The 72089-nt window shown below is 34.9% G+C and overlaps 2 protein-coding genes across 2 annotated transcripts; both read right to left on the bottom strand.

The window, feature by feature from the left end:
• Window positions 1–35598: 35598 nt before the first annotated feature.
• On the bottom strand, window positions 35599–43386 carry NFD1 (Ribosomal protein L21). The gene is made up of 5 exons (XM_028226944.2): window positions 42707–43386; window positions 42509–42589; window positions 37380–37481; window positions 36236–36310; window positions 35599–36117 (listed from the first exon to the last, which is right to left on the bottom strand). The coding sequence occupies exons 1-5, from the start codon at window positions 43187–43189 to the stop codon at window positions 35998–36000; spliced, it is 861 nt and encodes a 286-aa protein (XP_028082745.2). The 5' UTR covers window positions 43190–43386; the 3' UTR covers window positions 35599–35997.
• Window positions 43387–47452: 4066 nt separating this feature from the next.
• On the bottom strand, window positions 47453–62715 carry LOC114257309 (F-box/kelch-repeat protein At3g23880-like). The gene is made up of 2 exons (XM_082888639.1): window positions 61290–62715; window positions 47453–47735 (listed from the first exon to the last, which is right to left on the bottom strand). Exons 1-2 carry the CDS (start codon window positions 61868–61870, stop codon window positions 47636–47638), a joined length of 681 nt encoding a protein of 226 aa, XP_082744765.1. The 5' UTR covers window positions 61871–62715; the 3' UTR covers window positions 47453–47635.
• Window positions 62716–72089: the final 9374 nt, after the last annotated feature.

Here is a 72089-nt window from a genome sequence, read left to right as displayed (position 1 = left end):
CATGAGAAATCTTCTACAGACTGTGCACATTGTGTTTACTAGTAATTGTGCTTCTTGGATAGTCTTGTGTGTTTTAAGGTAATAATCTGAAATTTCTTGCTTGCTCCACCATATAATTTTTGTCGTTTTCTTCTTGTTCACTGTTTTCAGTGTTTGTGGTTGCTTTTAGTGAGGGAGAGTTTGGTTCATCTTGATTTGGGTTGATATGGGAGTTTGGTTTTTCATTGCAAGAGTTGTTTAGCATGAACATTTTGATATGTTTTGCATGTTGCTATGCACTGTTTACTTATTATTTCCTTCTTGCATACTCTTGATATTTACATCGTCATATCATTGCTTGGGTTGGTTTATGATCTTGCTTTTGTTGTTTGAGAGTTGTTTTTCATGAGTCTTAGTTTTCATCTATTCATGTTTTCCATCTCATGTTTCAAGATAATCGTGTCATATGTCTATTGCTTTTTCATATTCTCTTGTGGGACTAATAGTTGTTTTGGAGATTGTGGCACTAATAACTGTTTTACAGATCATGACCTTGAGAAAGAAGTTGGCTTTTGTTGGCTGTAATGGGTTGGGGTGTTTAGGATTTTATTTGTTAGGTGTGTTTTGTCATGGCATTGCCAAAGGGGGAGATTGTTAGGTTTTATTCTTGGCAATCCCATTTGACAAAACTCTTTTCAGTTGTATTTGTTTTCGTACCTTTTTTCCAGTGAGGCTATGAGTTTATTAGATGTGAATCCAACCCGAATCGTGCCTTTGTCAATTTCCATGGATCAAAATCGAGGTTGTAACAGGATCAAGTTTTTCAGATTTTCCAATTTTGGTCGTCCCGCTCGAGCGGGAGAAGGGACACTCGAGCGGGGATTGCAAGCTCACAACATCTCTGCCTCGTCTGTAAAAATACTGGAAGGTGTGATTTCACACTCGAGCGGGTTCTCAAGCACTCGAGCGGACCTCTGTTTTGTCACACGCATATTTTGCTGAAGCCGCTCAAACGGACTGTTGGGCGCTCGAGCGGAGATTGCAAACATAGATTCTTTGGATTTCTATAAAAAATTGGTTTTCTTCTAAAACTAGGATTACTTTGGATTTCTATAAGGAATTGGTTTTCTTCCAAAACTAGGATTACTTTGGTTTTCTATAAGTAACTGGGTTTCTCCCAAAACTTGTACAAGTCCTCAAGATCTTCTTTTTGAATTCTAAGGTTTATATCTGCGGATATTTTGCTAGTTTTCTTTGATGTTTTAATTGAGTATTCAACTCATGGTATAAAGAGTATACATCAAAAGATTATTTGTTTGTTCTACACAAAAGAGAGAGTTGTTCTTTGGTGGATTTTGAAGAATTCGAACCTGAAGCTTTGGTGGATTCCGGAGTGGATCATCGTCAAGACAATTCTGAGGTGAAGACAGGGTTGGAAGAGACACATAGAGGTTGGTTCAATTCGGGCGTGGATTCGCTAGGTAATTGAGAGTATACCTGTGTAATTCCTTTATATCTTCTTAGTGGATTGTTTTGTGGCTGGTGCCCGTGGTTTTTTTATCACAATTAGAGGTGTCCAATTGTGGTTTTTTCATGTAAAATCATTGTGTCGGTTTGTCTTGATTGTTTGATTGGGATTGTTGTTTACTGCTTAAAATTGATACATAATCACAAATCAACATCTAGGGGCTTTCTAGATTTTTCAGGTAGGATAGAGTGACCACTACAGCAGTGGTGATGGTGGTGATAATGGTGATGATGTTGGGACAAATTTCAATTTTAAAGTGTACATTTTGTGTTACCTAATGCATTATACTAAAATGGTTACAGTTAAACCTTACCATGAAGTATATGTAAATTGAAAATTTTTTGATCACACTTAGCCATGAAGATCACATAGTATTGGCATGATTATAGTGATGCTTTACCACAAAGATATGTCACATTATGGAACTATGTTTCGTGTTGATTGAGAAGATTATGGATACTCTTTGCCATGAAAATCACAAATATTACATTGACTTAGTTTCATGCTAAAGTATGATCTTTATCTCAAAGGTGTGATTTTTATTTTCTCACTTTAGTTAAGTTCAATCATTTAACAAGCATGACTAAGAAACCGCTTAGATTAAAGCTGAAGGAAAAATATACGGATAATCATATTACCTGATGTGGAAACGGTTTGGATTAGATGCTTGAATTACGAGTCTCGTTTGGAAAACCCCCGTCAACTGAGAAGCTACTAGAGTTTCTCAATATTTAACCACACTTCAAATTCCTAGGCTTTTAAGATGGTAGCCTCAAGATAGATGAATAGAGAGAGAACTTATTGTTTTGAGTGTGTCTACACAATGTTGAGCAAGAGCCCTTATATAGGCATACATGGCAAACCATCTATACCTCATGGTTAGGCCACATCATGTGTACCACATGTCAAAGACCATGTGTCCCTCATGGTTTCCAAGACCATGTGAACCTTATGGTTAGGTCATATGTGAATAAACCATGTGTACCATGTGACCTTCAAGGTTAGGTCACACTAAGTGTACCACATGGTGTACCACATATGGTTTTCAACAGCTCTCGCTCATCCACATCATGTGTTATATGCTCATTTCTCAATCTCTTATTCAGTCCACCCCTCATACTGAAAAATAGAGCGTGCGACCTGATGAGAAGGTATAAGGTAGGAGTGCTATATTAAGTCACCATAAACTAACATAACACATCACTTAAAATATCTTGTCTACACCCCAGATTCGTTGGATCACACTAGATCAAACATTTTAAAACCCCTTGCAAGTTATAACTCATAAACATGCTTGACCTCAACATTCTATCTGTACTCATGATTATATTGAGATCTCAAATCCGACACAATCGCCCGTGTAAATCAAAGTATAAACGCAGCGGATGAAAAATTATGGTCATACCTTTTTCTGCAGAGTCTGAATTGAAAGATCTCGTGGGTAAATCACGTGCTTCCTGAATCTGATCAATTAACCCAGCAATGGAGTGATATTATAGAATGAATATCACCCACACAAGTCACAGTGCAAAATGGCTTTGATCGTTGGTTTTTGGGAGAGAGTCAGTATATGGGAAAAAACTCAAACATGCGTTGTTTTTCTCTTAATCACCCATATCCCATATTATCAGATATATAATATGTTTATCTCATTTATCCATATCAGTTATATGAGATAATATAAGATATATCATCTATCCATATCAATTATATGATATATATATATATATATATATATATATATATATCCTAAGTGGTTATCTAAATAGGTTTGAATTTGAATTCAAAACCCATTTGGATAAGGTTCAAAAGATTCAAAGGGTCATGCCACATGGGCGCCCATTTCTAACATCTCCCACTTGCACATGAGTTGGCATGACACTGCCACATCTTTATCTTAATCTCCCCAAAAATGAACAATCTCATACTAGCCACTGCACCGTGCGACTGCTAAGAACACCTGCATGTTGGAGCTCTATACTAGAAACTCAAAATGAGCCAGCATAGAGACATCAACCCAAAAAGAACAGAAATAGTGTCTCATATACCCCAGACTCATCTAATTACACTGGTCCAAAAAACATCTCTAATCCCTTAAAAAGAGCATGTTTGACCCTCTCAATTCTTGCAATATATTCACACTCAATCCGCCTCTCATATAGAGCGATGTGAGTTGCCGGCAGTGAATATACAACAGTGGTGTAATACTAGATGATCTTCCCTTTGCCCTCATGCCATTTAGTTTAGGATTGACCGCTTTCCCAGTGATGTCCCTTAAGACCGAATCATACATGACCGCAGACAACATACCAAAGTAGCAGAACATCAACCCCTTACCTTATGACATAGTCAAAAGTCACAAAAGGGTACATAAATGAAAGTCATATCAATAATGACACGTAAGACTCACACGGTGAGGAAACAGGGATCCATTCTCTCACCTCATTACTCAGTCGCCAAGCACATATAGTATGAATACATGTTACGGTGCAGTAACTCTTCCAAAAGAGTGATGTTATCCTCGATACACCGTACAGATATTAGTCTAGTCGCTTTCTAGCGCCTAACCAGAACTCTCTATTTGCTCGCCTTCTAGGCGCCAAATGAGATCTCACATCTGGCTAATCATAATAGACACAACATGGAAAGTGGGTACTAATATCCATGTTTGATCCTTAACACGACCTCATCTTGGTTGTAACCAAGGCGACATATATAGTGGATTATTTAAGCCTCTCTTGGCTCCAAATAAAAATAAACCACTAGTCTCATCTTTGCTCGCTCCCAAGCGCCAAGGGCGATTGCTCGTGTGAGTGAGCCAATCTTGCCTACTGACATCATCATCTGCTAATCATTATGACACAAACCATAATAGTGTCAACATCCCATCATCTCAAAATAAGTGATCGATTTTTTTTAAAAAAATTGACCACAGCTTGCACAATTCTAGATTTCAAATATAAGCCTTATCAACACCTCTTGCGATAAGTATATACAATGGAATCCACCATGTGCGCCTCACATGAAGTGATTCAAGATCACATTTCTAGATTCCAAACATAAGCCTTATCAGCACCTCTTGCGATAAGTATATACAACGGATTCCACCATGTGCGCCTCACATGAAGTGATTTAAGATCACTACCTCTTGCGTAATAACCTCTCTAAAGATATTTTGGTGACCAATTTGCGTTCATTCTTGATGCGCCCAACTAGCGCATTGAATCTTACAAGGAGCAAATTAATATACTATTAGTAAAGCATTCTATCCATAGTCTAATGAGCAAGGTCAACGTCTAAACAACTCAGTTGACCATCTACCAAAAATAACACTTATCATGCCGAATACGCCCACATAGCGTACTTTAGGCTCCTACAACAAAGAAAAGATCAAGGAATATACGTCATCTGTTTCTCCCAAAGACAATCCGAGGATTCACTCAATAGCTAAGGCTCTGGCTTTTACCGATAGGTAAGTCAATGGGTTTGCAATTTTGCATCTAGAATCGTTCAAGGATATTCCTTATGTAAGTCATCGAAGACAAAACATGAATTCTCCCAAAACAATCCCTAAGGATCGTACATTCGAGCATATAAATTACATCACCCATGTCCATCATATCTAGGTGGCGACAACCTTATAAATTCTTGGCTTATAATGACTAAGTAAGGAAAAACTTCTTTTGGACCATTGATCATACCTTAGTGGTCTTCATCGATCATCGTTGGCCTATCATGGCTTGACGAAATCTAAGAACCACTATTTAGATAACTGTTTTAGGCTGTAAAAGATTTATTGGAACTAGCAACCTTTTTGCGCTCCTAACTTTTCACCATAAAAACAGAAGGTAAATCCCTACGGATCTACTTATTCAATTCTCCAACGAGAAGTTGGGTCACAATGTCCACAAATCAATGTTCCAAACTTATGTCAATCATAGCCTAAGTTGAAATAACCTCACTCCCCAGGAGGAAGTCTTCTCATGGTCTACACTTTCTTCAATGGTGCGACTTTTCGCTATCTAGCGAGCCTTATGCCTCAACAATGACTATCCAAATTACGCATAACTTTAGAACAGTTTCGCGTCATAATGGAAAGTCAACCAAATTATAGAAATGGTTAATTCTCAAAGACTTTGTCTTAAACTGCGCAACATTAATCCACTTTCAAAAGACAGGGGACTAGAGCCTTTGGCCTTATCCTAGGCTCTTTATCATCTTGCGGAGCAATCATGAATGTTTCCCTCTTAATCACCCAGTGATAACGTGGAAAATTTTCGCATTCACTACCATGCAACTAAGAATGTAGAGTATTCTTCTCTAATGGAGTAATCCATTAGTAGGCACATCGCTTCCACTGTCCCTAGGATATTGGAAATTTCTTTCCATTCTCAACTAGGCTACATAGAGCGCTATGCTTAGAATTCTCTATCTTATAGAGTTCCAAAAACTCTATTCATGTCACCTTTACTAATAAAACTTTATGTAACTTAGTTACACTCTCACAAAGCTGCTTACCTATATGCACATGACCCGGAGGGTTTACATGACAGCATACAATATAATGCGCCTCGTGACCCTATGTGTTTACAAGACAGCATACAATAATGCGCCATAGAACTCTAGGTCTTAATTTCGCAACCTTATGAGAAGTAAAATAAAGATAAGCTGCTTAACGGTTGCAGATCGCCCATAGATGGCTCTTCGTTAACCCATTACTCAAATGGAGTGTAAAAACTGATATGAAGGACATTTAGTTAGGGATATAGACAACAAACTAAAGTGCAATTCCCAATTGGGAAACATTTTGCGCCATCATCCATTTAACATTAACAATACTTAATTCCTTATCTCTACTACACCATTGTGTTGTTTGAGTATTAGGAATAATCAATTTTCTAAGCATCCATTTTTCTTCACAGAGTTTTCTAAAATAACTCAAATAGATACTCGCCACCTTGGTCAAAACTAAAAACACGAAAGCTGTTATCTAATTGATCTCGACCTCATATGTGCAATGTCAAAAATCATCTCAAAACTTTTGACGTATGGAAGATCAAATAGTCTTAACTCAGACGCGTATCGTAATCTATAAATGTGTCGAGATTGAGGCTTAGCTATTATACCCTTACACATATCTAGTCACAAATATCATAATGGACTAAATGCGCCAATACAAATGACCTTCTACGGCTTTCCTACTTACTTGTGCGCAACCATTGCGAACAAAGTTATACATTCATATGAGAGTAGGATGTCACAAGCGAGTAGGCCCAAGAGGGCCTACTCCAAACATCCATACATCTTCTCATTAATGTGATTAAGTATAATTAGCCACCGGTTCATGACCAATGTCATAAACTAATTCCAATCATCCTAATGTGTGAGTTCTCGAAGACAAGTTTTAAAGGTTTAGGCCCAACTAGGTAATGACTCACAACTAATTCATATTCACTGGATCATAAAAGGATGTCATGGAGATATCAAGTGCGCCAAAGTCGCAAATTTAACTAGTAAGTCCTAATCCCCTGCACCTTCAAGTCAATTTTATTCTCTATACACTTTACTGCATCTAGTTGAAAGATGACGATACTCCTCTTGCCATATCTATTTCTCGCTTCATAGTTACTTGCAATTAATTCTACTATCCACAAGAAGGAGAGAATAAGCTATCAACTATGACAGCTCCTGAAGTAACTTAAGCGCGAATTAGGCTAAAGAGTCTAATTCAACACAATGCTCTCACGAGCCATGCATCAAATTCTTAGAGTCATAACAACCTTGTCGGCCTTGACCTTTTCATTATTATGCTACAACGTTTGTGCTTAGTGGTAAACGTTATTAAAAAATGTTAGCCTAGCTAATGAATCATACAAAGAAGCCCGTCCTTATGTCTCACACTCAAGTGTGGAAACAATAAGTGTCCAGACTTAGACAAGTTGGCAATGCTAATAGATTTTGCAGCCACTAAGCGCTAATCTTTTCACTTTGCGTTAATAGATTTTGCAGCTTCTAAGCGCTAATCTTTTCACTTAGTGTTAATAGATTTTGTAGCTTCTAGCATCTTTTAACTTCACGTGATATTTCAATGCACAGTATTATAGTGCATGAAATTTTGCTCCATCCACTCCCAATAATTGGGTAGAGAGCAAAACACTGCTCATACTGGCTACTTCTCTTACACTTAATGACTAATTTATTTAAGCTTGTATTTCTTGGATGACGTGACTCTTGAATGTTACTTCATCCAATGATGTAACATTATTTATAAGTCAAATTACAAAGTCAATCCGCACAGCTCAATAGTCAAGATCATATACAGATCTATTGAGGGCTTAATAATTTCATAACTCCAAAACTCGCCAACCAAAACTACGTAGCATGCCGCTACCCATAGCGCACACATTAGTTTTTATTGTGCCAAACAAGGCAACAAAACCACGGCGACTTTGAATCATGTTTCCTTACTTTGGCTTAATTAAGGTTTGACCTAAAGTCTCCAAGACTTTTGCTCATCTAAATAATGGGATTACATTGTTCACATTTGAACATCTTTACTAAGTCTAGGTCAACCAATTAATTTCCATAAGCTAAGTCAATTTAGAGAGAAATTCGCATTGGGATTAATTTGATTAGCATAATATAATTTTGCCACAAAAATCTAAATTAAATAGTGACAATATTACACAAGTCGCAAGATCAAAAATCCGCTATGCTCGTAATCATCTCTTGCGCCACAGGTGACAATTATCCAAAATTTAATTTAATTCATGTGCAAAATATTAGTTTTCGGGAGTAAATCTACAAAGATTTCTCTCAACCGAACAACCTCCCACTGATTATGGCATGTCCAAAAGCATGATAAAAAATTCTAATTCCATACAATAGCATCATAATGTAGATTCACAACCAACTCATGCAATGTCACAATTAATAATGGAATTTAAACAAATAACAATTAATCATGCTATTCTAATTAAACATATTAGAAACTCTAGGCAAAAAATAATAATATGTTGTATTTAATATTCAAATTACACCATAACAGAAACTATATCACTTCTGAAATTTTTTGAAATTTTCTGGTATTTTCTGGAATTTTAAATAACTAATAAACACACATAAAATTAGAAATAAATATTTCAGAATCTGGTAAAATGCTATAACTATACCAGTAAATAGTAAACTACAACAGTAGTCTACAATAAAAAATTCAGCCCTAGAAACTTAATCATGCAACACCAGATACATTTTAAACCAGAAATAATGAATTATTATTTCAGGAAAAATATTTTTTATTTTCATAAAATTTTCAAAATTTTACAGAAGATAAAAAATTTAATTCTGAGTCTAATGGTACTAACCACTCATAAAACAAATCTATAACGAATTAATTATAACCATTTAACACGATTCAGAATTAAAAACAAAACAAACAGTGCCTTATGTATCAGCAGGCAAGCTGGCAGAGGGAAACGGCGTCGCTCAACATGCAGCGCGCGTGTGTGGCGCGGAGGGCATGCGCTTGGAAAGTGTGGCTGGCGCGCTCGTGACGACGCGTGAAAGCGCGTCTGAATCGCGTCTGGCGCATGGAGGTGCGTGCAAGGGCGTGGCAGCGAGTGGAGGCGCGTGGAAGCCACCTACGGCGTCAGGTGGCGCGTGAGGCCCACGCTCCGCCTTCCAGGGTGTTTTCTGGTTCGATTTTTGTATTGTCGGACTCTATTTTTCACAATAAAAACATTTATGGCATTAAAAATAACATTTAATGAACATAAAAATGAGGACATCTTCCTTCTTTATTAATATTCATGCATATATCATGTATATATATTTATATAAAAATATACACATATTTTAATGCATAAAAATAAGCACGAAAATATCCATATTTGCTCTGATACTAATGTAAATCAAAGTATAAATGCAGCGGATGAAAAATTATGGTCATACCTTTTTCTACAGAGTCTGAATTGAAGGATCTCGTGGGTAAATCACGTGCTTCCTGAATATGATCAATCAACCCAGCAATGGAGTGATATTACAGAATGAATATCACCCACACAAGTCACAGTGCAAAATGGCTTTGATCGTTGGTTTTTGGGAGAGAGTCAGTATATGGGAAAAAACTCAAACATACGTTGTTTTTCTCTTAATCACCCATATCCCATATTATCAGATATATAATATGTTTATCTCATTTATCCATATCAGTTATATGAGATAATATAAGATACATCATCTATCCATATCAATTATATGATAGATATATATATATATATATATATCCTGAGTGGTTATCCAAATAGGTTTGAATTTGAATTCAAAACCCATTTGGATAAGGTTCAAAAGATTCAAAGGGTCATGCCACATGGGCGCCCATTTCTAACAGCCCGGGTAATGAACTACAATACAAGGGTATGATTTCCAACAATCTTCCCTAGCCACTCATGTCAATTCACTCAAACTTGACTACTTTCCTAGACATAGTCCTCTGGATCGTATTCATTATGACCCTTGGATGACATGCTAAAGTAGCAACATCGAGTCATCACTTCATGACATAGTTCCAGGTTCAAGGGTATAGAGTAGGCCTATTATTAGCCTAATAGGGCTCACACAGTGCTAGAGTAGGGATTCATCTAGCCACTCCCTTAAGTGGTCGACGGTAGTACATACAGTATGATATGTATGCTACGGTGGAGCTCCCACTACATTGGGTTTGTCACTCTCTAACACCATACGAATCTTAGTCTAGTCGTTATACAAGCACCTAACTTGAGTTTCTTAGCATATTCGCTCATCTCAAGCACTTATCTAAGATCTCATATTCGGCTATATTCTGGCTTCATAAAGCTGTGGATAACTTCATGTTTGACTTTTTTAAAGTCTCATCTTAGCCAATGCTAAGGCAATATCTTATAATAAATCAGTTTTGTTCACTTCTCAAGTTACAAAATATTTACCTCGTTCGCTCTCTAAGCACCAAAATAATTAATGTCTCATCTTGCTCGCTTTACAAGTGCCAGGGTGATCGCCAATGTGAGAAGGTCAATCTAAGCCTGGTGACATCATATACAATGTGTGCTAATAGTATCAATTACGCCGTAAAACCACACGGATAAATAATTATGTACAAGATACTCAAAAATATCCAGCAAAGTCAATGAGGTATTCACAAAAACATTAAATCCTACGGAGTCCTAAACTCCTAACATGAGTTTGGAAAACATCTCTAGTAGTGGCTTTAGTAAGTGGATCAGCCACCATTCTGCTAGTGGAGATATCTTATAGGACTAACTCTCCTCGTGCAACTATATCTCTAATAAAGTGAAACGAATGTCAATGTGTTTGGTCTTACCAAGACACTTAGGATCTCTAGAATATGTCAAAGTTGTCATACTATCAATATGGATCATAACGGCTTCATCTGCAAGAGCCATGATCCCTAGGTGCTATATGAATCTCCTTAACCAAATAGCCTTCAGTACTGTTGTTGAATAAGCAACGTACTCTAACTTCATCGTGGACAAATATAGCGAAAAAATCATCTTCATTGCTTACCAGCGAATTAGTTTTGTGTTACTTTAGTAGCGACTGATAACACCCATTACAAAGCATATGTCTGACCGAGTACACATCATAGCATACATTAGACTATCAACTGCACTCGCATAGGGAATTTTTTCCATTTGTTTCTTTTTTTCATCTGTCTTAGGGAAAGAGTTGATGCTCAGATTACGTTTCTTCTCAATTAGAGTGTCAATGGGTTTGTAATAGTGTATATGAAACTGTTCCAAGATCCTTTTAATATAAGTCTTTTGAGACAAACCAAGAAGCCTCTTAGAGCGACTCCGAACACATAATTTGCCTCTCTCATTGTCATGACCCAAACACGCCCCTAAAAATTTGGTTCATAACCGGACAGTAATCAAATGATTACCTACGGCCTCATACAGAAAACAAAAGTTTTTAATAATAGGGCCCTAAACGGAAGCAAAAATATTATAAATAACGTCCAATGATCATGATCAGGATAAACTCCCATAAACATATCATTATTTCCAAACATAACTTATATACATAGGAGTCAACAACATTAAGTTCACATATTCATAAACCCATTTAACATTAAACAAATAAAAGACTCGACATAAAACATAACACCAAAAAGACAAAAGCAATCTTGGAGGCTTGACCTAGTAGGTCCTCATAATCAATGTCCTGAGGCTGACTCAAAGGTTGAACTCCATGCTGATCACTTACATTCATATACAATAGGGGGTGATACGGGGTAGGGTTATCATACTCATGTCCTTCATTTTAAAAGTAGAGAACAACCATTTCTGACTGGCGACAATCATCTCCATGTCATTTCCAGCTAACAAAATGTCGTCAACATACAGTGATAAAATAAGGAAACTCTTTCCTGATCGTTTGACATACACACAATGGTCTTCCTCCATCATCTCAAATCCAGTTGAAACGATGGCTTTATGGAATCTAAAGTACCATTGTCTAGATGATTGCTTTAAGCCACAAATGAAACGTTTGAGGCGGCATACTTTGTGTTCTTGTCTATTAACCTCACAGCCTATTGGTTGATCCATATAAATCTTCCCATCTAGTTCTTCATTGAGAAATGAAGTCCAAACATCCATTTGGAAAAGTTCCAAATCCAAATACGCGACAATGGCTAGAATTAGGCGAATAGAGGCAAATCTCATCACTAGGGAGAATGTCTCATCATAAGCCATACCCTCTCTTTGGGTATAGCCCTTCGCCACGAGATGGGCTTTGTACTTATCGATTGATCCATTAACCCTGCACTTAATTTTTAAGACCCATTTGTTACCAATGATCTTGCGCTCAGGTGGAAGGTCAACCAACTCCCAAACTTGGTTTTGAGCCATAGAACTCATTTCATCCTTCATAGTAGCTATCCACTCATTAGTATTAGGTGAAACTAATGCTTCCTCATAGAAAGTTGACTCATCAAGATTCAACGGAGTACACATGAAAGATTCTTCCTCAATCTCATAACGATGATGAGGAATGGTTCCACGTTCACTACTACGTAGTGAGTCATTTTCTAGTGGAACACTCCCACCATAAGGTAAATCACTCCCACTATCTTTGGCAATTTTAGGATAAGTCTTTTAATCTCCACCCTCGCTAAAAGATGGTGTGATTTCCTCAGAATCCTGTAACTTAAATAGTGCAAGATCTTTCTTTACTTCACCAATACTAGAAAATTCATTCTCAATGAAATTGACATCTTTCGACTCATTTTAAATCATTCCACCATTAGGGTGTTCACCATACATCACATAACCCTTTGAGCATTCGGAGTATCTAACAAATATATAGCGATTCTGATTTTTACCCGACTCTTGTGATGTTCCGGGCTCGGGTTTAATGCTTTCATATTGTTGTCTATCTCTTTCTTCTCTTGTATACATTTGAAATTGGTCTTTGGGTTGTTGTGGTTATGTTTGGAACATGTTCATTATTTAGTTTTCAAACTTTGTGTTGTCCAAATTTTTGGTCTTTCGCTTGAGTGGCCATTTTTGCACTCGAGCGGTCTTTCTTGCGCTCGAGCGGGAGTTACAAACTCTCAGTACTCTGTATTTCTGCAAAAGTGCTAGAGGAATTTTTTTTATGCTCGAGTGGGTGTGCGCTCGAGTTGCGCTCGAGCGGTTGGTCTATTGTTTGGAAAGTTCTTGAGGTGTGTACTTTGCGCTCGAGCGGGCCTTTTTTGGCGCTCGAGCATAACAAATCTTTGTGCCTAACGCTCAAGCATGAAACCCTCCGCTCGAGCAGAACGCGCGTATATCGGATCGCGAAAAGCACTTTTTACATGACTTTTTCATATCTTTTTAGCCAAAACCCTAAAGTTGAGAGCGTCTCTCTCTAAAATACTCTTTTTCTCTACATTTTGGCCTAGATCCTTTGATCTCTCCGCCTTACTCCCTTTGATAAAGAGGTGGAGCTTCTCAAGATTTTCTCTTTGAACTAATTAGAGTTGGATTTCGGCACTTTTGGGATTTCTCTCTTGCTTGGCTCATCTTCTCTTTTTGAGGTAGGGATATTCTATACTTTAGTATGAATTTTGACCTAGTTATTTGTGGTTATGTATAAATAGTGAAAATTTTGGGAGTTTTTGGGTAAACTTTGGGTTTGGTTTCAAATTGAAAGAGGGGTTTCTATATTGTGTTACATAGATGATTATAGGGTTTTGAATATGAGGATATCTTGTGTTAAAATGGTGAGTTTTAGCCTTTGGGTTAATATTTGAATAAGGGAGAGATTTACCCTAAATGTGTCTTGAATATTATTTTGTATAAATAATGAAATTGATGTGAGAAATGTGAAATTGGGAAAAGGTGTAAATGAATGGCGTAGTTGAATTTGTTTAATCACTTATTCATAGAAATTTGATAAACTATCTGCTATAAAGATTGTATATCTATTTAGAAATATCTGTATTGGGCTATCGGTGGAGGATAGGTATGATTGTTGTAGAAATTGCATGAGGATTAGGTGAATTAAAACTAATCATTTAAGTCTGTCATTGAATATGACAGTATGATTAAGGCATTAAATATGTGTTCTAGATAGTCATTGTATATGACGATGAATTTAAATGCATTGTATATGTATAATATTTTGGGAGAAAAAAGAGGATGTATTCCATTGTTTGGGAGGAGATAGGGGATGGACTCCATTGAGAATTAAGTTGGCCGGAGTGTTCAGGGTGAAGGTCCCGAAATCTTGTATATACATGAGTGCCAATCCCGCGGACAAAATTTTCGTAAAATGACAAGGTTGAAGTGTTTGTATGATAAGTTATGTTAATAGAGAACTATTGAGTTGTAGTCTCAGTTGGATCATTTAGAGAATTATATATATCTGTCTTGTGACATGAAACAAAATGAATTAACCTGAAATGAATAAATGAGAATGGATCGAGATGTGAATAACAGTATTGAATGGTTATGAATATTGAACATTTGTCTGACGCTTATACCTTAGTTAAACTTCATACATTGTATTAGACTGTTTCTACTAGATTTTGGCTCACCCTACTTAGAAAACCATTTTCAGGTACCGGTGACATGCTTCCTCTAAGGACGTAGCTTGGAAGGACTTGGGAGCTGGAGGCTATATTTTGTTGTTTTATATTTAAATGTTTATTCAAGCCAAGGGCTCTACATGTATAGAGCTTAGGACTCTCTTTTGTTGTAACCAAGTAATATCTTGGAAAGATATAAACCCGTACAGTATTTATTTTGTTGTTATTAACTAATGTTACATGTTATAGATTCAAGATGAATATTTATGAATGTATAATGTATGTAATACATTTTGTAATATAAACTCTGATGAATGAAAGTATATCCATTCTATTATGCACTATTCTTTTATAGATGGGTTAATTGTATTATTTTTTGGGGCGTGACAAAACACTTGTTTATTTGCTCTAGGGCCTAATTTCCCATGCTTGTGAAAAGTACTATAAACAAAACCCAGCACAATCCCAAGGCCGCAAATGCTCCAAATCTGATTTTGCGCCTTTCTATAATTTATATGGAGTTGTTGGAACTGACTTTGAAATCACACAGTTAAGGATGTAGGCAGTAGTTAAAAGAGCATCCCCTTAAAAAGATATATGGAGATTGGCTTGTACCATCATCGATCTAACCATTTCAAGTAAGTGTGATTATGTTTCTCTATTACACCATTTTGTTGCGGAGTCCTTGGAATTGTTAATTGCCAGCGTATCCCCTTTTCTTCATACAATCCCTGAAACTGATGTGATAAATGCTCATGCCATCGATCTGTTTAAAAGATTTTCAATTTCGTGTCTGTTTGATTCTCAACCAGTGCGACAAAGTGCTTGAAGCAATCCAATGTCTCAAAATGATGTGTGATCAAATAGACATAATTAAATCGTGAGTAATCATCAACAAATATAAGGGAATAAGAAGTACAATGGCGTGCCTTTACATTCATAGGTCTGCAAATGTTAGAGTGAACCAATTCTAGAGGATATAAAGCCCTAGGTGCCTTTCCAAAAGACTTCCTGCAGGCTTGTAGCGATCCTAATTTTCTTAAGTCATTATTTGTTATTATTTATTATTTTATTATTTGACTTTATAATTGCGTGGTTATATGAGAATTTAATGTGGTATTTAATTAATTTAATGTAATATTTAATTATATATAATTAATCCGATTATTTATACATATATGCATATATTTTTATACATAAAAAAAAGTTATTTATATTGATCTTATATAGGATATTTATATTTATATATGTTGCATTATATAATAAAATATAATATAATAGTATATTAGGTTAGGTATGCTGCCATTAGGAAGGAAAACAAAAGAAAAAGGTGTCCAGCCGAGAGAAAGAGAGAGAGAGAGAGAGATTAATCAAACAGAGAGGGCTTTGTGTGTGCGGCTAGCCGAGAGAGAGAGAGAGAGAGAGGAGAGGAAAAAAAAGGTTTAGGGTTTTATTTTGGTGGCTTTATTAATTCTTTAAGTGATTCTTTGATCTTCAAAAAAATATTATGAGTGCAAAACTCACTTTCCTTGATTATGTTTATTTCGTTGTTTTTATTTATTTATTTTTATTTATTTGATGTTGGTTTGATATTGAACTTGAATGTAGATGATGAATTGATTTTAATTATTTTGGTTTGTGGTATATGCAAGGGTTAGGGTTTTTATATGTATTTTATTTTATGATTGTAATCACACTCATGAATTTATAAAATTAAAATAAACTTACAACCTATAGATAATTCTGAATACTCCACCATGACTCCATGGATTGTTGTTTTATTTTAGTATTGGTGACAAAGAGTGTATAAAAAAAAAGTGAGGATTATAAGATTTATTTGAATGCCTTAGGCTCAGCATTATTGTATTTGTTCTCATGAGTAAATAAGGGGTTGTGTATATATATATATATATATTGTTGTCTCGTTCTTAGGAGTAGACGAGTGCTTTGATTTACGCGCGTACGTATATGCTAATCATCCGGGGAGTGTGGGTTAAACTCGAGACGATATCCGCATGCAAGTTTGGCTTTGGAGTAGTGTTAGATATACGAGAGGCACATGGGATATATGTGTAGGCCAGAAGTAACGGGCCGAAGTGGTGAAGTTAAGGTACAAAGAATTAAATATGAACTTATTGGTATAGTTTGAATTGTTTTGATTTTTACATCTTGAAAAATAGTAAATGACATTGATAAATTATGAAATTTGGACAGAGGCATATATACGTAATTCTAAACAACTTTTGTATTATAACTTTTTACTAAAAAGATCAATTAGAACTTATAATCGTATGATCTTAGTTATAATAGTTTTTTTTTTCATTTTAGCAATACAGATTTTAAATGTTGTCTTAACCCATGCCACGAGCTCATTTTTATTAATTTCACGTAAATTGAAGTAAAACATTATTCAAAACACTTTTCTTGTTTTGAACTTTTCCGACAAAAATCATTTTAGGGCAATTTCTTTTCATTTTTAGCTTTAGATTTTTCGGTCGAATTCCGCCTAGGTTCTTCTATCAAGTTTTTCTCTCAATCTGTTCAATTTCTACTAAATTCGTTCATGTTGCCTTTAGTAAATTTTATTATGTACAACTTTTATTCTTTGAGTTTTGGTTAATTCAAATGATTTAAGCATGAAACGGTGCGCTTTTTATACTTCTTCAACAATTTACTTATGATTAAATTATACTAACTTTATTTTTGTCTTATTAACTTTTTATGCAGGGCTGACTCACCATATTTTTATTTTTATTTTGTTTATTTTTTTGCATACTCAATTTATATTTAGTTGTGTACGGGTAAGAAACTAAATGTCACCGTATCTCGAGAAACTATCATTTTGTCTTGGTGCGGGTGGAACTACTTGTCTTGTCCCGTAGAAGAATTAAATGTACTTTTGTTTGTGTCTGGTGGATACGTGGGTGTCACATCTTGTGCTCATACCAGTATACTTATATACTTACCTGTTTTGTCTCCTGGCATCTCAGGTACGTTCTATTTAAGCACAACCGAACTTTCTTTGCAGGATTAGTTGGGACTATGGTGGTAAATAACTACGGTTGTAGGACATGTCTTTTGGATTTCTTATGTTTTCTTGAGTTTAGGGTAGATATTAGCTTATTTATTTATTTATTTATTTATTACCTTAGTATTTTGACAATTTGGCATTGTTGATTATTTTATAACTTTACATTATTTAAGTTGTTTTGACTATTTGTTGCTACTTTAATGTTGGAAGTATTGGATAGTGATGAATTTATGATGGATGGTTTGGTTGGTGTTTGTTAATTTTTTTTTTTTTTTTTTTTTGAGCATTGGAATTTACTTAAACCTTATGGAGATGAGAATACTTAGATTTTTGTTTCATTCCTAGGATTTGGATGATGGAATATTGATTGGAGTTTAGTCCTAATTTAATATTTATTTGTCCAAATTTTGGGGTGTGACAAGGCTTTTCTTGCCAAACAAGGTTCACACACAAACATGCTTACATTAGCAAGATGCCCCGACAGGCCTTCTTTAGTTAGTCTAGTCATTCTATCTTTGCCTATGTGACAAAGTCTAGCATGCCAATTAACAGAATTTAATGAGTCATTATCACAAGACACATAAGAATATGAGGAAAAATCCAAATCTAGCATAAAGAAACTATTGGAAAGAAAATCATGTCCATACAAGACTTTATTTACATAGAAATCCAACTGATTGTTATCAAAATGAAAACTAAAACCAAGTCCTAACAAAGCAATAGCTGATAAAAGATTGCATTGGACACCAAGTGCATAAAGCACGTCATGGAGGAGTAAGGTACGCCCTAGAGGCCTCTTGAGCTGATAAGAACCAACTCCAAGGACATCCTCATGAGTTCCATTACCCAAGGTAACAACATGTATCTTTCTGTAATCCACAAATCCAACTCTTTCTCTGGTTATGTGGCGAGTTGCTCTTGAGTGTACAATCCAACCATGAAGAGAATTAGCAACGCATACATGTGAACAAACACATGAATTGAAAGAGTTAAGGAAAAGATCTACCTTCTTTGAATCAAGGCATTCCCGAGCAAAGTGACCTAGCTTCCCACAGTTATAGCACTTGACTTTGGTTTTATCTTTGTTTCCAAAACGCTTGCCTCGACGGCACTTCATTGCATTACCTTGCTTAAGACCAAGGTTACCAGCTGCACCACCATGTCTTCCTTGTTTGTTTAGGACTGAATGCTTTACGCTGCCCATCTTGAGCGACAATGACAGTGTTGCGGTGGTGCGACCCCACGCACTCCGCTTCAAGCTCAAGGTGGTGAGAAATATTAGCAAAATTCTTGATATTCTCATTGTGTGTAAGCACAAGTTTCATTTGCCCCCCATGAATCTGGTAAAGAACGTTTCACAGCTATAACATGCTACTCATCAGTAAGAATATTGCTAGCAGCCTTCAAATCACGTATCATGGTTGACATAGCTCTGAGATGCTCAACTATTGAGTGTTTTGGATCCATTGCATATTGCTCAAATTTTAAAATTAGAACACATAACCTAGTGACAGATGTGATCCCATAGGTAATTTTCAGTTGATTTCACATATCATGAGCAGTGGGGCTTACCTCAAACTCCCCAATAAAGATCATTGTGCATGCTGCTAAGCATAGTATAGTGCGCATCGATCTCTCCTGACCCATTTCTCATAGTTTTCCATGTCACGGCGATGTTAGGCAGTGATCCCTTTCTCAGGACAAATCATAAGAGTAGTCAAAATATCTAGGACTTCTTGTTCATTAAGAAAGTATTGAATTTTTCTATGCTATATATCATAATTGGACCTGTCCAATTTTTCTCCTTTGGTGAGGTTAGCAATAATATTCTTAGAGGTCATTTCACTGATGGTGTTGCACAGGGTTTGACATTAGCACACATTTTTTATTTTAAATTTTGTTCCCAAAAACACAATTGGCATATAATATTTCCACTTACATAGAGAGATCGAAAATTTCGCTAAACTCATAATCATCTCCCTATATATGAGTTAAAATATAACGCCCAATTAAGTTTTGAATAAAATTATATAAGAGGCAAAACCATCTCTTAAATCCATAACATGAAACCATGCATAATATGTGACACCTTAAATTCTACTAAAAAATTAAAATCAAGGTAACGTTACTAAAAAGTCCTTTTGGTCAATAAGCAAGTAATATCCTAGGAAAGTCAGAGGAGTCAATATAGCCTCCCTTCTAAGTTCAACCACCTTAAATAGTAAAACTATCTTTTTGATAGATCTTAAAAGGTATTAACATAAGGTCTCATAAGTAATGCAGAAATAAAACATCCTCTCAACTTTTCTTTGCTTTAGGCAAAGTAGTGATTGAAGAGTGATAATAAACAAAGTTACAATACCAAAAGGAGTTATCAAATTATACACAATAATTAATATGATGGGGGAAAAAACTTTCCAAAATTTCCTCCAAAAACATCGATTTAGACAAAAAATCTTTGAAAAATCATAACTTTTTTGATATAACTCCGATTAAAGCCCATTTTATATGGATGGAAAGCTCACGAAGAGTACTTTCAAAATATGTAAATTTTAGTTACAATAAACAAAATTATTGATATAGAATTTTGAGATAAGAAAACTGTTCATATGGAGTTTTCCAAAAACTTTTGTCAACATGCCATGATATTCAATAACATTGAATTAAACATGAATAAAACTAATTTATGGCATGCAAATCATATGAGGCGAAAACAAGAAATATAGCTTTGATACCAATGAAGAAAAAATATACGAGTAATCGTATTACCTGATACGAAAACGGTTTAGATCGGATGTTTGAATTACAAGCCTCATCTGGAAAACCCTCGTCAATTGAGAAACTACTAAAGTTTCTCAATATTTATCCATACTCCAAATTCCTAAGCTTTCAAGATGGTAGCCTCAAGATAGATAAATAGAGAGAGAACTTATTGTTTATGTTGTGTCTACACAATATTGAGTAAGAACCCTTATATAGGCATACATGGCAAACCATATGTACCTCATGGTTAGGCCACACCATGTGTACCATATGTCCAAGACCATGTGTCTATCATGGTTTCCAAGACCATGTGAACCTCATGATTAGGTCATGTGTGGATGGACTACATATACCATGTGACTTTCAAGGTTAGGCCACACCATGTGTACCACGTGGTTTCCAACAGGAGCCTCTAAAGACGAAAATGTTGCTTGACATTCATATTCATGCTTTAAGTACTTAAAAAATAAAAAATAAAAAATAAATAAATAAAAAAATCCAGCGATTGATCAAGATTGTTAATTTGATTACTTTTTAAGCTCGCTCTTCTTATTGATCATGGTTAACTTAGTTCTAGAGGAAATCCTTTATTCATCTTGGAAATTTACTAAGTTTAAACAAGCTGATAAAATCTTTCATATTCATAGTTTTTGTGCCGTTTCTAAATACGGAAATAGTCACTCTACATGCAAGATAAAACTACGAACATTTGACTTTCTTTAAATCTCGCAGTTGCAAGAGCCTTTGGGCCACCTTTTTTGTTAGGGAAAATCTATGATTTCTCACAAGTAAATCAATCAATGAGAATAAAAATTAATGCTGAAAAATTAAATCAAAAGTAACACAAGAATGTTTACGTGGTTCCCTCAATGTGAGGTACGTCCACGGGATTGAAATCCGATTCCACTATTAACCAAAAAGTTTCCAAACGATTACAAACGACACACGAATGGTCTCGCAAAACCACTCTTAGGTGAATTCCAAATAATCACAAATAAATAAGAGGAAAAACATTACCAAATAGATGAACAAAAAATCTTCGAAACAGAATGTAGAAGATCCAAAATAATAGACCCAAAATCTAAATCAAACTGGCATCACATCAGAGATGCTATGGTTCAAGAACAAACCCTTGGAAATTGAATCCATCCGGCAACCATTCTCTCACCAAAAAGTTACACCCGAAGCACTATCTCCCAGGAATCAATTTGCTACTGCTACCTCTTCGGATGACCATAACAATATATATATATATATATATATGTTGAGTCTTGGGTTTTTTTTTTTTTTTATTTTATCAAACCCTAACTGTTACCAAATTGAATTAGATCTCTAAAAATTAGATATAATATATTAAAATATATTATACCTAAGCCAAACCAAATTAAAATTCTTTGACAAACCAATTGGGTTCCAAACTCCACTAAGGAGGTAGACCTAACAATTCTCCCCCTATCGACTTATGTGGAGACATCAACCATACCTGCCAAAGTTTGACACTTCAAATGTTTGTCCCTCGAGAAAGTCTTAGTCAACATATCCGAAATATTGTCATCCGTGTGAACCTTTTTGAGTTGCAACAATTTCGAATCTAACACATCACGAATCCAATGGTATCTCACATCAATGTGTTTCGATCTCGAATGAAAAGTAGAATTTTTGCTCAAGTGAATAGCACTTTGACTATCACAATAAAGCACATACCTTTCTTGCTTCAAACCCAACTTTTGCAAAAATTTCTTCAACCATAACTCTTCTTTGCAAGCTTCCATAATGGCAATAAATTCAGCTTCGGTAGTTGAGAGAGCAACACATTTTTGTAATTTAGATTGCCATGCCACAGCTCCCCTTGCAAAAGTCATCAAATACCCCGAAGTAGATTTTCTAGAATCATTATTACCGGCCATGTCAGAATCTGTGAACACATCAAGTATCGGCTTACTATCCCCAAAACACAAACACACCTTCGAAGTCCCTCGAAGATATCTAAGAATCCATTTTGCCGCTACCTAATGTTCTTTACCCGGATTAGAGAGAAACCGACTCACCACACCAACGACGTGAGCAATATCCGGCCTTGTACAAACCATGGCGTACATCAAAGAACCAACTATTGAAGCATAAAGAATTTTCAACATCTCTTCCTTGTCTTTCTCACTTGTAAGACATTGATTCGAACTAAGCTTGAAGTGACCCGCAAGTGGACAAGCAACTGGCTTTGCTTTATTCATGTTGAACCTCTCAAGAACTTTCTCAATGTAGCTTTCTTGAGACAACCAAATCAGTCCCTTTTTGTGATCACGAACAATTTTCATATCAAGTATTTGGTTTGCTGGTCCCAAGTCTTTCATAGCAAAAAATTTACTCAACTCTAATTTCAAACTGTTAATCATAGTAAAATCTTGACCCACAATTAACATGCCATTAACATAAAGAAAAAGAATAATAAATTTACTATTTGAAAATTTTTTCACAAACACACAATGGTCCGAAATGGTTTTAGAAAAACCATTATTCATCATGAAAGAATCAAATTTTTTGTACCATTGCCGCAGAGCTTGTTTGACACCATACAAACTTTTTTTCAATTTGCAAATAAATTTCTCTTTCCCTTTTTTCACAAAACCTTCCGGTTGCTCTTTGTAAATTTCTTCTTTAAAGTCACCATGAAGAAATGCGGTCTTCACATCAAGTTGCTCAACTTCAAGGTTCATACTTGCAGTCATGCCAAGTACAACCCGAATAGAAGACATCTTCACAACCAGCGAGAAAATCTCATCAAAATCAATACCTTTTTTTTGCCCAAAACCCTTCATAACAAGACATGCATTGTACCTCAGATTCTTGCTATCATTCTTCAATTTGAAAACCCACTTATTTTTCAGAATTTTCCTCCCCTTAGGCAACTTCACTAAATCATAAGTGTGGTTTTCAAGCAATGAATTTATCTCCTCTTCCATGGCCTTTTTCCAATCACCGTTCTTTGCATGCTCAATTGCTTCTTGGTAGCTCTCCGGCTCCTCTTGATCAGAAATCAACACAAACTCATTGGGAGAATACTTTCTCGAAGGTTGTCGATCCCTTGTAGATTTCCTCAACTCAAGTTGTGGTGGTGGTTCTTGAATTGGATGTTCTTCTTCAATTTCTAGCTCAAGTTCATTAGGATTAGTATCATCCTCTGTATCTTCAATAGGTGGTTGCACATCTGCCCCATTTTCATCATCCACCGAAGATGAAGGAGATGGATCCATGTCAATGAGATCACTATTTTTTGGCTCCGGTTGATCACCTTTGCCAAAGTCTTCAATTGTTTGGTCTTCAAGAAACACAATATCACGGTTTCGAATAACTTTTTTGTCGACCGGATCCCACAATCTATAACCAAACTCATCACGCCCATAGCCAAGGAAAATGCATTGTCTTGACTTGCTATCAAGCTTGGACCTCTCATCCTTTGGAATGTGAACAAAAGCTCGATAACCAAACACTCTCAAGTGCTCATAAGATACATCTTTGCCGGTCCAAACTCTTTCAGGAACATCACCATTCAAAGAATAGGAAGGAGACAAATTGATCACGTCAACCGTTATCTTCATTGCCTCATCCCAAAAGGATCTTGGCAATTTAGCTTGTGAAAGGAAACGCCTTGTTCTTTCCATAATGGTGCGGTTTATCTTCTCGGTAACACCATTTTGTTGAGGAGTCTTCTTAACTGTCTTTTGGTGCCGAATACCTTGGCTACGACAATACTCATCAAATGGCCCAATGTATTCACCACCATTATCTGATCGGATACACTTCAATTTCTGCCCTGTTTCTCTTTTAACCATGGCCTGAAAATGCTTAAATACTTCTAGAACTTGATCTTTAGTTCTTAGTATAAAAGCCCAAACTTTTCTTGAATAATCATCAATGAAAGTAACAAAATAAAGTGCACCACTATATGTTCTAACTTTTAAAGGACCACAAACATCTAAATGAATCAACTCCAAAACATTTTCTTTTCTAGAAGTAACATTTTTATGAAAAGAAACTATATGTTGTTTACCCGCCAAGCAATGAACACAAGTTTTGAGATGTGTACCTTTCAAACCGGGTAGAAGCTCTTTCTTGAACAAAACTTGCAGCCTCTTTTCACTCATATGGCCAAGCCGTTTGTGCCACAATTCGGTAGACGTATCATCTTCAATTGCATTGACAACACTTTTACAAATTTTTCTTTACATCGAATAAAGTGTATGAGTCTTCTTACACTTAGCCACCACCAAAGAACCCTTTGTGAGCTTCCATATTCCATCACCAAATTTGTTATTGAAGCCTTCATCATCTAGCTTCCCAGTAGAGATCAAATTGAGGCGAATATCGAGAACATGCCTCACATCTTTAAGCAACAACTTGTAGCCCAAATTTGTTTCCAAGCAAACATCACCCATGCCAATAATCTTGGACAAACCTTCATTACCCATTTGAACGGAACCATAATCTCCTTTGGTGTAGGTAGTGAAGAAATCAACTCGAGAAGTCACATGAAAAGAAACACCGGAATCAATCACCCAATTACTCTCTTGGCCCACAAAATTGATACAATCATCTTCACAAACGACCATGAGATCATTGATAGTAACTGCTGTTGTGTCTTCTTACTTCTTATCCACGCTTTTGTCACGCATTTTCTCCTTGTTCTTGAGCTTTCGACATTCTTGCTTCATGTGCCCTTTCTCATGGCAATAATAGCACTCAATGTCTTTCTTTGAAAAAACACTATCTTTTGATTTGTCACGACTTTAATCATGACCATCCCCCTTGTTTTGCTTCGGCCTCTTACACCAAATGCTTCTGAATGAAAGGAACCCGCTGATTTTCTTCTAGTTTCTTCATTCAACAAGCTACTAGTGACTTGGCCCATTGTGACAACTCCATCAGGTGCCGAATTACTAACTGTCACAACCAAAGTCTCCCAACTTTCGGGCAAAGAACTAAGTAGCATCAAAGCCTGCAACTCATCATCAAAAATAATTTTCATAGAAGCAAGTTGGTTAACAACACTCTTTATTTCATTTAGATGTTCCGAAATAGGGCTGCCTTCTTTATATTTTAAATTAACCAACTTACGAAACAAAAAAGCTTTATTTGTGGCTAATTTCCTATCATAAAGACTCTCTAATTTTTTTCATAAATCATGTGCCGAAGTTTCAGTAGCAACATGATGAAACGCACTGTCATCAATCTATTGACAGATAACACTAACGGCTTTTCGATTAAGCCTATTCCATTCATCATCTTTTATACCTTCAGGTTTGCCACTATCACCCTCAATAGGTCCATACAAATCTTTACAAAATAATACGTCCTCCATTTTAGTTTTCCAAGTTGCCCAATTGCTTCCATTGAAGCTAGACATACGACCCACATTCCCCTCCATTGATTTACACAAATAAATAAACTCAAATAAACCGTATGCTCTGAAACCAGTTATTAGGGAAAATCTATGATTCCCCACAAGTAAATCAATCAATGGGAATAAAAATTAATGCGGACAAATTAAATCAAAAGCAACACAAGAATTTTTACGTGGTTCTCTCAATGTGAGGTACGTCCACGGGATCGAAATCCGATTCCACTATCAACCAAAAAATTTCCAAACGATTACAAACGAGACACGAATGGTCTCACAAAACCACCCTTAGGTGAATTCTAAATAATCACAAATAAACAAGAGGAAAGACCTCACTAAATAGATGAATAAAAAATCTTCGAAACAGAATGTAGAAGATCCAAAATAATAGACCCAAAATATAAATCAAACTAGCATCACATCAGAGATGCTATGGTTCAAGAACAAACCCTTGGAAATTGAATCCATACAGCAACCATTCTCTCACCGAAAAGTTACACCCGAAGCACTATCTTCCAGAAATCAATTTGTCGCCGCTACCTCTTCGGACGACCATAACAATATATATATATGTTGAGTTTTGGGTTTTTTTTTTTTATCAAACCCTAACTGTTACCAAATTGAATTAGGTCTCTAAAAATTAGATGCAATATATTAAAATTTATTATACCTAAGCCAAACCAAATTAAAATTCTTTAACAAATCAATTGAGTTCCAAACTCCACTAAGGAGGTATACCCAACACTTTTAAGGCAAAACTTTAGTAACTAAATTGATTGTTTCGTTTTCAACAAAGGAAGGATTAAAAGCAATCTCGAAAGAGAGAAAAGAAGAAGAAGAAGGGGAATGGGTGTTAGAGATTTACTATCCCATAATCTTTCCCTCTATCCCTGATACACTCTCAATCACACGATATAATGGGAATTTCGAATCTCGTGAATCTCAAGTTAAAATCGTATGTGCATTAGAGACAGAAGAACAAAGATTTTGGAAAATAAAGAATCCAGTGCTAGGAGGGTGGACATTATTTTCTTAAAATGCTTTTGTAGGCCAAACAATGTCATATACATACACGTGTGCACAATTGATCAAGATTGTTAATTTGATAACTTTACATGATCTCACTTCTAATTCATGGTTAATTTAGTTCTAGAGGATATCCTTTATGCATTTTGGCTATTTACCCACTTTAAACAAATTGATTCGCATAATCTGTCATGTTCATAATCTTTGCGTCATTTCTTAAATAGTCTCTCTACATTTCCAAGAAGATTACGCACATTTGACATCGTTTGAATTTCGCAGTGACATGAGCAATAACCTTCTAAGAGAACCAATGAAATTAGTAGTTGTACCAATGTTTGTGTAGTTCCCCCAACTTCACATGCACCATATGGACCACATATTCTTTTGTATACACAAATAGAACTTTGGTAACACAAATCTTGATTGATTGGTTTATTTTCAATAAAGGATTAAAGCCAATCATTTAGAAAGAAGAGGGAGGGAGAGCGGGCCATGGATCTACTATCCTCAAAATTCGTGTTCCTCTATCCAATATACTCCTAGATTCATTATGTGATGAAAATTTAGAAAAATATGGGAATCTCAAGGCACAATCATATGATTAAGAATGTACTAAGGACATAAGAATAGAGATTTTAGAAAACAGAAGATCTCGTGCTAGGAGAGGGGACAATGTTTTCTTAAAATGCTTTTGTAACCTTGTTTCATCCATGGCCAGTGCATGCCCTAGACAACTTGACTACCAAATTCAAAAAGAACGGGTATTATTGCTTTGGTATATAATAATCAAGTAAAAGGGCATTAACATATATTATTCTTCTTTTGGGTGCAGTCCAGAGTGACTTGGTTTTAATAGCACTATGGCACTACAGTTGGAATGACAAAACACACTACAAAAAGTTTGTTTGCCTGTGAAAATGACTTTTTCCTAACTCTCTTTTGCACTTCGATAAACAAAGATCGAGGTTATTATTTGTTTTTTTATTTTATCTTTGTTATTGGGTGGATTACAAAGATGAAAGTGCAGTTCTTGTAGCTTTTTGCAGATTGCACTTTGTTATGTATATGTCTTGAATCTGAGTCCAAATTCCAGTGACCTTTGGTGTCCATCACCCATCTTCAGCTTTGGAGGTGACTCTGTATGGTGCTTATATCCTTTTTTTTTTTTTTAATCTTAAAAATTTGTATAAGAGTGTATAGTGCAACTGCTGTTTACAGTTTATGAAGAAAAAATAACTTAAATAAATTGAAAAAGTTAGTTATTGGGAAGTAAAGAGGAATGGTTTTCGTTTCTATTTTTTTATTATCAACTTTTAACTTGTAAGAAATTGTACCAAACAGGTCCAATAAATTATTTGAGCTAAATGTCAGGGGAGAATTTTAAATAGAGAAATAGTAAATGAGAATTAATTTCAAATTAATAGAGGTGGAAGTGAGAACAAGAGTTGTGTCATGAAGCATATATACCTTTTACTTGCATTAGGGTACAACTCTCACTTGCATTCTATGAATTTGAAAATGCTTTCTCCATTTGTCATTTATATGAAATTCTCCCAAATTTCAATCAAATTAAGAAAAAAAAAATCACAATACTATTCCCTAATAAGTACTACCTTTTATGTTCAATATGAATGGCAAGAGCTTAAATAATGTAGCTTTTGGTAGGGTTGAAACTTGAAAGTGTGTCAACCCTAGGTAGATAGTGCTTTTATATGTAGGTGATTCAATGAAGCAGGTAATGCCGGATTCAATGAGCCACCCATTGTGAAATATAAAATATTTTAATTTCTTCTATATTTTTCTCTTGTAGAGGAGGATTGGGGAATAAAATGTACAAGGGTCCATTTGATTTATGTTTAGAATTATAATTTGAGTGTGAAATTATGATTTAAATGTGGAGTTGTAAGTCAAGTTTTGAAAAAAAAAAATTTATTTGGTTATAAATTTTGAAAAGAGTTCTGAATTTTTAAATTTTGAATTTTGAAAAGAGTTTTGAATTATATTTTGAGTTATATTTTGAAATTTTTTGGATTTATTTCATTTTTAATATTTAAAATGTTTAAGAAAATTTTATTTTTTTATTTTAAATATATAATTTGTATTTTAAATATATTTTAATTTTTAATATTTTATTTTTTTAATATTTTAAACTCAAAACACAACCCTACACTCAAATCATAACCAAACACATAACTCAAAACTCAATTCAAAAACTATTTTCAAAACTCATAATCAAACACGTAATTCAAAATTTAATTCAAAAATTCTTTTCAGAACTCATAACCAAACTCTTTTTAAAATTTTATCAAAAAAAATTTACATTTTTTTATTTTGCTCTTTAAAATTATTTTTTATTTTATTTTTTTGAATTTTTTTTTTCAAAATATTTTTATTTTTTTGAAAAATAATTTTTGTTATTTTTTTTAGTATTGGCCAAATAATTTGTTATGATTTAGATATTTATGGTGATCCAAATTTTTTTAAATTTTAAAAATAATTAAATATTTAAAAAAAGTAAAAATATCTAAAAATATTAAAAAAATAAAATAAAATATTTAAAATAAAAAAATAGTTAAAATAAAAATTATATATTAAAATAAAACTATTAATTTTTTAATTTTTTTTAAATATATAAAAAAATATACAACTCAAATATTTAAAAAAATACAATGCATAGTGCACATTAAAAAGATACAACACAAAACTTTAAAACTATTTTCAAAACTCATAAACAAACAATTTTTTTTTTTTCAAAACTCAATGCAAAACTCTTAAGTTGAGTTGTGTGTTTGGTTATGAGTTTTGAAAATATTTTTTTAATTGAGTTTTGAGTTGTGCGTTTGGTTATAAATTTTAAAAAAAGTTTTGAATTTTTTTTTATTAGAATCACAATTCCAAAAAATAAACCAAACGCAACCTAAAATTTTTAATGTTAGATATATAGCATAAACTTTTTAACCTTTCAATCATCACTAGCTTCATGTATTTTGAGTTTGAAGCTACTCCATATGTGTACATGACTACAAAAGTTTACATCTTTCTCTTTTCTCAAACACATGCACACAAATACTTGATTAACACAAATACTTGATTAATCAAATGTTATACACACAAAGTGATAGCCACATTCATTAAAAGAGTTCATTGAAATGTTTTCCACCAAGTTTATTTATGTTAAGTGGTCAAAATAAAAGTATTGTCCTTTTTACAAGAAATTTTCATATAACCGTCACGTTTTTGAATAAATGTAGAGTCAATAGGCTGAATAAATCATGAGATATAATGAGTTCTCCTATTATGGCAAACACAACATTTTATACTTAAATCATCGCCTCCAAACTCATCTCCTCTACAATAATTATAGTTCTTGCAAATGGCTATTTTTCATCAACTTTCTTAGTTTGTAATTCCTTCAAGAAAATATCCTATTAAATTCTCATGTTAAATGCCAAAAAAGAAAGTGTAGGCTCCCTACTGCATGCAACTAAACAAAAACTTCCCTCTTTCATGTCATTGACGATACGCCACACACAATGCATGGATTGATTATCAAACTGACAAAAATATTTTTCTGTCTGTGAGTATCTCATCAGTATGAATAGACAATAAAATGAGCTTTGAAACATTAGAAATAAGAAAATCCTCAGAGTAGCTTGACCAATGAATGTGGATTCAAAATAATTCAAACTTCCACTACTATGCATAAAGAATGAGAAAATTTGGTGGAAAGGACACCCCATTTCTTGTTTTACAGAAGTGGGTTCACTGGTTCTAGGGTGAAGAACTAGTCAGTCATTTCATCAACCAGTCCTGCTGGAGATCCCTAGTGGGGATGACCCCCAGCACCCCCACCTCCACGTGGGGGCAACAAGTGAAACATCCAAAAAAATAAAATTATGGACCAATGAAAAAACAGTAGGGGTGGTGGGGTCACCCCCACTGGGGGTCTGAGGCAATATTCTTTCATCAACATCCCACAAAATATTCTTGTGCCCATCAAATTATGATCATTATGTATTAAATTTCTTTTTTCTTTATATATATATATATATATATATATATATGTATATTTAATTGTCACATTGTATAAACTGTGCCAAGCCATTGAATGAGATGATCACAAAATCTAATTGATTATAACATGGCCACAAGCATAGGTAGGGAACAAAATAAAGTTAGTCAACTCTTATCACATCATATTGACGAGTCCTTCATTTCTGCAGCCAACCGTTTTTATTTATAGGGCAGTTACTCAGCATTGTTCGTGGCATTGATATGATAATGTCACAAAATATATTCTTGACTCATGTGGGATCCACACAAAATCGATGGATTCCAAAAAAAATAAAAATGAAGATGTGTTTATGACATTGCACAAATGAGACCGAATTACTTTTTCTTCTTATCCACTTTTTCAAATTTGTGGGCATTGTTTGTTGATGGTTCATTTTTGAATATGCTAGGAGAATATTTTGTAGACAAAGAGAGTCTAGCAAAAGATACAGCATTAGATACAAAGCCAAATGTACATGCTAGACATACTCCCTCTAATCACAAAATTATTCAATTGTTTTAGAGCATTATTCTGACATATGCATATACTGCTCCCAACCTATAAAGCGTTACAAGAGGGATAGATGAACCGATCTTGTCTTCTATCATGTCGATAAGGTGAATTAAATCGGTTTTACCTATCTTGTGACTACTATTTTTATTGATCCAAGATTATCAGCATGTTAAGTTGATACCCCAAAGCTAAAGAGCTTTTGATGAACATATATATATATATATATATATATTTTTAAACTTTACTTGTACGATACAATTAAAAAAAGAAGGATGAAGGAATTGAACTAGGATATTCTCAATTTTGGCTCTCTCCCTCATAGATATGTTTTAAAAAAAGGTGAATTGTACACCTAGGTATATGAAAGTGGATCATAAATCCAATATATAAACCGCGAAAGAGTATGTATTTTTTAAACTATGCCAAAAGTAAAGGGAGTTATAGCCCACTTGTAACCTTGGGTATAATTTTTGTTTAATGCAACAAAAGTTTTTGCAATAATTTTGTGGCGGTTGATTAAATAAATTTTGATTGCATTATAAACCACTAAGACAACCTAATTGTGTTTGAGTTAGATTGCATTTCCTACTAATGCACTTTACTTCAAAAGCATTACTAAAAATTGACCTAATTGTGTTAAGTTAGATTGCATTTCCTACTAATGCACTTTCCTTCAAAAGCATTACTAAAAATTGACAAGTCTTTGTAACAACGACGACATCATTAAAACATCAATAATTATACGATGTTAAAAAATATAACCATGCATGACGATCTAACTTGTTTAGATTGCAATCATGCAGTGACAGAGTCGGGATTTTAATTCAAAGGGACAATAGTAAAGTAAAATATTATGTCTATAATAATATTACCCACCCCGTCGTGTTTCGACCCTAACAAACTTAACCCCATTTCTAATCACGACATTGATTTAGATTGTAATTTTCGTCTCCAAACATAAGCAAATATTTTATTGTGAGATTTCATCCAAAAACCAAGTAATCATTTTACATATTTGTACATATATTCATCGCAGAAGGGAGAAAAAATATCAATAGGAACAAATTAGCAACTATTATAAAAAAAGAATAGAATATAAAAATTTAAAGGTAGACTTTATAATATCGTAAAGGTGATTTCTCTCATAAAATAAACATTTGAATAGTGCAAATTATAAGAACTATTTTAAAATAAAGAAAAAATATAAGAGTATATATTCAAATTTAAAGGGGACAAATTGAAAGAACTATTCATAAACCTATACTAAAGCATACAATTTAGAAAGTTGAGGGGCATGTCTCTCCTGGACCCATGCTCCCTCCATCCCTGCAACCATGGTGTGTGCATGCACAGACTCGCACAATACCCAATTACACGAATATGCGGGGGGGAGAGAGAGAGAGAGAGAGAGAGAGAAACGCATTTACTTTAATAAAGAAGATTTGGAGTGGAAACAAAGATTATAGTGTGCATAACATACAAAAATGTATTACTCAACATGTATTAAAATAATTGATGGAAGTAGAAATCTGATTAATGAAGATTTATATGGTGTTTGTGTGAGGTGTAGAAAGTGTGGAGGGACTATTATGACAATGAATTCCATTAACATAATCATATTTAAAACACAAGTGGGAGCACTCAAATGAGCTTTAGAATAAAGTGTTAATGCATAGTTAGGTTTGGGTTTTGGGGGGGGAGGGGGGGCAGGTGGCACAGAAAGTGAGTCCACTTATAAGTAGCACTTATGCTGTGTTTGGTTGAAGTTTTTGATGTGGGATTTGGAAAAGGAATGAGAAATGTAATCCTATTTATGTTTGGTTATAATAAAAAATATATGGGAAAAGAAAGGGGGTGAGAAATAAATAAAGAAATAGGATATCTTTTAGGACATCAATTCTATTTTATAACCAACACAACCAAACATAGTTGGGATTTGGAATTCTATTAATTCTTTCTCCTTTTCCTTTCATTTCCATTTCCCTTTCCATTTCCCTTCCCAAATCCCCCAACCAAACACAGCGTTAGAGTTTGTGAAAGGTTGGATATTCTTCATTTACAAAACTTAAATTTGAAGTTCTTCAACAATCCATATATGTAAAGGTGCAGAGAGAGAGGAAAAATCTACAAAGGTGGACATGTTGGGCCCCACCACATGGCCTGTAAACAAGTTCCATCTGTACATGTCAATGGATGACACTATATATAACCCAAAGGAGGGATAAGGGGGTATGCAACCATAACATAATTTTGATAGTGGAGAGGGAAGCAAAATACTAGTATAACATAATTTTGATAGTTGGTTATAAAGATGCATAGAAATAGTCAAAACAAACTAAGTTATTCGAGTTTAATCTATATTTGATTCAACTCGTTAAAAATTCATTCAATACATTAGTTATGCAAATGAATCAAACTTAAACATATTTTAAAACTCGTTAAGTTTTGAAGCTAAATTAGAACAATCTATTATTTGGCTCAATAAGAATATAAGCCTAGTAAAAAAACTTTGAACATGTTATTAAAACTCGTTAAGTTTTCAAGTCCAATTTGAACAACTTATAACTCAGCTCAACTCAACTTATTTGTAGCCCAATCAGGAGTGAGGTTGCATATACCTATCTCTTTTTTCTCTTCCCATCTACATTTACCATGTTGCTTAGAGACGAAACCGTGTAGCGAGTAAATTCCAAAAATTAACATATCTGCCATACACACTGAAGCTTGATGAATTTGAAATTGTGGGTAGATGAGTTGCAGAAGGCAAATGACAAATATGGTGTAGTGGCCAAAAAGTGAAAAGACTCATCCAAATCAAGTTGAGAGTCCACCAAAGATATATGTGTGTGTGTGTAGTAATATGCTTAATTATTAAAAAAGTTTCCTAGTTAATGGGGACGATTGATGGGACTATCTCACACTGTTTCTAGTAGAAGATGATCAAAGATGGGATGCTAGGTCATTGTCTCTATCCAAATGTTTCAAATTCAAAGAGTGTTCAAGAAACCAAAAATAAAAATAAAAACATGTGTATGATAAAGAAAAGTCTGGAGAAGGAATACCCTTAAGTTGCTGATGCCGATTCCGATTTTTGTTTGGGAGCTTCTATTTGCAAACACCATTTCCTCTTTATTCCCACTTAATGAATAATATTTTTATTACAATTTTATCCTAATATGAAAATACAATAATATCCTCATCTTCTTCCACCACTACCTTCCGTTACTAGAGCCACAATTCCTTTCTGCCGTCGACTCCCAGCCAACCCCTTTCCATCACTTCTCAATCACAAACCTTCCATGAACTCTCCTTTGCCAAAAAAAACCCCAGCTTTGTAACCTCCACCTCTGTGAATCCCTCTTAACACCGTGTGAACCTAATTCTGCAAACCCAAATGGGTTCAATGGTTGGTATTCAACAAAGCCCTATTGGTTCGGTAGTTGGTATTTGAACAAAAGTCAATGGTTCGATGGCAGATTTCCGAATGGCTGCAATTTTTTTGACTCTAGTAGTCTGAATGGTAAAAAATTAAGTCATTTTCCAAAATCTAACAAAAGAGAAAAGCCGTGATGGAAGGGAAAGGGTGAAAGGGAGCGGCAATTTGCAGATTGAGTCGTTTTCTCTAATTTGCAGATTGAGCGAAAAGCTGTAAAAAATTGAGTCGTTTTCCCAAATCTAACAAAAGTTGTTTTTTTCCAAATGTGAAGATTTCTTTCAATGATTCACGTGATTTTGTTCAATGCTCTTCAAAGCCAATGCTTCAATGAGACGTCTTCAATGGATGGATGAAGCTTTTGGAGACTAATGGTAGAGTGTGAGAGATGAGTGTGTGTGTGTGTGTGTGTGTGTGTGTGTGTGTGTGTGTGTGTGTGTGACAGGTCTGTTTTGTGTGTTTTCTGAGAGGGTGTGTGCATGATTTACATATGAGGGTAGATGTGGAATAAGACGTGTGTGGAGTGAGCAAAATAAATTAGGATTAATTTTTTAAGTGTGTGTATTGAGAAGGATGTGCACTGCACTAAGAGGAATGAATGTGTGCAAATAGAAGCTCTCTTTTTGTTTGTACACTAACACTAGATATAAGCATTGCCTCATTCATCACACACAGAAGTTGGGGCACAATGGAGATTTAAACTAATTAATATTTTTCTATTCAAAATTCCCAAATGAACAAAGCCATTACACAATAAACAATTGAGCAAATTCTGAGACCACAAGAACACAAAAACAGACCTAGTGCTGTAAAACTAAAACATTATTCTATTTCAGCAGGGGGGAAAAACCAATGCTCAAAGTTCCATGAATTGCGCATTTGCACAACGAAATACAAACAAGTATCATTCAATATATTCAACCCTACAACAGAATTGAGAAATATTTGCCTAATATATATTACACATTAAAATAGACATTGGCAAAACTGGAAGGGGAGCATGGTCATTTAAAGAGCCTCTGAGTAAAAAACTTGAAGTTCTAGTAATATATAGAAACCATGGTTTTAAATACCAGTATCGAGATGTATCGGTATTAGTGATACGGACATATATCAGTAACAGAACTCCAAAATCCTGATACGCAACTGCCGATATTTAAAACCCTGAGAGAAACTATTGCTAATGGGTAAAAAAATCCTCTCCTAAGCAGCAACAGCTACCTTTTCTAGCTTCTTAACAGATACCTTTTCCGTCTTACCAGCTACCGTCATTTCTGGCTTTTCAAGTCCTCGAATATCAGTTATCCTCAGCTTCGTTAGTTCCTAAAAAGACAATCAGATGTTAAGCACGATGAAACAACACTTCTCTCTCTCTCTCTCTCTCTCTCTCTCTCTCTCATCTTTCTGAATGCAGCAAATCAAATTTGTTAATCTGAATTACCTGCCGATGCCCTTTGGTTCGGCGATAGTTCTTCCTTCTCTTTTTCTTGAATATAATTACTTTGGCATCTAAGGCCTGGGAAAAAAAAAAAAAAAAAAAAAAAAATTGAAATAAGTGCACTGATAGGCAAATCAAATGTACAAACAATATATTACATTTTAACTAATTGAAGCCTCCATGCCAATTATGTAATGTGCCAATCCAATATGTATAGAGCTACAATATTAAGAGAAAGAAAAGTTATAGGCTTATATCAGAGAAATTTGTTCCTATGGTGCTTTTGCCATAATAGACGGTGTTCCACAGACAGTCAATCTGCAATGTAGCTTACAGTTGACATAAGATCAACAACAACATGAACAATGGCAGTATCTCTATTTTTCTTGACTGATTGAGCTAATTAGTGGCACTAAAAAAAAAAGGTAAATTCCCACAGAGCTTTCTGGGTTGCCTGGTAGGGGAAAGGGCCCTGAAAATATAAATTAATAGGTCATGTTGTGTATAATGGGGATACGCAATCAAGATTTCAAGAACTGTATATCCCAACATTAAAAGACAGCAACCCCTATTACTTACAGCTTAAAAACTCTAAAAACCTATTCAATCATCTTTTAATATGCAATGCTTTTATGAGACTGTTTTGTGCCTTGGCAATTCAGTGTTCATTTTATCTCAATCTAAACTCTTATAAGTTCATTGTTCCCACTAGAAAGGTCCATGAGAACAGGCCTTCAAATATCAATTTAATAGAAGTTTTGTTTTATTTCAAATATGTCATCACCATGCAACTGTAAAACCTTCAACTCACAATAACACCTTTGCCTGCTTTAGGAAATTGTATACTTAGAACAGTTGAACCATCATAAGAAGCTAATATGTCAATTATTTGGGGATTGCCAGAACATGCACGTCAATTTATGGCTTATAAAAATTTTCCACTCATCCATACAGTAATTTCATATCAGAGCTAAAATCACAAGGCAAAGTTATCAACAACATTTTTTCAAATTTCTCTAGTTTTTTTTTTTTTTGCCATCTCCAAAAGCTCTACTCAATCAGATATTGGATGTACTTCAATTTTTTAATGGGAAGAAGAAAACATGATTTTAGCACAATAAACAAGCATATCAAATAACGCTCTTACATGCTCCTCAACAACTGCATGAACTGCAGCATCAGGCAATATGGGCCTGCCAATGATGGTCTGACTCTGTGAACCTAGCATGAGAACCTTGTTTAAAATCAGCTGCAATACAACAGGTAGAGAATTATAAATGGAAAAGATATTACATTTAGTCCAAGTAAAAGTGAAGAAATAACCACCAAACTACAGAAAACAACAGCAATAAGATTTAAGGAAGGACAAAGGCAAAGCATTTACAAAGCAAACTAATTCAAACAGATATGCGACAGCCAAAAATTAAATAAATAAAGCAAAAATGAAAACATAAACAACAACATCCATCACCGCCAAGACCACAGCAACACCAATGGCAACAATGGTAATAACAAGAAAAGGAAAGACTAGTTCCAGCACACAGCTTATTATTAAAGACATACAAGGAGCAGTGTGATAAGTTAAAAACCTAACTGGACATTCAATTCTAACAAAAAAAAGTTAAAAACCTAACTGGACATTCAATTCTGAAAACATCCAATTTTGACTGCTTGTGATATTGTTCATTTTAACAACATCGATGCTTGATAACAGAGAGTACTGTCAAATCATAGACCAGAATCTTTTGTACTTCATCAAATATTACACAAATAATTGCCACATGATGGCTCACTACTCTCTGTGAAATGCCAACTGATATTTTCCACATGGACTGAACATAGCCAGTTGACTAAACACTGATAAGTGAAAATGTTTCTTTTTACACACACACACACACACAAAAAAAAAAATAGGTTTCAACCCAAAAAACTGTATAATACTTTTATTATTGGTGTTGTTTCTCCATTAAAGATAAGAAGCACAGACATGGGACACAACACAACAATTTTCAAAAAAAAATAAAATGCAAGGCATTAAAAGTGAGGGACATGCACAAAATATTTAGCATTTTATATTTATTATATGTCATATATATAAATACTTCATTCAAAGATAATAAGAAAAGAATACAACATAAGTTACACGACACTAATCTCTAAAGTTAAACAATCCGAAGTTAATTTGTTCATACTTATAGTGTGTTTTTTGTGTAATAGATGCATGTCCCGCTATTGTTTGAAGCATAAAAAAATAAAAACTAATAATAATGACACATTTGGTACTCTTCTTAGCTTTGGAGGATATAAGACAGAACATTTATTTTTTTATTATTTTTTTCTTTTTGATAGACAAATTGGTTAGAAAGGAGGGAAAAAAATTGCTAATGCATTTCTTCAATGTTCTTTCCATAAAACAAAAGTCACTAAGAATGAAATGCAAGCAATATTCGATAGAAGAAAGGAGCTTTGTTATCAAAATTTATGATTCACAGTTTCATTCAAGATTCATATACAGAGTGATGCAAATTTATGGGTGAATCTGTTTGGGGATATTCTATGATGCGATTTTTGGGGTGAATCTATTTGGGGATATTCTATGATGCAAATTCAGGGATGAATCTATTTGGAAATAGAATAGATGGTGAATCACATGATTCAAAATTCAATTTACGTTTTATGATTTATGCAATTCCTGAAACTATTGAATTCAATAGATCCTAACTCTTTTTTATCTCTTTTATTGGTTAAAAACAATAGAATACAATTTTTATGAGTGTTTAGTACAAAATAACCAATACTTATGCATAACTTGTTATTATTTTGGTGATCAAATAGTTTATAAGATTCAATTAGATATCATTTCGTCCTCATAAAAATGTCACAATATATCTTTTAAGGATGTTTAAAGCTAACACTCCATTTGGATTGAGAGGAGGGAGATTGAAGGACAATTTTAGTTATGAGGGGAAAGGAAGGCATGAGAGGGGTTTTGTGGGGGGTGGGGGGGGTGGTATTACAACTTTTGTTTGTTTAGACAATACTTGATTAAGGGAAAGAAAGAATTATCTTTCCATCCTCTTGTTTGGTTAAACAATAATTATAAAGGGAAGGGAGATGGGGGGTGGAGAGGTATTACAACTCTTGTTTGTTTAGACAATACTTGATTAAGGGAAAGAAAGAATTATCTTTCCTGGTTAAACAATAATTATAAAGGAAAGGGAGATGTATAAGTTAAATATGAAACGTTAAGTAATAAGTGTAGAGTATACTAGGTATTATCTTAACAATTTGGAGAATTATTAAACATAACATGAGTTAAGTACTCAACAGTTCAACAACTGCTTTTTTTCTTTTTTTAAATATAAAGGGTTCTCACTTACTCATTCTTCTTATTCTACCCTATTTATTCAGGGTTTCTAGCTCCATTTCTAAAATGTCAATAAAAATATATTTATGGTTTTTAAATAATGTTATAGTTGGTGGAAATTTGAACCCAAATATCTTGCTATGAAGGCAATGTCTTCCAAATTGGGTGGTGTAACCACATCCTTATATAAAAACTATCGTATAACAAGTGCCAAAATCAATTTTTTTTTTAAATTCATATATATGATACATCATTTTTTTATATCATCTATCTAATCATAAAACAATTCTTGATTTGGCTTAATTCACAATTTGCAAATTTAGGATTTTTACTCACGAGTCACAATATGATTGACAACTATGAAAGGAGTTAGGAAAGATATCAAGGCACCTAAACATTTCAATGGATTATTTTTTATGTTGTCCAACGACACTGAAAGGGGATGCCACCATATACAAACAACCATAACCTCAACCTCAACCTTAAATTGAAACTCAAATCGCTTATGCAACTCTTTCGTTACCAAAGATTCAACAAAATCCAAAAATTGATCAACAGGTGGGGTAGCAATCTCTATATGCCGACATACAAAAGAAACAAAAATACGCTGTTCAATTTATAAAAAGGTTCCCTTGCCCCCCCCCCCCCCCCGGGGAAAAAAAATAAAATAAAAAAAAAATAACCAACTATACCCCATCAGAAGATCTCTTGTTGTGCTCTACCCAAAGTCTTGATGTCAAGAATAAGGGAGGCAAAAACCAAGCTTTCTTTCTTCTCTTTCACACCATCACTCCTCTCCAACCATGAATAAAGCTCATCACAATACTACAATCCAAACATGCTTAAGATCAATACAAAGCTCCCTAGCAGCAAAATAATGTATGAGAATTAAAAAGGCAGTTGACTTCTGTATCATGTTTGTTCATACAACACCAACTCAACATTATATGTCTATGTTATCTGGAACGTGGATCGCTCCAGTACAGGGAATGGGAACAGGAACATCGTACGCCACATGCTCTAAAATGCAGTACGATAGAAGTCGACTTGTGTATATTTGCAAATTTAAGGTACTTTTAGAATAATTTTCTTTCAACTATTAGGCATCTAATAAAATTTAATTTTTCTTCTTCATGGAGCAAAACATTTATATGAGTACTATGACCCATTTTTTATGTTTTGTCTTGTCAAAACTTAAGTTACCTTAGATTTTAATTCATTATATTTGATTTTTCCTCCCAAAGAAACATTTAAAGAAATTTATTGAAAAAACTTTTGGAATTGTTTCAGATCGCTAAATTTACCGTTTTGGAACACAAGTATACCATATTTTGGAACGTGCGTATTGGTATGTAATTCACTAGGGTATTAGCATTTTCTGGTAATATAAGTCCTCTCCTTATAGAATAACCAAAAAGCATGAATTTTTCCACAAGCCGGAACCTCTATCACCCATCAAAACATTCTAGTAGGATGTCACTTCAAAACATCCCAACTAAGACTCTCTTGTCAAGCAAATTCAAAAAAATAAAAATACTACTACTTTGTTTTAAGGTAATATGTTTCCATATGAATTTTGGTATGTTTAGTTTTGAAGAAGGATTTCAATTTATTCAGTCTATTTTTCTTAATTAGAAACCAACAATAGGTATAAAAAATAAACAAGAAGAAAGTATTTCTTATTGATAGTGATAACTAATATCAAACTCATTACATATCCAAAGAAAATGTAAAATTCATTGCAAAAAATAAAATATGTTTATAACTTCATAAAGGCTTGTGATTCTAAGAGTTGAAACGTGTATTATTATCACTTGGCGAATTTGTGCAGAGAAAAAAAATTCATGGCTTTGATGGCCGCTACCGTTACACAACATCTCCATTACATGCCGAAACCGCATCGCCACCATGGACTACTGCCTATGAAAGCTGCCACCGTTATTTAAACCCTTGACTATCACGCTTAACAATCACAACTCATGACCCTAAAGTATTTATCACATTCACAATAAATTTTCTAAAGCCAAGATCTTTTCAAGACTCTTTGCTACTGAAGATGGATTAGTGAACATAAGGTAAGTAGGCAAGCTAGACAAAATGCACTTAGTCACATGAGTCTTTAGGCAAGCTAAACTAGATGCAATTAGTCACACAGACCCTGCCCTAAGGATGACCCCAAAGGCATGCCCAACAAGGATTGTTCATCTTGAACATTATCAACTCCTGGTCTCTATTTCTATCTGACAACCATCACCTTGAAAATATACTTCATCAAACAAAAAATGTAACATTTGCTAGCTACATTTATGCCCAAATTTGAAATCGCATTCACATTTGACAAGACAATGATGATGGCAATATACATCAACCTCTCCAATAACAAAAGGAAGACTTTGTTTGTACACAAATTCATATATTAACATCTCACTTAACAAAAAGAAGATGGTTTTATCCCTGTAACTGCATAGCATATGCATGTATATGTGTTGTGAGTATACATATATGTGCATAGACATACATATTTTAAATTGAGAGCTCACAAGCATTTGTCAAAAACACCAAAAAAATAAAATCCACTAACAAGGTCAAGAATAATTGATTATCTGAACAAAAATAAAAGCTAGCAAAAGAAGTCCTGTTAATAAGAGCAATTCTAGCTCTTCTTAATCATGATTTGTATTCAAGAGGTAACCTTTTGCTTATGATGGGTAATGTAATGACAAAATCAAACTGAGGAGTGTTATGCAATGAGCCATCAAACAAACAAGTGGTTACCCAGTTCAATTGTCATAACAAGTGTCTAGTTAAAGACTCTATACCACACAAGGCAAAAATGAAGGGTAGCAAAAACCATAGAAAACAATACCATCACTGTATATACATTGCAAGCAAATAGGATAGCAACTGACCTTGTTGTTCACTTCACAGAACTTCAATCTCTCAGTGTAAATGCAGTCCCCATTGCTCACCTTAAATTGGTGTGAACCAATCTACACGAATCATCAAAAAAACACATTAAGTACATAAATTCAATTACAAAAGCAAATTGTATTCAACACCAATCATCAATGTGCCTAGTTCAATCAAATCCGAACCAAGTATCGAACCTGAACAACAGCGAAAACCGGCTCGTAGGGCTTGAAAACCCTGTCGAAGCGCTCTAGAGGGCCAATCACTTTATACCCAATTGCTGCCGCCTCCTCCTCTTTCTCCTCCAACGTATACTCTCTCTTCACTCCACAATTCGATGCCGAAACACTCTCATCATCATCATCATCATCATCATCAACATCATCATCGTCATCATCAAAACCCTCTTTGTCATCGTCTTCTTCTTCGTTGTCGCTTCGCTGAGAAGAGAAACGACAAGTGGGTGTGAATTGTGAGTAAGAAATGGGTCTAAGATGGGTGAAAATGAGGTGAGATTTGGGGGAGAGGAGGGTTTGAGGAGAGAGAGGATTGGGTTGGATTAGGGTTTGGAGGAGGGCAGGGTTTAGGGATTTGAGAGATTGGAGATGAGATGGGTTTGATGAGTAGAGAATGGAAATGTAGTGGCGCGTCAGAGTGTGGAGGCAACGTCTATTCGCCATTGTTGTTGGGTTTGTGTTAGGGTTTTGAGGTTTTTGGAGTGTTCAGGTCAGTGAAGAAGACTAGATTCTCTGTTTGGTTAGATGGAAAATGGGTTTCGATTGCCCGAAATATCGGCTTGCTTTCTAAGACCAAAAATTTCGGTTAACAGTTATGTTTTTCGGGTATACAAAATAATTAGTTACACCTTAATTTTTTTTAAAAATAATTAGATATGAGTCATGATTGAAAAATAAATATCATAACTGAATATACAAAAATCATAAAAATAATATTATAATTAAAAAAAATTAGTTATAACTAAAGAAAAAAGATAACATAACTAAAAATATATATGGTATGGAGTGTGTATAACATAATTCTTTATTAAAATTATCAAAAATTATTCAAATTCTAATATTTTAAAATTCTAATTTCTTTTTCTTTCTCTTTTTTTGAACTAAAAAAAATGATGTTCTGACATGTCATCACTGCATCCGTGGATCCAGGTCGCAGGGTAGCAGATTGCCGACCTGATTTAATCCAACCCAAAGGAAAGGATCTATCACCGAGACATGAATAGAGCTCAACTATAAGTTAAAAAGAGCACAGGTTTCAAGAAAAGTACAGGCAGTCTCCAAAGCGAACTAGCTGTGAAGTAGCAGAATTCGTCTCTCTCAAAAATCAAACTCAAGTCACACCTATAAAGAGAGATGTCTTCTCCATTAAACCACCACTCTCAATAGTTCTAATTTAATCTTTTACTCATTCCTTGTTCAATCCTTTTTACTTAGACCATTGTCACTGTTATAGTCACCGTCTCTCCTTTTCGCGTCACGTATTTGGCTACTACACAATTTTCATTTTTTCTCCACATCATTGCCCTAGCTTCTGCTCCTTCTCATTCTTCTTATTCAAACCATATATTCGAGATCTTTCTTTCTGGCTCCTTTGGTTTGCGACAACTGGGAATCATTGAGGATAGAGGTTTGGGTAAATTGAAGTTCCAAAAAAGTCAATGAGAAAAATGGATGGTAAGTACATTGTGGAACAACTTAATAAAATCAATTGATAGTTTGATTTTTTCGATTGTTTTGACTCTTAATTTGTAAATCAAGATTATAATAAAAAAAATTAAATTTTTTTAATCCAAAATGAAACTGTACCCTAAAAAAAACTAAAAAAAGACATACAAAATTCAAATCAATTTATAGTTTGACCAGTTTTTTAACACCTTTATGCCATCATTATATCAATTTAAATGAAGGAAAAATTACATATAAGTGGTATTTTCAAAAAAATATTTATATACTCATTGGAAAGTTTATAATTTAATATTTTAATGTTTACAAAGTTTATTATTAATATGTAATTATTTTTAAAAAATTGGATTAAATTGATATTTTCCCATTAACTGAATCTCACAGCTTATATTTGTCATTAATACAATATTGACATTATATAATAAATAATAGAGTAATGCTATACATAAATAATAAATTTCTTTCATAAAATAAAATAAAAATAGTAAGGTTACATTAATAGATAAATATGAAACGTATGTATATGTCTCAGTGATAAGAAAAACAAATAACATTTTCAAGGTTGGTTTGTTAAAAATAAAAAAATTATTCAAGATCGGTTTAGGAATAAGTTATTTTAATAATTTTTTAATAAAAATATGAGTTAAAAAAATTAGGTATGTTTTGGATATTTTTTGATTTTTTTACTAAAAAAATGTATGAAAACAAAGAAGAAATAGAATATTTGACTTTTTGTATTCTTGAATTTTTTTTAATTTTTTAATGATTTTTAGCTACTATTTGATGCTACTAAACTTACCCTCACTCATGTACAACGTTTGATTTATGTCATAAAAGTATAAAAAATTCTATAATACACTAAAGAAATGGATGTACTATATGTTTAGTTATCATTTTTTTAATAATATTTATAATTATTGGTTATGATTAATTATGATTTAAATATGGCCTATATATAGAAATTAAAAATGGTTTGTAGAATGGATGGGTTGAATTTCTCTCAAATTCAGAAATTTAGAAGCCCATAAGCCCTACCACGGGTCCTATTCCGACAATTCCAACTTGTTTTTCATTTTGTAGAGCCTTCAATTATATTATACATAGAAAAAATTAAATCAATTAGATAATTGTAACTTTTTTATTTTATAACATTTGTTCATGAAAAAATAAACAAGTATGTTTTTAAAATAAATCATTCACTTTTTTAGAAATAAATACAATAAAATGAAAATGCTACACTTATCAAATTGACTTAATTTTTTTCGTACATAATATACATAAAAACATCATACAAAATGAACAACTCATATTATTAAATCGGACCATTCTGAAAGAAAATATATTATCAAAATAGAACTCATGAATAGAGAAGCCTAAAATATCAAGAAAAAATTATAATTAAGTGATATTTTAACAAAATATTTACAAATTCATGAAAAAATGTATAATTTTAATTATTAAAATTGATAATTTTTTTAACCTATTTGTAATTTTTTTTAGAAACTTAAGTGTGTGGCAAGATTGGTGTTACCCAAAAAGCAACTTAAGAGGGGTGAATTAGATTTCTACAAATTAAAATTAATAATACGTCAATAAAATTAACTACTAGTACAACAAATTATTAACAAGCATAATGATGAACTAAGTAGTAAATGATCAAGTAAAATAACAATGAAGTATAATTAACATACAGGATAAATCAAATGATTAACACATGAATACTAGATAGCTATAGCAGTAGTAGGAAAGTAAAGAGATTAGGGAAGAGAAGACAAACAGATTTATAGTGGTTCGGCTTCAACCAAGCCTACATCCACTCCTCAAGCTTCACTTGAAATTTTTCACTATCTTCTAGCTTCATAGAGGTGCTAGCAACCTCTTTACAAATAGAGCAATCCTTCACGGATTTTACACAGACTTCACATGTCCAAACCCTTGCAAATCTTAGGTGATTCACAATCACTCTCCAGATTTCAAGAACACAATGTTTGCAACACTTTTACAAGATGAAATAGTATTTTTGCTTTCAAAAAAAGCTTACAATAAATATCTCTCAAAGATAGATATATAAAATGTGTAAATCTCACACAGGAAAGATGGGCTTAAAGCTATAAGCTCAATGTATAATTTCTGAAAAAAGATGCGAGTGATTATAGATCAAAGAATATTTTCAGATTTTTTTGTAACTTGTTTACATTAGAGGCTTTGGTATATATAATGAAAATTATAGTCGTTTATAACCGTTGTAGTCATTTGAATTTATAGTCATTTATAACCGTTGTACTTCCTCATTACCAATTTGAGTATCTTGCACTCCATCATTATAAATTTGAATATCTTCCACTTGAACCTTTTAAACCTTTTGGCCTTTTAAACCTTTATAGCCGTTGGACTTCCATCATTACTAATTTGAATATCTTTCACTTGAACCTTTTGGCCTACTGTTGTGCTAGGCTATTTGAACCTTTATTTTGAGTTGTTTGAACTCCTGATTTAATCAAATATTAAATACATTCTAACAATATTTAAGATAAAAGTTTAGGTGAGAAATAATGAGACAAATTAAATTTTGATTCTATTTTTCTCTTTCAAATAAATTATCAAAATAAATTTTGATTAAAATATAATTAAATAAATCATCGAAATAAATTTTGAATTCTATTTTTCTCTTTCAAATAAATTAAAACATAATTAAATAAATCATTAAAATAAATAAGTCTAACAATTGGTTCCAAATTCCTATTAATCTTTGAGAAGTTATTTTGTACTCTATAAGGGCACTGAACCAATGGCCGCAAGAACCATACATTAGTCATGTGATTTCTGGGGGCATTGAAACGTTACTCTCAAAAAAACACAATTTTTTGTTAATTGTCATACAAGGAGGATTAAAGCTGCACCATTCACATATCATTGAAAAATATTGGCAACAAATCATTTCTAAATATTGGCAACAATAACCATGCCCCATATGAACTTGTACAAAAGATTGTACAATGCTCACAAGTAAAAGAAATGTAGTGGGCGAAAATGAAAGTCTATCCAAGTCAATTTGCATTTGCAAGGACATATGCACAATTCATGTGTATATATCAGTGTCTAATAAACATATGATGGAAGGCTATGAAGCCAACCCATTCACATTCCACTGCTTGACTAAAAGCAAACAACTTTCATCAACACAAAAAGAACATTTGATATAAACAAAACGAAACTTTTGTAAGAGTTTCATAGAAATGCCCAAGTCATGCATGATTCAATTTTCGATGGTTATGATTCTAGCTTCTTCAGAAAGTTCAGATAAAACATTAAAACAAAGTAAAATCCACAAAAGGTGATACATGTTTTCGACAAGGATGACATTGCAAAACTCCTCAAAAAGACTACTTTTGGCTGCATCAATTTCCCCACCAGCACTTACTGAGTTTAATCACCAGCCGATGAGAAATTAAAATCCGAATCCGTATCTGCATTTTCTTCCTTCAAGAAAAGAGCTTTCTCTCCCAGTAATTTGAACTCACCACACCTACATCAATAGTCATGATTAAGTCGAGCACAATTTTGAAAAATCTAACAATTAGCATAATTCTTCACACATATATTTTGAACTTTGTTCTTGTAATTTGTTTATCTTTTTGTTGAACTGTGACCTCCTAATGAAGTGCATGAATTTTGGAAAATTGGCCATAGTCCAATTGGTTTGTTTTGTACTCTTAGGTTTTTACTGTCAAACATTTCAAAATATATGAGAATTACACCACTATGCTTTAACTCACTGAAAGCTTGTAGGCACCATATAGATCCAAAACTAACTACAAGCAACATGGTTCCAAAAAACTTCATGGATCAGTGAAAAACAAATGAATTGCTAGATCAGTTCTGCATATAAAGAATTTTATCTTCAACAAGTTCACATTGAACACAAACCATAATAATAACTTCTCCAGACAGATTATTATTGTGCATTTGACAACTCACAAACAAAAAGAAAAAAAAGTATTGCATATGATGCATTATTCTAGCAACAATTTTAATTATTGAGGATATGAAGTGAGGTAAGGAAAATAAAATACAGTAATTGATGTGATAGTACATAAGAAAATGAAAAAAGAAAAGAAAATAATTTGACTACTCAAATTTTTTAAGCAAAAAAAAAAAAAAAAAAAGAAAGAAAGAAAAAAGAAGAACGTAAAGTTACCCCAACAACTACAGATGAACTTCACAAAGGAGGTTTGATAAACTTATTAAGTGTTTAAGGCTATATAGTTCCAATGGACTTAAGTGTGTTTGATGATGCACAGTCACTAAGTTGGGATCAATTGAGGATGATAATCTTCATATTTTATATTTGTTAAATAGGACCATATTATGGCACTGAAATATATAATTAATGTAGGGATATATTTTTGAGTACCAACACGTGGTAAGGTGACGCCGACGTGTCAGCCGAGGTGTTACGTGTCAGGGTCATAACGCCGAGGTGATCTTGGCAATGCCGAGGTTATCTCCGAAGATATCGGAATCCGAGATAAACGGATAAGAGATAAGGGACAAGAGTCCTAGAATGAAGAGGAAACTTAGCCAAGATAAGGATAAAGCTCTTAGAGAGTTTATCTTTATCTCTTGAAGAGTCCAAAGTAAGTACTTAATTGGAGTCCATGGAAGTCAGGCTTCTGGTGGGATTAGGATTAAGTAAATTATAAAAGAGAGGCACCCCCGTGGGTCTAAGGTACGCAAATTTATGCTTTGAGTAGTAAGTTTAGCACTTGATTATCTTTGAGTGATATACTGACTTGATCGTCGGAGTGCCCCCGGGTGGAAGAGCCACCGCCGGAGCCTTTTCTTTCTGTTACAGGTTAGCTGAAGCCATCTATTCTGCTGGTGCTCTCCAGCTGGTTACTAAGCGGGCAGTGTAGTCAGAAAATCACTCACACAATTTGGCGTTGTCTGTGGAAACTTAGAAGAATAGATGGCCAGTAACGGACAGAAGGAAAACATTGGGGCTGACACTCCTGCTAGGAGTGACAGACCAATTGACCTTGACGTTGAAGGAGACAACCACAATGCAGAAACTCATGACCAGGGCCACGGAGAGAAAGACGTCGGCCAGGAGGGCAACACTTCGAAAAGGAAAGACCAAGGCAAGTACTATAACGAAGATAACCTTCAGGTATGGAGGGATAGGTGCCTATGGAGGGATGATGAAGTAAAAGAATTGACAAACAAGTTGGCAGACCTACAGTCGGTCGTCAACTTCATGATGCAAAACAATGTCATGCAGCCACCATACCCGCTGCAGGATACGCCGATGCCAGCAACTAATACCCAGAAGGGAGGAAGAAGAACAATCCCCGAAGTCCCTCAGCACACCAGGAGCGGAAGGCACTCTCATCGACCTTCCAAGGAAGTCGGATGAGAGGAGCCGAGACGAGAGGAGTCCTGAAGAACGTATCACACGAAGGACCCAGAGCCCAAAGAACATCGGCATGTTCAAGGGCAGGCGCTCTGCTTTGACACAACACATGGAGAGAGATCAAAACGAGCGCACCACGAGGCCGAAAGTAGTGTGCCCAAAAGATTGAAGTCCAAAGATAGCCAAGCTCCAGGGAGGAGTAAAGAAGACTTGAGAGATTACCTCAAGAGGAAACAACAGAATGCTGAAGCCGAGGTAACTTCCCCGGTTAAACCGAAGACACCATTCTCGGTGGAACTGGACAAATTTGAAACACCAAAGAGATTCAGTATGCCGAGGTTCCAAATATATGATGGTAAGTCAGATCCCAACTTTCACGTTGGACTATACCTGAATTCAATGGCATTATATAGTGGGAATGAGCCGTTGCTCTGCAAAGTATTCCCCTCATCCTTCGGGAAAATTGCATCAGATTGGTTCCATAAATTACCAAAGAGAAACGTAAAGACTTGGGAAGGCCTGGCCGAGATGTTTGTGGCCAGGTTTGTGACAAATAAACTACAACCCTTGAGGGTCGACGCACTGATGGCTTTAAAAATCACCAAGGATGAAGGCCTTAGGGCCTACGCAAAAAGGTACTATGAGATGTTCAATCGAATACCTGAATACAACCAAGAGGTAGCAGTCGTGTCTTTCAAGAATGGCCTGAAAGATGACTGCCCACTACAGAAGTCTTTGGCAAAGACATTGCCAAAAAGTATGGAAGAACTCATGGCGAGAATCGAGAAGTACGCCAGAGCCGAGGAGGATGCGTCGGGAAATAAAGAAACAAAGCAGGAGAAAGGAAACGGCTCGCCGAAGCGAAGCCGAGGTAGCAATGGACCGACCAAACAAGAAACGGAATTGAGGGCTAAACAGGCAGTAACGACTATATTCCGAGTCCCGATCCACAAAGTCTTGGTTCAAATACGAAACCAACCCTATTTTAGAGAATCGACAAGAACACCGGGGGAATTCATGGGAAGAAACGTCGGTAGGCGTTGTGCTTACCACAATGAAGAAGGGCACCCAACTCAGGGCTGCAGAGCCCTAAAAGCATACTTAGAAGACTTGGTAAGGCAAGGACATCTAAGGGACCTTGTTGATGAGGCCAGGACTAGAGAAGAACAGGCAAGGTTGCCTCAAGCACCAGCAGCTCCGCCTCCCCCAGCTCAGCAACCACAGGCAGGAGGACCACAGGTGGTTAATGTAATTCACTCAAAAGTGAACAAAAACGACATACGATGGGAGACCCAGAAGGTAAAACACCTACAGCACGTGAACCAGGTCGGACATAAAAGACCTCGGCCTGAAGAATGCCAGGGACCGACAATAGCCTTTACTGAAGCCGACCTAGAGATAGTCCAGCATCCACATAATGATGCCTTGGTAGTATCCCTCCAGGTTGGGGAGTGCCAAGTGAAACGCATCCTGATTGATCAAGGCAGCTCTTGCGACATCATGTATGTTAGATGTTACAAAGAGCTGGGCCTTCATCCTGATGACTTGGAACAATCCAATGGCCCGATGGTCGGCTTCAATGGAACGCCGACATGACCACTGGGCGCAACAAGCTTGGAAGTACAAGCCGACACTAAGAAGATCATGACAGAATTCATGGTGACTGACACACCTTCGCCATACAACATCATCTTGGAAAGGCCATGGTTGCATGCAAGGGGGGCAGTTCCCTCAACGTTGCATCAACTACTACGGTTCCCAACAGAGCATGGGATTGAAGAAGTCAGAGGAGATCAACTGCAGGCAAAGAATTGCTCCATGGCAGCAATGAAATCCACCTGCAACATTCAAGAGCCAGAAAAGGCAGAAATTGAAGATGAGGACGTGGAAGTCCTAGAAGACGTCGGTAAAGAACCAGCCGAGAAGAGCGAAGAGGCGCTAAAGAAAATCCTCGTCCAAGATGAGGATGAAGAACACTTCTTTCTTCTCGGCTTGGGCTTAGCCGAAGAAGAAGAAAAAGAGTTTGAGACTTTTTTAAGAGCAAATAATGAGGTGTTCGCCTGGACACCTTACGAAATGCCTGGCATTGACCCCGAGGTCACTTGCCATAAACTGAATGTTGACAGGTCGGCCAAACCTGTAATTCAGCAAGCCAGAAGACCGACGTTGATACACGTCGAAGCAGTAGAAGAAGAAATAGTTAGACTTCTGGAGGCCAGGGCCATTAGAGAAGTACACTACCCAACGTGGCTATCCAATACAGTAGTGATAAAGAAGAAGAACGGTAAATGGAGGGTCTGCGTAGACTTTGCCAGCCTCAACAAAGCATGTCCCAAAGACAGCTTTCCCCTGTCCAAAATTGACCAGCTAGTAGATGCCACTTCAGGGCATGGAAGAATGAGTTTTCTGGACGCCTACAGGAGGTACCATCAGATCGCCATCTACCCCCCAGACGAAGAAAAAACCGCATTCATCACCCCAAAAGGCCTGTACTGTTACAGAGTAATGCCTTTCGGGTTGAAAAATGCAGGAGCAACTTACCAAAGGCTGGTAACCAAAATGTTCAAACACCTGATTAGCCGAACAGTAGAAGTCTACATCGACGACATGGTCGTGAAGACCAAGGAACCTAAGGGTCATCTTGCCGACCTAAAAGAGGTCTTTGATATACTCAAAACATATCGGCTCCACTCAACGCATCGAAGTGCGCGTTTGGAGTTAGATCAGGTAAGTTTCTGGGGTACCTGGTAACAAAAAAGGGCATTAAGGCCAGCCTAGATCAAATCAAGGCCATCCAAGAGTTGAAGAGTCCAACGTCGGCAAAACAGGTGCAGATGCTAACTAGAAGGGTCGCAGCCCTAAACAGATTCATCAGCAGGAGTTCAGACAAATGTAAACCTTTTCTTTAACCTGGTGAAGAAGGCTACGGACTTCCTATGGACTGAGGAATGTGAGGCCGCTTTGGCCGACCTAAAAACGTATCTGACCACGGCCCCAGTCCTCTCAACACCTGAACTTGGAGAAGAACTGTTTTTGTATTTGGCAGTTTCAGAACACGCAGTAAGTGCAGTGCTAATTCGAGAGGAAAAGGGAGAGCAAAGGGCTGTTTATTATGTAAGCAAAACCTTGGCCGATGCAGAAACAAGGTACCTACCACTGGAGAGATTAATACTGGCCTTAGTAATGGCCTTAAAGAAGTTGAACCATTACTTTCAAGCGCACAAGATTATAGTGCTAACAGAGCACCCACTGAAGTCCTTGTTACAACAAGGAGACTTAACTGGAAGAATAGTAAGATGGGCAGTAGCCTTGGGACAGTACGACCTGGAGTTCAAGCCGAGAACAGCAATTAAGGGCCAAGTTTTGGCCGACTTCGTGGCCGAATTCACGCTAGAATCCATCAAACAACGGACTCCCTTAACCCAAGATGAACGATGTCCAAGCAAACAAGGAGAAGCCCAGCCAAAGGCAAAAGAACAAGGAAAGAAAAAGCTCAGACCCTGCAGCATTTACATCGGCGACTCCTTTCGCCTGTTTGTCGATGGGAGTTCAAACCGGCAAGGAGCGGGGGCAGGAGTAGTGTTAATATCTCCTGATGGGGAGATATTGGAACAGTCTATTCGATTAGGGTTCAAGGCCTTAAACAATGAGGCAGAATACGAAGCACTGATTGCAGGACTAAAGCTAGCAGTGGCAGCAGAAGCAGATGAGGTAATAATTTTTTGTGATTCACAACTTATAGTAAATCAAACAATAGGAGAGTTTGCAACCCAAGATGAGAGGATGTCAGCATACGCAAAGGAAGTCATCAGGCTGGCAGCCTTGTTTCGCAACTGCCGACTTCTTCAAGTCAGCCGAGATGATAACAACCACGCCGACGCGTTGGCCAACTTGGTAAGCTCAATGCAAACTGGAAAAACAAGAACAATAATGATTGACTATCTGTCAAGCCCGAGCATAGAACAACCAATCACAGAGCAAGAAGCAATGTGTGTGGACTTAGGACCAAGCTAGATGGATGCAATTGTTGCATTCCTGAAAAAGGGAAAGCTGCCAGAAGACCATAAGGAGGCACACAAGGTCAGATTGAAGTCGGCAAGATTCAATCTGACAGCGGACGGACATCTCTACAAAAGGTCCTTCACTAGACCCCTTTTAAAGTGCGTACACCCTTTGCAGGTTGAAGATTTTATATACGAAATTCATGAAGGGATTTGTGGAAGCCACGCTAGGGGCAGATCACTAGCTCACAGGGCCATTATCCAGGGGTATTGGTGGCCCTACATGCAAAAAGATGCAGAAGCCTACGTGAAGAAGTGTGAACAATGCCAAAGGTTCACACCTTTAATACACCAGCCAGCTGCTGACCTGAACACTGTATCCAGTCCATGGCCATTTGCCCAATGGGGCATGGATCTCATTGGGCAGTTGCCCCAAGCAACTGGGCAAAGGAAGTACTTACTGGTAGCAACAGATTACTTCACGACGTGGATAGAAGCAGAACCTCTTGCCAAAATCCGAGATGTGGATGTCAAGAATTTCATATGGAGAAACATCATCACTAGATTTGGCATTCCAAGAGCAATAGTTGCCGACGACGGAACGCAGTTTGACAGCAAACTTATCAAGAACTTCTGTGCGAAATTCAAGATAAAGAATTACTTTTCAACACCAAGTTTTTCCCAAAGCAATGGGCAAGCAAAAACATCCAACAAAGTAATTCTGGACGGGATAAAGAAGAGACAGCCGGCAGCAAAAGGAAAATGGGTAGACGAGTTGCCCAATGTGCTCTGGGCATATCGGACTATGCCGAGAAGATCAACAGGGGAAACCCCATTTGCCATGGCCTACGGCACAGAAGCAGTCATTCCACTGGAGATCGGCATCCCAGGGATCAGAACCCAGGGAGTAGAGAATGGGACCAATGACATACTTCTAGCTCGAGATCTGGATCTCTTAGAAGAAAGAAGGGAGAAAGCTGCAATTCAGCTCGCAGCGTACCAGCAGCAGCTTGCTAGAGCTTACAATAAGAAGGTCAATCCAAGGGATTTTCGGGTCGGTGACCTAGTTCTAAGAAAAGTTGTTGGCAACAAGAAGGATCCCAGAGAGGGCAAACTTGGCCCAAACTAGGAAGGACCCTACAGAATCACTTCGGTATTGGGCAATGGAGCATACCGACTTGAAGACAATGAGGGCAAAGCATTGCCAAGACCCTGGAACACTTATAATTTGAAATTTTTCTATCATTAAATGTTCCTTGTTATTTTTTACCGACATCATCAATAAAATTTTAGCAAAGACTTGTAAATTGATAAAAGATGCATAATGATTGTTTCTGAATAATGAGAACCCAAGTGGAACTCAGGTTCACATTGGGGGCAGAGAAAAGACAGTAATGCTTAACGCTTGTTAAAATTTGTAGCAATTTACAAGTTGAAGTTAAGCCGAGATAATTATTTATCTTCACTTGTTGAAATTTGTAGCAATTTACAAGTTGAAGTTAAACCAAAGTATTGCTTAATGCTTGTTATTTGTAGCAATTTACAAGTTGAAGTTAAGCCGAGATAATTATTTATCTTCACTTGTTAAAATTTGTAACAATTTACAAGTTGAAGTTAAACCAAAGTAATGCTTAACGCTTGTTGAAATTTGTAGCAATTTATAAGTTGAAGTTAAGTCGAGATAAATATTTATCTTCACTTGTTAAAATATGTAGCAATTTACAAGTTGAAGTTAAACCAAAGTAATGCTTAACGCTTGTTAAAATTTGTAGCAATTTACAAGTTGAAATTAAGCCGAGATAATTATTTATCTTCACTTGTTGAAATTTGTAACAATTTACAAGTTGAAGTTAAACCAAAGTAATGCTTAACGCTTGTTGAAATTTGTAGCAATTTACAAGCTGAAGTTAAGCCGAGATAATTATTTATCTTCACTTGTTAAAATTTGTAACAATTTACAAGTTGAAGTTAAACCAAAGTATTGCTTAACGCTTGTTGAAATTTGTAGCAATTTACAAGTTGAAGTTAAGCCGAGATAATTGTTTATCTTCACTTGTTGAAATTTGTCGCAATTTACAAGTTGAAGTTAAACCAAAGTAATACTTAACGCTTGTTGAAATTTGTAGCAATTTACAAGTTGAAGTTAAGCCGAGATAATTGTTTATCTTCACTTGTTGAAATTTGTAGCAATTTACAAGTTGAAGTTAAACCAAAGACAAGAACTTGCCGAGGTAGATCATCGGTTGGCATAACCGAGGTGTGTCACCCCGAGAAGGTTACACAAAGGAAGAAGAGTATACATATGCAGAATATTCTAAGTATAGAATCATGCAAAGACAAAAAAGAAAAGACAGGAGTGCAAGCACTTAGAAAAGAAAAGTTATATTCATTCACCAAAAAAAGGGCACATCGGCCATACAAAAAGCATACATTGATTCCAAAAGATAAAGAAGCAACAAAATACAAATAAGCAAAAAAAAAAAAAATGAAGCTAAGACTCCTCTCTATCCGTTGGTTGAAATTGAAGATCAGATGCTGGTTGAGAAGACATCCCAGTAGCCTTATCCGCCGCTATCTCGGCATCAATTTCTTGCAGAGTTTTTTCTACATTCTTGTCTGCAGAGGAGGTGTCGGCTGGTGCATTCTTGGGAACAGCTTCTATGGGAACCTCATCACCTTCCTCATCCTGAGTCAAGTCTAGGACTTGCTCATTCTGAGGAGGGGACTTGGCCCCATCAGCATCCTTGGATTTTCTCACCAAGGCCTGATCCTCATCTTCATTATTTCCTCGGATTCGGATTCGCTGACGTCTTGGTTTGAAGGTTGAATTGGAGGAAATGGCAGAGGAATGGCATCAGGTTTTCTTAATGGCGAGTCCTCTGGGACGTTAAGTTTTTTCAGAAGGGACATCCAACCAAGGGTAAAACCCTTGTTGCATGCCTCATTCACTTGCTGTTCGTAAGCATCAGTGACGTCGGCCATGCCTTGGGCATATGCCTTTTCATCAGCTTCTTTTATTTCGGCGTCCTTGGTGGCTAGAGCCTCCTGAAGCTCTTTTTCAGCCTGGGCCATTTTTTCTTCTGCTTCTCTCTTTTGAGACTCAGCCACTTTCCTGATGGCTTCAGCGGCCTCAGCCTTCTCTTCGGCATTGGTCTGGGCTTTTATCGCAGCCTTGGCTTGGTCTTCCAGTTTTTTCATCTTCGATTGAAGACCTTTGTTGGTCTTTTGGAGGGAAGAGAACTCCCTCTTCATCTCAACAAGCTTTTCCCGATTCTCAAAAGACTGCATTGAAAATGAGTGGGCATGCTGGATGGCCTGAAAGAAAACAGAGGTGTTAGAAAATACTCAAAATATAAAATAAAAAGGAAGGAAAGAGGAAAAATACCAAATAGAAAACATTTACCTGAACAGAGTGCTGAAGCATTAGAGCATAGTTCTCATATTCACTATACTGGGCATTTCGCTCCAGGTTGCCCGGAAGAAGCAGGGCGGTACTGAGTGCGACGCCGACGTTTATATCATCGGCACTATCACTTGCCATGACAGGCTTGTCTTCCAAAGTAATTGTGAGGGCCCAGGGGGCATCGGGCTTTTTTGATCCCGAAGTTGTTGCGGAAGAAGACCTCGGCTTCTTTGGTTGTTGGGATTCTGATGGTTGAGACTCAGAGCGCCTCTTCCCAGTAGAAGGCTGAGATTTATCACTCTCAGCCAACTTTGAAATAGGCAGAGTGTCTTCAGACTCAACCTAAGCTACCTTGGCCTTTGGTTGAGCCTTTTTTATTCTCTTTGGCTTCGGTAGAGGAAGGGTTTGTGCAGGTTGATCGTCGACAGATGATGGAATGCTGGCCAGAAGATCTTTTACAACTGGTTTTAGACGGCCATCTCGGCAGTAAGGACAAGTCGTTGCCGACGTTTTCGCTCTGATATCGGGACCAAATATGAAGCCGAGGTTGATGGCTGATCAGCTGGATCAGATGTTGATCCTTGATCTATTCGTGATGTGGATACAGTCAATGGAGTTGTAGCAGAAGGTGGAGAGAGGCTTTTCTTCTTCCTCTTAGGGACGTCGGGCAAGGTTGACTTATAAGTTGGGATAAAATTAAGGAGCAGAGCCTTTCTTTTGTGGATTGGCAAGTCCAGAAGTTTCTTCAAATCCTTGCTGGGAACAAAGGATTGACGAAAATTTTTCGGTGGCTGACGAACAGCTGCAAGGAGAATAGACGTCAGAAACAGACAAAGTATCTAAGACTTCAAAAGAAAACAAGCAAAGCTGAATATTGCGCTCTTACCCTTGCCCTCTAAAACTGAACGAGGAAGAGGGTAGAGATGGACGTCTTCATCTGGAGCAAACTCCCAATTTCTCGAGGTAATGAAATAGTCATCTCCAGCCCCCTTGTTGGAGTCTGGGAGGTCGGCTACGATTTTGAATTCTGTAGACCTCGGTTTAAGGTAATAAATGTAGCCTTTTTGTTTCAAATTAAGGGCACACATGGTATAGCAGTACTAGATATCGGCTAGGGTGATCCTAACGTTTTCCTGTTTAGCTAAGGCAATAATGTCGTAGATCACTCAATAAGAGTTAATGGCCAGTTGCATGGGATTCAAATTGTAGTAATGAAGAATCTCGCGAAAAAGGATGTTAAGTGGAAACCGGAGTCCACATTCGATAAAGGCAACCACAGGGAAGGGCATGGAGTTTTCGATAAGCATGATGGAGTCATCATCCCCAGCCAACCTTAGATTGACATCGGCTGGGATTTCAAACTCTTTTCTAAAAAATTCCAGCTTAGAGGGGAAGTTTACCCGATGTTCCCACATACCCATGATGTCGGGGTAACTAAAGGTATTGGGTTTCAATAAGAAGATGGTTCAAATAAGGTTATTGGGACCTCGGCAAAAAACCTAGGTTTTAGTTGATGAAGAAATTTGAAAGGGATGTTTCAGTTTTGCCCTAAAAATGTGGGTTCTACAAACAAATCCCAAACCTAAAGCTATGAAGATGAAGATCAAAGGCACAGATCTGGAAAAGATACAAAAAATAGAAAACAAATACGAAGTTTCAGAATCTAGAACAGAGATGGACTATCAAGAACATGAAGAATACAAAGGGTTAAAGGCCAAGAACAGTGGCAAGGCGTGCAAGAAGAACTATGAACAGTACATGTATTTAGGGCATAAGCAAAAAGCGAAATCAACACATTCAGGTATATGAATCGCAAATTAAAAGTTTCAATAGATACAGTAAAGGCAACAGGTAATGAAGAATATTAACAGAATTGAAAACGAAAGGAACAGTAGCTTACCAGAAAAAAGTGAAGCCGGTATGAAGATTGTCGAAGTCAGACGAAGGTTGCAGGAGTAACGGAGTAGCGAAAGCTTCACAGAAAGGAAGAATGAAAGACAATTGCAGAGCTTGGAGCTTGAGCAATGGCAGATTCGAAAGAAAGAGTTTAGAGAGAGGAAAAGCAAGAGAAATCAGATGCAAAAGTGGAAAAATGAAGAAAGGGGTAAAGATTTTGTCAAAAATGAAAACGGTGGCAAAAAAGTAATCAATACGCCTAGAAGAGCGCATACGTCAGATGGCGCACGTGAGAAAGAGATGACTTATGGACGCGTCACAGGCACGAGCCAGTAAGAAAGAAACGCGTGATTAAAAACGGTTGAATTATGGTGTATGACAGCTCATACGCGTGGAAGGGTTCTTGAAATTCTTGTTCTTCAATAAAAAGATATCGGCCAAAATAATGATCTCGGCTGAGATACTAAAAACCGACGTACTGGAAAAACGGAATGATATAGGTTCCATCACCTCAGAATGCCGAGATAATAGAACCTAGGGGGCAGTTGTGGGGATATATTTTTGAGTACCGACACATGGCAAGGTGACGCCGACGTGTCAACCGAGGTGTTACGTGTCAGGGTCATAACGCCGAGGTGATCTCGGCAAGGCCAAGGTTATCTCTGAAGATATCGGAATTCGAGATAAGCGGATAAGAGATAAGGGACAAGAGTCCTAGAATGAAGAGGAAACTTAGCCAAGATAAGGATAAAGCTCTTAGAGAGTTTATCTTTATCTCTTGAAGAGTCCAAAGTAAGTACTTAATTGGAGTCTATGGAAGTCAGGCTTCTGGTGGGATTAGGATTAAGTAAATTATAAAAGAGAGGCACCCCCGTGGGTCTAAGGTACGCAAATTTATGCTTTGAGTAGTAAGTTTAGCACTTGATTATCTTTGAGTGATATACTGATTTGATCACCGGAATGCCCCCGGGTGAAAAAGCCACCGCCGGAGCCTTTTCTTTCTGTTACAGGTTAGCTGAAGCCATCTATTCTGTCGGTGCTCTCCAACTGGTTATTAAGCGGACAGTGTGGTCAGAAAATCACTCACACAATTAAAAACAAATAACATGGTTTCGCAAAGAATAAATTTTGAATGTTTCCTTAAATAATTAGTAAATTTATTTGAAACTTGAAAGGAAGTTCTCTTTGTCTCTAAAAAAATAAAAATAAAATATAAAATATAAATCTTCATATCGTGCTTTGCATGTAATTGGTATACTTCATACAGTTTTCACCAAACCCTAGTTACTTGCTACACACGCACGCATATATATATATCAATTTTTAAGACTCTTATAGGTTTGGAAGAAGCAATAAGTCTTATTCAATGAAACCATGGCTAAGGAACCCCCCCCCCCCCCCAAAAAAAAAAAATACAAAAAATAAAAAAGTACCAAAGCTTTTCAAGATCATGTCTTCATACTAATTTTCTTCATTTCCCAGGTAAACATTAGTTTCTATTTTCAAATAACATTCAGAACTATCATGCGATAGTACCCACAAGACACACAAAACTAGTATGAGAACTCATCTCATTTCAACCTATTATATTGTTGAAGTAACAGCAAAGGAGTTTTATGGACAAAACTAAATTTTTAGATATATACTTGCTCCGTGTATGCCTAATTAGACTAGTTCACAATAACCAAATAACAAGAAAAATATCGTAAAAAAAAGCAAGCTAAATAGAATAAATCCTAAAGTCTATGTTCACATACTTCAAAAGAACGATTTGCGACAGCCAAAACTCCAATATCAACAAACCAACCAACCTTAGCATCAAACATCGACATGTTACCCTGCGCCTTTACTATGGAATGGAGTTCCACGCACAATCTCATACCTCCCTTGAATCACACTGGATTCCTCAACCTAAATTGCACCACTATGGCCTCCAACAACCCGTTACCACTCACATGCCTATATGGCAACCTCACCCCTTTTTTTTACAATCACCAAACCGATAAATTCAACGAGCACTCACATACCTTGGACACCCATAACAATTGTCCAACACAAGGTGTAGTATTTACAAGAGAACAATCCAATTGAAGGCATTCATCCAACTATATAGTCTTTTGAGGTTCATGGTTGTCATGTGATAGTACTCTTCTCGAAAAGATCACAAAGAGAAAATTCTTCTCCTAAGCAATTTCCCAAAAAAAAAATAAAAAAATAAAAAACTGTCATGAAATGATAAGGGTATACATGTTTTTCTAACTTCAGAATGTAGCAGCTGAGAAAACTAAAAGCAAACAAGCGCACACACACAATCTACAAATCAATCAAAGCAATGGCAATTATAAAAGTAAACTAGCACACTTCTACCTTGATTTGATATTCGACACAGCTAGATTATCTCCCATCACTATGTCCTTGAGTGAAATGAAGCTTGGAATGTAAGCAATTGCCTCAAATCTTGATTTAATCCCAGAAAGCTTTAGAAATATCAATTCCCATTTTTTGGGGTCATAATAATACACAGCATTGCTCATACGATGAAAAAACAAGATGGCTCCATTCCTCAAGTAACTCATTGGTTCATATAAACCACGAAGCCACCTCCAATGATCAGTCATTGTACTAATACTAAACTGTTTTGTCCAAGACCCTTGAACACCGTATTTCTCCATGACCCACAGCTCAATATATTCAAAATAAGAGGAATCACATATGCAAAGCTGGCCTCTTAATGCTCCAATGGACATGTTTGGCTTCTCGGAATGGCAAACGTTGCTTCTTTCATGAGGAGGTGGTGGAAATGATTTGAATTCGTCATTATCAAAGTCGAAAGAAATTATATAATCTGTATTGTTAATGTCAAACCAATGAAGAGTGCTATTGAGATAGGTGGCAGCTCTTAGTTTATAGCTGTAGGTTGAGTGAGGTGCACTGCCAATAGTTTCCATGACCCTGTACCAAGTGTATGTATTTCAGCAATCCTACTACTGTATATTCCCCTGCCTGAAATGGGTTCGCGAGTCAATTGACATTCCTGTTGATCAAACATCCTAATCACCTTAGTCTATGGACTAAAGCCCAAACCACAATCACTGAACTTTTTGGCACTCGGATGCTTAGCAGTCTGTGTAGGAATTATAAACTCGCCCGTGATTGGATTACACACAACAACAGGATAATTCTGCAATGGTTCAGACAAACAAAGCAACCCATTGCAAGAATTCACTACATTGAGCTTGCGATCTTTAGGAATCAATTTAATACACAGTTTTCGCTTAACACCACTTTTACAACGAAGATGATTCATATTGGCATCAGTGCCTTCACTGTTGATCACCAATTCTGCATTGTGCAATGGGATTTTTAACTTATCAAGCTTCATATTGAGATGGCGGTCACAATCCCATTTCAGATACCCATAACAATCGCAGTACCCAAGATCGAAACTGGTGTTGGTTTCAGGCGGCTCAACCAAGTAAAGGGTTCTGGATACGCGCGTAGGAGCTAAGGATTTAACCAGAGGATACGCCTCTCCTTGGGCAAAGTGCAACTTTGCGAATTCAGGGCCTGAGATTAAATTGTGCCAAGGTTTACATACACATTAGCAAATGAGTATTCTCTTTACAGTGAGTCTTAGCAGAATATCAACACAGATAGGCCTTGGGAGGTCTGTTATGGAACTACCCAGTTTCTGATTTTGCTCGTCTTCAAATTCATACACTTCTTTGTCACCTTTGCGGGTGTTGAGAGTCCTAGATTTTCTCCCTCTTCTGCTGGCCATTTTTTCTGGAAATCTACAAGAATTGGGTTTGAATTGGAGCTAAAATGTGTCACATAGAACAAACGCTCAATAACAATGATTAAAAGACCCAATTGTTTCAATAAACAGAAAGAAGAAAAAGAAACAAGGATAATTTCAAAATAATAACATCTACCATGGTGTCTCAGACCATCTCCAACCCTTTTACCAATTTTTTCTTTTCTTCTTTCATCAAATTATCTCCAATCCTTCATCTTTTCTTTTATCAAATTTAAATTTGATGAAGTGTTCACAAATCCAATCCTTTCATCAAATGTTTATCAAATCAAAGGAGAGTCATTTTTTTTTTCATCAAATTGAAAATTCATCAAATTTGAATCTGATGAAAATTTGAACAGATGAAACATTGGAGATGATTTTTTTCCATCAAATTCGATAAAAGGAAAATTTGGGGAAAAAAAAGAATTTTTAAAATGATTTTGATGAAAAGTTGATAAAATGATTGGACTAGTTCATACCAATTACCAAATCAAATTTTTACTCAAATTTAGAATCAAATTAGATGAAAATTTTGGTGAAGGGTTAAGTATCAAAAAAACAGAACCAAACATCAAAATTGAGGCAGATATAGCAGTTTAACTTTAGAACCATCGCATGATATTTTGATCCTCTCCATTGCATATTTATAATGGAGAGATTCCATTACATCATCCAATGGTAAGTGTAAATATATTTTTAAATTTAAAATAATTATAAATTTACATTTGTGTTTCATAGCCATCTGATAAGAAATGGAAATCCTCCATTACATGAATGAAATGGAGAGGGTGAGGTTATAAATTTATGAGACTCGCATTCGATTGTTCCGTTGCAAATTACAATTATTGTTATTCAAATTAGATTCCGATAAACATTCTATAATTGGCTATTTTTTAATTCTACAACTAATAATGCAAAACAAACATGTAATTAAGATTATATATATCTGTGAGTCAGAATCCTCTAGAGAGTGACTTTTCGTAGAGTGAAATGATTATTATATCGTAAAATTCGATAGAATTAAATTTTAACCATTCAAAAAATCACTTTAACAGAAATCAATTTAGAAGATCCACACTCATATTTTCATATCTCTTGCAAAACAAATATGAATAAGATAAAATATTTTTATCTCACTGATCCAACACTAATTTCATGAATTGTTATTCCTTTCACTATTAATCCAAACTCTTGAGAGAGAGAGAGAGAGAGAGAGAGAGAGTGTGTTACCAGAAAGCAATCTAAGGCCTTGTTTGGCAACAGGCCAATTTAGCTAAAAAGTCAAAAAGTTACTAAAAAAGTCAAAAAGCCAACAATACATACTAAAAAGTCAAAGATTCTTTTTTCTCTCTACTTTTTGCACATCTTTTCGTAAAAAGTCAAAAAGTCATCCCAAACATACTAGTTTTTTTTAGCTCATATTTTAGCTAAATAGCCAAAAAGTTATTAAATTACCCTGTTCCCAAACGAGGCCTACTGGCTTGGTTTGGGAAGTGGGTTGGCTTTTTGGCTTTTTTGGCTATTTTAGTCTGAGCTTTTGGCTATTTTAGCCTGGGCTAAAAAGCTAGGTTTGGGAAGGGCTTTTTGACTTTTTTAACTTTTTTTGTGAGAGAAGAGTATAATGATTATTGGTTGGATGTGATGTTTTGTTTGTTGTGGCTCAAATAGCATATTTTGTCTTTTATGGCTAAAAAAGCCAAAAAAGCCTCAAATCTTGCTTCCCAAACGGTGCCACAAAGATAAATGCGTGTTCAAAAATTTTTAAAAAACAAGGTTATATTTTAAATTGATTCGAACCGGTCTAAATAATGTTTTGGTATAGGTTTTAATGGTTAATTAGCATGTCACCGTGCTATGCATGAGATAAAATAATGTATTATTTATTGAAAATATAATAATTATATTTAATTTTTTGTATTTTTTTCTCTCGTAAATAAAATTTTATTTATAAGTTTAAAAGTTTTGTTTCAAATGTTCCTTTACTACAATATTTACTCATAAACATAGATTAAAATTGTTGTGTTAACAATTAACAATTAAAATTATGCTTTGTTGTAAAAAAAAATGGCATAGTTCTAATACTTCACTATTTTCGAATAAAAATATATGAATTTTAAAAAATTGTTATATTAGTGTTTGAAAGGAAAATAATTAAAGAAATTTTAAAAACTTAATGAATAAAAAATAATAATTTAAAATATCAAAAAAAAGTTAAAAATGAATAAAAACTTTAAAAAGATGTGATTACAATTAAAACTAATGTCATATTTATTTATACGTATAATTTTATTTGGATATTATTTATATTTTAACATGCTTATTGAAAACAAAAATAAATAAAAATAAAAATATCAATCAGTGTGTTTGGTTTGAGTTTTCTTGATTAAATTTTTTGAAAATTGAGTTTTTTGGTTTTCGTATTCTTTTGTTTTTAGTGAATATTTTTTAATTTTAAATATTTTTTTTACTTTTTTAGATGCACCTTAGTTAGATGTATCTAAAAAGTAAAAAATTTGTGAAAAAATATTTTAAAATATTAATAAATACATAGAAATACAAAAAATATACTGAATTCTTTTATTTTTTTATATTTTTGGTATTTAGTGAATTTTTTATTAAAAAAATTTACAATTTTTTTACTTTTTAGTTGTATTTATGTTAGGTGTGTCTAAAAAGTAAAAAAATTACTTAAAATATTAAAAAAATTCAGTAAAAACAAAAAAAAAAGGAAAATAAGAAAGTAGAATTTTCTGAAAAGTGTTTTCTGAAAAATAAAAACAAGCAAGCTGAATAATTTTGAGTTTTAAAATATGATTATGTAGACTTGTTATATTAACTTTTGGAAGGAACATATTGAAATTTTTTTACAAAAATTGAATTTTAGTCATTGAACAAATCTTATAAGATTTATAAAATAAAATTTAAAATAGAAAGAAATTAATGATATTGCAACATATGCATTTTAACAATTTTAAATTTTGAAAAAAATAGATTAAGACTTTGAACTTCAATTATTGCACAACATTTTTATTTATATAATAATATAAACAAGGATAGGTAATAGATGGATTAAAATTAATTATAAATATAGTTATATGTAAAAGGATATGGTTTTGTCTAGTTACACTTTAAATTCTAAAATTTATTTTTTAACTTCCTATATAAAAAGATTCAAAATTTTAAATTACATATGATTTTTTTCTAAAAATATATGAACTCACAGTGGAGTAGAGAGATAAGTACCATAAAGAAATAGAGGAGCTACACATATTAAAGATAAATAATTAAATAATTGACTAACACCTTTAATAATTTTGAAAAAATTGATTAAAATTAAAATTTTCTATTTATAATTTTGAAAAACTATTACATACCTTTGAAATAATGCTTTGCACTAACTATCAATTAACACATATCATGATATTAAAAGTAAATTTTTTTTAAAAAATGTAATGATATACAAACATAAAATCAATACAAAAAACTTAATAATAAAGATTTGGTTTGGATTTTATCTATCACTTTATTGTGAGTGACATGTTTTTTTATTATACAAATGACCCTATCACACCATTTTAGTAGAAAATTTCTAGGAAAACAATATTAACCAACCAAAAATAGTTATAAACAAAAAACAGATAATGATTTATAGAGAGGAGGGAGAAATGATACACAAAATATGGAATACAAAAATAAAAAAATAGTCATAGATAAAAAAGAAAAAGAAAAAAGGGTATACCTAAAAGATAAAAGAGTCTATTTAAAGAATAGAACAGATTAAACATAAACTAATCTCCAATTTATCTCAAATAAAGTTAAAAAATGATGAGTTTCATTATTCCATAAATATAATATTTATAGGGCAAGCAAGACATGAAAGGTTTGGAAGAAGTATAATAGATTCGTTTGGGAAGTGGGTTGGCTTTTTGACTTTTGGCTTTTTGGCTATTTTAACCTGAGGCTAAAAATCTCGTTTGGGACAGACTTTTTGATTTTTTTGACTTTTTGTGAGAGAAATAATGTAATGATTATGTGTTAGATGTGATATTTTGTATTATTAAGCTAAAAAAATCTATTTTGTTTTTTTGTAGCTAAAATAGCCCCAAACCCAACCCAACCCTTCTTTCCAAATAGAGGCAATGTATGATGACTAAGATTTTTGGATAGAAGAAATAATTGGTTAAAGAAAGAGTGCATTTCTTTCCTAAATTATAAATCATGGAATCATTATAAAAAAATAATAAATTATGAGATTTTTCTAAAAAATTATATATAATATAGATGTGCTTAAATTTGTTTGGGAATAAAATTGTATTTAATTATGGAATAGAAAAAGAATCTAGATATAAGGTTTAATTTTTATTTTATGTTAGGCTTAATTTTAAGTTTATATTGATTAGACCAATTGTGAAGTATTTTAATAGTATATATTTTATGGAAGGTCAGAGGGTTTTCTTTTCATTAGATTTATTTTAGGAAAGAGAATATTGTATGAGATTTTATATTCTTTTTAGAAAATTAGATTTAAGGTTTTAAAACACTCATGGCCTCTAAGATGAAAAGTCACTTTGGTATAATATATAGCATAGATAAATTGTGAGATTTAGGAAAAAAATGAATATTAGGGGAGAGATTTTAGAAACTTGTAATTCAATTTTTTATTTTTTAAATCTATAGTTATTTTGTTAGCCAATAGTATTATTTTTAAATATTTTTAAAATTACAAAAAATTAGCAATTGTGGTTTTACGTTCTTTTTAAACTATAATGTTTTTTAAAAAATATATATATATAATTATTTTGTTATGAGATGAGATTTGTGTTTTTTTTTTTTTAATATATAGTTACTTTATTATGAGATGGAATTTAGGAAAGAGAGAAATATTGGGGGGAGAGATTTTAGGAACTTGCAATTCAGAATTTTAGATGATTTTTATTTATTTTTTAAATCTATAATTACTTTATTAGCCAATAGAATTATTTTTAAAATTACAAATATTTTTTCCTTATATAATATACTAGCCTATCACACGTGCTATGCACGGGATAATTATAGATATTTATATATGTTTTAATTTTTTTCAATATATAAATTATGTTTTTTAAGATTTTTTATAAAAATAATTTAACAATCTTATCACTAACCATAGTGTACAGGAGAAATTAAAAAAACTACTGCAGTAACTATGCACGGACTGTATCTATAATTATTTGTATGAGGAGATTTTAAATGCTAATAAGATATTTTGATCAAATCAATAAATGCAGACATGTGGATTGGAAAAAGTTAATAAATGTTGATCAGGGAATTTTGACCAAATCAATAAATGCTGAGATTTTTTTTTTAAATCAAAAATTTTAAAAATTAAGATTGAAAGATTGGAGCTCCCACAAGGCTTGGGGTTTAGAAACCCTATTTTTCTTAATATATTTATAATTATCTATATATGTGAATTGCGATTTTTAAATGTCTTTTTTTTTTTAAATGTCTTTTTTTTCCCTTTTTATATTATATTAAAGTTTAATATTTTGATAATAATCATATGTGTTTGACTTTTCAAGAATTTTTTTATCCTTGTTTTTAATGCATTAAAGTATTATTACGAAGGATAATAATCATATCTGTTGAGACTTTTCAAGGAATTCATATGTGTTGGATTTCAAATAATTTTTTTGGAAAATGCTAGAGGTCCCAAATTTTCTACCAAATAAATGACCAAATGTCTCACATGGGTGTGGGGCCCACAAAATTGCGGACCCCACACCCATGTGCCCCACACCCATGTGAGACATTTGGTCATTTGTTTGGTAGAAAATTTGGTATCCCTAGCATTACCCAATTTTTTTTATACTTGTTCTTAATGCATTAAAGTGTTATTATGAGGGTAAGACTTGGAGGTTGGGAAAAGTTAATAAATGCTAAGATTTTTTTTTTTTATAAATCAAAAAATCAGGAAATTTAGATTGGAAGATTGAAATTCCCACAAGACTTGGGGTTAGAAACTTCCTTTTACTTAATATATTATATAGATGTAAATAGATAGATATATCTTTTTATTTTTATTTTTATTTTTGTGTGGTTTCCATTCGGGTATTTTTTTTTCAATTTATTTAAGATGGAGTTGTGTGTATCTTTTTTTTGTTTTTTTAAATTTAATTTATCTGTGGTTTCTATTTGTTTTTAATTATTATTATTTAGGTAAGTTATGATGTGAGTTAGATATGTGATAGACATGTGAGTTTTATTGATTTAAAGTTTATTTAGATAAACTTTAAAGATTTGTTTTTTTAGTATTTTAGTTTTTTTTTGTTATGTTATAATATAATATATAAAATATAGGTAGATATCTACAACTTTAATAAAAAATATTATCTGATTTTTTTGGGAAGAGAAAAAGAATGCAAGGTTTAATATTTTTTTTTGAAAATTTGTGAGAGAGATTAGGAGGGAGAGATTATGAAATATTTTTGTTATTAAATAAATAAATCAGTCAATAGTTTTTTTTAATCTATTTTGTAAATTAAAAATCAATAATTTTGGAAAATTGATTAATTTGTTCTATTAAATTGATTTAAAATTTTGATAGATATACATAAAAAAAATACATAATTATATTGATTAATTTGTCATATTAAGTGATTTAAAATTTTGATAGATATACATAAAAAAAAATACATAATTATATTATTAAATCATAATTCAAATTTAGATGTTATATCTTTTTGAGATCCATAACTAAATTCTTATATTTTTATTTTTATTTTTGTGTGTAACCATAATGTATGGGAGAAATTGAAAAGAGTGTTACAATAATTATGAGAGACGTCAAAAGGGATTGTGGGTTGGGAGAAGTTAGTAAATGCTAAGGTTGGGTTGGGAAAAGTGAATAAATGCTGAGATTTTTTTTTTTAAATCAAAAAATTAGAAAATTAGGATTAAGAGATTGGAGCTCCCACAGGCCTTGGGGTTAAAAATCCCATTTTGCTTAATATATAGTATAGATAGATATAGATATTTATATTTGTTTTAGTTATTTTTTAATATACAAATTATTATTTTTAGATTTTTTATAAAAATAATTTAATAATCTCATCACTAACTATAGTGTATAGAGAAATTGAAAATGGTGCTGCAATAACTATGAGAGAAGTAAAAAAGACTTGTGGATTGAGAAAAATCAATAAATGCTGAGATTATTATTATTTTTAAATCAACAAATTAGAAAATTAGGATCGGGATATTAGAGCCCCCACAAAACTTACTGGTTAAAAACTCTCTTTTCCATCTAGATATAGATATAGATATAGATATATATAGATTAAGGCTTGTTTTGGAAAGTTAGTTAAAAATTAACTTTTTCACTTTTTTTATTTTTTTTGAAAAAACGTATAAAAAAATAGAGAAGTGATATGATTTAAAATAGGTTAAAAGCCAAAAATTAACTTTTAACTAAAGTTTCCAAAACACCCCTATGGTTCACTCCACAGACCTTAAAGTTTAAGAAAAAAAATTGCATTGAAGTGTTTCGTGTTTTTATTAATTTGGCCCCGTTTGGCAAGTTGAATTTGGGTTAAAATAGTTAGGGTTCGTTTGACATTAGTTTTTTTAGTCAATTTTTTTGTATTTTTTAGTTTCGTTTAGTTTTTGTTTTAGGATCTTTTAAAATTTTGTGTAAAAAAAGTGTAATGATTTTGGGTAAAAAAGTAATATTTTGCCTTATTGATTTATATAACTGTACGGAGAGCAAATATTCCGGCGTGCCCGTATTCCTTTCTTCCGAGTTCCGTCGATATCCGATCACCTGCGAGCAAATAACGGTGAGCTACCCGGCGGTGTGTGGCCGGAAACACCCTCCGACGGTCAAATTAGCACACACCTTGGAGGGAATAGAGAGAAGGGAGAGAGTCTTTGAGTGTAAGGATTTTCTTACAGAGATGTTCGTCTGTCGCATATGGGGGGCGCAGACATGCTTATATACCTTCTGAGCCCCATATCCACTCCCTGTCATCTCCTGACACGTGGCTCTGCTATCCCATCTGTCAGCATAAACCATGCCATTCATCACCTGCTCTCAACTGCCTGTCAGCACAGCCGGAGCTCGGCAGCCGAGCTGCCCTACCTCGGTCGTACCATGCTTCATACCTTAAACGCCTAACCGGATAAAGAAATGAAGGACCGGGCTAGGCAGCATCTCGGCAAAGCCTAGCCCGGGCTCCTCCTTTGGTCGGCCTTCTCGCCGGTCAATCAACTACCTCGGCTGACTGCGCCTTTCCGAGCGCCGGACTCTCAGTCTGTCTGGTTTCGACCATCCTCGGACCGAGCATCCTGGTCTGACCGGTCACTTCCTGGCCGAGCAGCTTCTGCACGGTCCGGGGCAGCACACACTCAGTCCAAACTCTGCCCGGCCCAAGTTCTGGTAGCCCATCTCCGGGTGAACAGTCGATCATCTCGGCCCAATGCTCTGCTGGGCCCTCAACTTGCTCGGTCTATACCTCGGCCCAACACCGGATCATAAATCACCCTCTCAATTGCCCCTTAATCCTGTCCGCGAAAGCGTGACTGGGATTATTCACTTCGACCGAGATAACATTTCTCCGGTCGTCAAGTTGCCAAGCCTTGACCGAGCTAGTTGACGTCATTGTCTGCAGATTTGACCGGTTATATTCCTCGGCCGACCTGTTCTTGTCGAAAGTAGCTCGGTTGGCTCTTCGTCTTTTCAACCCGTCGCTTCAGCCCCGACGTAGCCATAAATGGGGACACGTGGCGGCCTGCCATTCGGCATCGGGCAGCCAACCCGCCGTTTTTGTCAGAATTTGAATTTGGGCGGACTCCCCCTTGCTTATACATACGAGACCTCCCCCAAACTCCAATCCCTACTGCCATTTCGATATTCAACCTCAGAGCCCCAGCACTCTCGTATTCAAATCTTCTGCCATTCTGCCATCCTTCGCGTTTTGGAAGAACACCCTCAGCCATTCACAGGTAAGGTACTCGATCCCTCTTACGTTGCTATTTTCTTTTATTTTACACACATTAGGGCACAAAAACGTAGCTTTTAGGGCATTGATCGTCACAAACCTCCCACTGTTCTTGGCGTTCTTCGTCTCCCTGAAGAACGCTGAAGAACTGGGGTGAACCGGGCTCTGGGCCTACTTTTGATCCAAAAAACCAACCAAACAACATGTTTGTAATAACCACGGCACAAACCGGGATAACCCAAGTACTCGATCGCTTAACCGGGCTAAAATTAGGTCTGCTTGGGCGACCGAGCTCCTTAATTAGTCAACCGAGGTGGTTTGGCACCCTTACCGACCGAGCTGAAGTCTAGCTCCTAATGCGAAACCGCGCTCACTTACACTTGCCATCCT

Source organism: Camellia sinensis, chromosome 9, assembly GCF_055761805.1.
Source record: "Camellia sinensis isolate YWXY chromosome 9, ASM5576180v1, whole genome shotgun sequence".
Classification (NCBI taxonomy): domain Eukaryota; kingdom Viridiplantae; phylum Streptophyta; class Magnoliopsida; order Ericales; family Theaceae; genus Camellia; species Camellia sinensis.
This window is presented reverse-complemented; position numbering and strand designations above follow the sequence as displayed.

What these genes read in the sequence shown, in the direction of transcription:
- NFD1 (XM_028226944.2), bottom strand. Translation starts at nt 43,189, where the DNA reads ATGGCGAATAGACGTTGCCTCCACACTCTGACGCGCCACTACATTTCC. An exon ending in CGGTTTTCGCTGTTGTTCAG is followed by an intron (nt 42,590 to 42,706) that starts GTTCGATACTTG and finishes TGATTCGTGTAG; the next exon opens with ATTGGTTCACACCAATTTAA. An exon ending in TCTGTGAAGTGAACAACAAG is followed by an intron (nt 37,482 to 42,508) that starts GTCAGTTGCTAT and finishes GTTGTATTGCAG; the next exon opens with CTGATTTTAAACAAGGTTCT.
- LOC114257309 (XM_082888639.1), bottom strand. Translation starts at nt 61,870, where the DNA reads ATGGAAACTATTGGCAGTGCACCTCACTCAACCTACAGCTATAAACTA. An exon ending in GTGTCGAATATCAAATCAAG is followed by an intron (nt 47,736 to 61,289) that starts GTAGAAGTGTGC and finishes CTATTGATGTAG; the next exon opens with GTGTGGTGAGTTCAAATTAC.